This window comes from Cibotium barometz, chromosome 22 (assembly GCF_041138505.1).
Source record: "Cibotium barometz isolate CiBa-2024 chromosome 22, ASM4113850v1, whole genome shotgun sequence".
NCBI classification, from domain to species: Eukaryota; Viridiplantae; Streptophyta; class Polypodiopsida; order Cyatheales; family Cibotiaceae; genus Cibotium; species Cibotium barometz.
In genome coordinates this window covers 12,933,597-12,993,056 of record NC_141067.1, presented here as the reverse complement: position 1 = coordinate 12,993,056, position 59,460 = coordinate 12,933,597, and the positions used below count along the sequence as shown (strand labels likewise).

The following is a 59,460-nucleotide window of genomic DNA, read 5'->3' as shown; positions in this document are numbered from 1 at the left end:
ATGAGGTAGTTGGTAAAAGTGATCCACACACCGTGTGATTGACATAGTGAGAACCAAGACCCCATGGAATAATTGGCATGGTGGGTAGATGGAGGTTTGGGATGGCTTGGCATGTGACTGGGTACTATGCTTGGATCTCATACGGTGATGCCTAGAGATTGGTCTTTTGCTTGACAAATATGTTAGCCAAGGCAACATTTTGCTGGTGTTAAATGGGAGTAAAACCAGAGGATATAGGCATGGAAGCTAGCTAGAGGTACCTGCAAGTTCAAAAAATCTCAAGGCAATGGGTCATACCATAGGGGCCACACTTGTGCCACCATGGTCCCCCATTTACACATGTACCTAAATGATTGAAGTTGACGATATTAGCTATAGGTGAATGTGTTTATGTGTGCCATGAGATGCAAGAAGTCAAAAAATCATGATGCCCGTTAGTAAAATATGCAAGTGAGACGTATATGGGCAATGGGAAAAATGTTTGCCTATTACCCATATACGTCTCCATGCTAATGACTTATATGGGTAATATTGGAGAGGTGTGCCCATGGGTGCACACTCCTCCAACCAAAGACTTCTCTAACTCAACTACTTTCTTTGACTCTGTTTGCTACTTTCTTTGACATTAAGTTAATAGCCCTTTTCATGGTGGGGAGTCAAGATCATTAAAGTGTTGGAATCATGGCAATGTATTTGCACATTGTTGTGCCCACAACTGCAATGCAAGTAGGCAGCCTCTATCGCTTGATTGATTTGAGATTATCAAGCACATGAGATAGAGGTGTGAATCAGTGGGTGGGGTGGTCTCAAATGAAAAGACAGGGGTAGGAGAAAGAGCTTCGGCTCTTGCAAGCACACCTCACAACAATGGATAAGACACCCACAAAGATGGTAGGCTGAAATCTTCTTCTTATTCTTGCTCTCAAAAGAAGTTAAGCTGGTAGGCTGAAATCTTCTTCTTATTCTTGCTCTCAAAAGAAGGCTACAAAAGTTAAGCAAAAACCCAACATAGTTACTAGAGTACTATGTATAAGAGTTCTATAATATGACCATGCTAAGTAGGTGAGCTGGCAAGATAAGTATGCCATAACTCACTTGGACTAAGTAGGTAAAGTCCAACTATAGAATCACTGGTTGTGTCTGTTACCAAATGTGCCAATGGTGTAAAAATGGAATGGTCACTTAGGCAGGCCATGAGTTTCATTTCTTGTTGAGATTGATATGTGAACACTCCTCTTCAAGCTCAACTCCATCTCCAAGACTCTAAGCATTGTGCGGAATCAACAAAGCTTCTCTACTCCCAAGGCCTTGGTGAAAATGTCAGCCACCTGCTCCTCTATGATGTTGACGTGCATAAGATCAACATCTACTATCAAGGCCTTCTCTCTAATGAAGTAATAATGGATCTCTATGTGTTTGGTACACATATGAAACATTGGGTTGTTGGCCAACTATATGTTACTAAGGTTGTCACAACAATGTGTCTATCCACGTGCAGCCCCAAATCTCCAAGGAGCTTACGTAACCAAGCTACCTCACATGCTACCATCGTACCACCCCTTTACTCTTTCTCTGTAAAAGGAAACAATCATCTGCTTATTTATTCTCCATATAATAGCACCACTCCCAAAGGAGAACATAAAACCGCTAATAGATCTTATGTCCAAGATGTTACCAACCCAATCTGCATTATTGTATCCATACATGTGCAATTGTATAACAACCTTATAGAAGAGACCATAATCCATTGTGGACCTCATGTCATTTAGTGTGTGCCTCACACTATCCAAATGCAACTTCCAAGGAATCTACATAAAATGGCTCTCTAATCCAGTTGTAGTTTGTGTCTGGCTTGGTGATCATCATGTACATCAAGTTGTCCACTATCTTCATGTACATAGTGGCATTCTCCAAAATTTCACCAATGTTTCTACTCTGCTTTCCATTTTGATCCAACGGTATAGAAATGGGCTTACAATCATCCATACCAAATGGACTTGGATAACATATCCAATGCATAATAGCTCTGTGAGACATCAATATGCCCTCAGGCATCGTGATGACCTCAATGCCAAGAAAGTATCTTAGCTCATTCAAATCCTTCATGTCAAATTTCTTCTTAAGGAGACCCTTCACATTCTCAACTTCCTCTTCATTATCACCCCCAACAAACAAGTCATCAACATAGAAGGTGATGACCACACTTCCCTTATCACTCTTTTTCACATAGAGTGAATGATAAACATCTGCCATATAAAAGCCAACAGTGATAAGATACTGTACAATATTATCATGCTATGCTTTTGGTACTTGCTTCAAAGGCTTTAAGTAGCCTGCACACATAATCTTAGTTACTCAAATCCTCCCAACTAGGTGGCTATTCCAAATATACTTCTTCTCAACTGACCATGCAAGAACGTATTCTTTACATCCATATGACACAAAACCTAACCTTTTGATGCAATCACTGCAATATAACGGGTCTCCTAGTTTTCATCTTGGAAATGGGATTGTCTCCTCATAATCAATGTCATAGGTCTGAACATAACCTTTGGACCAACCTCACCTTATACCTTCTAATTCTTCCACGTGAGCTGTGCAGAGTTTCAATAGAAACAATGTCAAATTGGAGCTTTCAGAAGTGCCCAAAAACACCTTGCAATGGCCAAACGTAGGTCAAAACGTGTTCAAAATGGAAATCTAACTACAAAACATCATTAAAAATTACATTACAAAGAATTGCATACCATATAGGTACCTTTACACTTGCAAAGATAGCTCCTAAATCGGATGTATGTAGCTCCAAGAGCTACCTAGGAAGTGTCGTATATTTAAACAAGAAGGGAAAGAGATGATGATGCTCTTACGCGTGTACTCCTGCTTCCTTTGCCTTTATAGCTTCCTTTTCTTGCCGCTCATCTCCTTAGCCTGAACCAGGCTTTGATAATATGAAAATATTGGGGGAGGAGAGGATACTTGATCTCTTGCAAGCACACACACACTCTCACAACAATGGATAAGATACAAACAAAGATGGAAGGCTAAAATCTTCTTCTTCTTCTGGCTCTTAAAAGAAGGCTACAAAAGACAATATAAAACCCAATATAAGTACTGGATTACTATGTACAAGTGGTTCATAATGTGAACTCACTAAGTAGGTAAGATGGCAACAAAAGTATGCCATAACTCGGTTGGACTAGGTTGGTGTAGTCCAAATGACGAAGATCCATCATGTAAGCTACAAATACGTTAGTGGTGTAAATGTGGAACGGTCACTCAAGCATGTCATGAGAGTATCAACTCTTGATGAGATTGACATCTCAACGTCAAAGACGAGGCTACAAAAGGTTCCTATTAATTATAGGAAGGTCGAGGAGATAGGTCATACCATGGGCCATATTTATTTTTCCTACCATGGTTGCCTATCAAGAAATGTACCTAGACGTCTATCCATGATTGAGGCTCAATGCAAGCTCATTAAAGAACAGTGCGTATGTGTCTATTACATGTAGAGCCCGTGTATATTTTGCAAGTGGTGTGCATGGATATTAGGCAAAAGGTGGGCTTATGTACAAGCTTCTTATGTGAAAACTCCAACACATCGCTTTCTTTGACACTTTGTAATCTTCTTTATTAGACTATCGCATACAATTTAAGATAGGAACTTGGTGTGGTTTGTGTAAGAAGGGTGGCCAATAAGGCGGCTTGGAATGAGGTTGAGTTGTATGTGAGAATGGAAGAATTTTAGGGACCCCCCAATAGTTGGCAGGAATATTGGTAAGCTATGAACTATGGATTGTTTGCTAGGCATCATCAAATGGATCTAGGCATTTCTTGGTGACTTAGGTCTCTTATTAAATAAATAGTGACTATTTGGCTTGCTTATAGGGTTATCACATGGCATGAAGGTGAAATTTGTATTTTCAAACAATGTCAACCTTGGGCACATGAGGTTGCTTTGACCTTTTGGGCATCTCTACCTCGCTTGATTGGCATGGATGTAGGCAAGTTTGGTGCCATAGAGGGGATGTAATCTGTGGTGGATTGAATCACCTCTAAGTGTGCCATTTGGATGCATAAATCCAACCAAGCAAGTTAACTAGATTGAAGGCAAACATGCAATGTGTTGGCATGGGCCACAGATGTTGCATGTAAGAATAGGATCTGATGTGGGAGTCCCTTGATAAGGTGTGGCGGAGACCATGGATTTGATCATCGACAAAAGGAATGAGTGTATGGATGGGTGCCAAATGGACCAGAAGCTAGGAAGGACTATGTAGGTCAAAGTTTCGAAGTACCGAGATGGCAAAAGGATGTGAGTGAAGGCGGAAGAATACAACACACCCAAAACTTTCCAAGGTTTGGTTATTAAAGAAGTGATAGCATGTTTGGGTTTAGCCTTAGTAGGATTTTGTGTGAGACTTACAAAAGTGGTTTGGCAATTGGACTATCTTAGTGATGTATCTCCAAACAATCCCACCTATGCTAGTTCTACTCTACGTTGGGATTACTCTACTCAGTGATAGGGATCACAAATAAGAAATAAAAGGAGGGTGAAAAGTTTACCTAAACTTACCACGTGTCGAGAAGTGCGTGGATGATTGTTCGGTAATCAAGTGAAATGGTATATTTTGCAAGTGGTGTGCATGGATATTAGGCAAAAGGTGGGCTTATGTACAAGCTTCTTATGTGAAAACTCCAACACATCGCTTTCTTTGACACTTTGTAATCTTCTTTATTAGACTATCGCATACAATCTAAGATAGGAACTTGGTGTGGTTGGTGTAAGAAGGGTGGCCAATAAGGCGGCTTGGAATGAGGTTGAGTTGCATGTGAGAATGGAAGAATTTTAGGGACCCCCCAATAGTTGGCAGGAATATTGGTAAGCTATGAACTATGGATTGTTTAGTAGGATTTTGTGTGAGACTTACAAAAGTGGTTGGGCAATTGGACTATCTTAGTGATGTATCTCCAAACAATCCCACCTATGCTAGTTCTACTCTACGTTGGGATCACTCTACTCAGTGATAGGGATCACAAATAAGAAATAAAAGGAGGGTGAAGAGTTTACCTAAACTTACCACTTGTCGAGAAGTGCGTGGATGATTGTTTGCTAAAATGTGGCCGTGCGCAATCTTCTTCTAGATAGTGGCTTCTTGTTTTGTGGTAGTGCATAGCATTGGGTGTCTTTGTACTAGCTGGTGGCTTTTGGTTGCACCAACTTTGGGGGTTGGTGTGACAGTGTTGTGGGGCTGGCTTATAAAGGGGTTGGTGGCTTTACTGGTAGCTTGCTCCTCTAGGTCTTTGTTATGGGGGTGCCTGTGGTGTTCTAGTGTTGCGAGGTGGCTAGTGATGAAGCTGGAAAGGCCAGCCTCTCTTCTCTTGCTCTCTCAGGGTTAAGAATAAATCTGTCTTTCTCTCAAGCTCTCAAGCTCTATTACTCAAGTATCTAATCAACCACTCTCACCCTCCCTACCCCACTCTCTTCCTTTGACAAACAAATCAAGCAAGCATTTATACCATGACTTCGAATAGTCCAACAATGTGTTTCGGCCACACTTTACACCATCCTTGGTGGGAGAGAAAAATGGGGCCTATGGCACCCAACAACATGACTCAAAGCACCTCCAAGGAGGGTCCTTAGAGTTATAGCAAGTTTTTTGTTTGGTAATCAAGTGAAATGGTATGATCAAATTGCTATACAAGATCTCAAAAAAAAGCTGAAATGATATGGTCAAATTACTATCCATCCAAGATCTCAAAATAGGTGAAGAAAGCTTTATATCCCATAACGGGTTTTAGTCTAACATGTTTGTTCAGGAAGTTTCTCACCTTTGGGGGCCGGCATTGTAGTGGGAGTAGGTGGTGAAAGATAGCATAGCACAAGGAGCTTTTGTTCATTTTTTATATAGGAAAAAAAAGGCTTCACCAGATAATTCCCTAGATACAAATGAACATATCTAGGAAAAGTGCAAACTCGAGAAAATGAAACACTTTCCTAGATAGGTTAACTAGGAAATATAGTTCATAGATTTCTCTATATAGGAAAATTTTCCTACATAGAGATATTTTCCTATGTAGGAAAATTTCCCTATACAGAGAAAGGAAAATTTGCCTACATAGGGAAAAAATCCTATGTAGGAAAATCTATGCATTATGTTCCCTAGTTAGTCTATCTAGGAAAGTGTTCTATTTTCCCTAGTTTGCACTTTCCCTAGATATCCTTCTTGTTGGCTATATATAGAATGTCTCTATATATAGCCCTAGGATCGACATTCTATATATAGACAACACTTCTTTGTACCCAAGAAATTATATAGTGAATACATTGTCTCCATATGCTAAGAATAGAGTAGCATATCTCCAACTGTGTAGCTACTTGTTTGGGTATTCTCATCTATGCAAGATGGTCCAAACAAATGTGCAAACAAACTAACTGGAACAAACCAACTTAGATGCACATCTCTAGAGCCTGTGGGAGGGTTTCATGGTAGCATGAACATCAATTTTTATCTTTACCCTACATGCTTTTGACATGTCTAAGCTAGGATTATACCATTCTTGGCTAGAAAATGGTGGTAGTGGAATGTACTCCAAACTATGTCTTTCCACAACATATGTGGAATCATAAAAGTAAAAATTCTAAGATGCCAATTCGCTTGCACTCTTGTTGTCATAGATCACGGCACCTATCTTTGCATGTAACACATTTAGCTTTCTACTTAAGCACTCTACATTTTTTCCATTCATGGACTCAAAGCACAAGAACACAAAGCATGGAGATATAAACTTACTGCTGGATCTAGAATCCCATCTCTCTCATTGGTCAGGCCAATCTTTTTTTATTCACTCCTTAAGGGGCAAAATGGAGAGTCCATATTTATCCTAATGGTTTTACAATATATGCAATAGAGAAGAACAAGTGTCTTGTATGCACAATGGGGATTGGGATGGTCGTAGTGATTTCACTCAACACAAGGCATTTTGTTCCTCACTTGTAGAGGCATTAAGGATGTTTGGTTTGGAAGGAGTTCATCCTCTCTGAGAGATGTCGATGGAAAGGTTTTAAGCAAGGCTGCATAGAGCTGCATAGAATTCGAGGAATGTCAATTCCGAGATCGATCTTTCTTTTGCCATTGTTTCACTTGGTGTAGATGAGAAACACCTCGTAGCATGATCATCTTCCAGCATGTTGTCATCTAAACGTATGGCCTCTTTACAATATTGATCGAATGTTTCTGGATTGGATACAATGATCAAGTTGCGTAAGCTGTTATTCTTCAAGCCCATCATGAAACATCTCTTCAATTGAACATCGTTTAATTTTTCCCATGACTCACATCGTGAGTCCAAGAGTTTTATCCGAAGGATAAAATCTCTAATGGATTCATTTTGTTGATGCTCAATTGAATAGAGTTTTGTTCTTGCACTCCACCAATCACCTTGTCTGGAAAAGCCATGTATAAAGGCTGATTTTAAGGTTAAATTTGAAGTTGGTCTTGATCACAGCCCATCAATGTGATGAACCATCGACTAGCTTTTCCCTCTAAGCATAGGTTCAACGCATGTACCTTGGTGGGACAGTTGGGATTTCAAAAGGCTTCACATCTCTGTTCAAACATTTGAATGAATTGAATAGGGTCAATTGTTCCGTCATATATGCCCATAATTTTAGAAATTTGTACGGCCGTATTTTTATATGAGTCATTGAGATTGTATGTGAGTGCTTTTGTTGGGAAAGACTCACTCAATCCTTGGGCTACCCCCTTCCTAGACTAGCCAATATCTCCAGGGTGTGGGCATCTAGGAAAGGGTTGGTACTTACAAGAATGTTAGGTAAGGGACCAAAGCTAGGTGGGATTGAAGTGATAGGGGGTGTAAAACCCGATGACATGCTTGTTATAGGCATAGGCAATGGTATTGGGAGGTGCATTTCCAGCATAGATCTCAATGGCTCGAAGATGTCGGCCATTGGGTCCAGTCCTTGTGTGATCCCCAACAATCCCTCTATCGTAGCCATGTCTGATTGTGTAAATGCTCCTTAATGAGCACACATTTTTTTTAACTTTCTATATTCTCCCACAACCCATTACAACCTCAAGAGACTTGGCGTTCTCTTTGTTGGGTCAAATAGGTGTTCATTCCCCCTAATTAGCTTAGGAGCTATACGCACGCGAACGACCTTAGAGATATTTTTTTTGGAAAAAGTGTATGCTAGTAGCTTCCTAGATGGAAGAGGAGGTATTAAAACCTTTTTTCCACTGTCTCAAGACGAAATAAAAAATCAAGAACTTTTCTCCTATTTCGCAGCATGTTTTTGAGGGTGTTCCAACAAAAAGAGTTTTGAAAAACTCTGTACGAGGGAGTTGTAGTATTTTTGGAGTACTACAACTTTGTTTCCCTGAGCTGTCCATGATTTTATCGTTTAGACCCTCAAAACGTAGCCCGAATATGGTTCATCATTGTTTGTGCGCAGTTTTTTGTGATTTTTTGTGGTTTTTGGGCAGTTTTTTGCCTCGATTTTCGGGTTGAATTTTGAGGCTGTTGGGTGGTCAGAGGCCAAAATGATCGATTTTGACTTCAGACAGTGACTTCGGGCGGCCTAGTCAAAAATCAAAGAGCTCGATGTCAGCTTTCCGATAAGCCCTAGAGCGCCTTCATTAGATATACGATTTAGGAGATACGAGCCTCCAAACACAGGTGTTTTCCAAATGGACCCCTATTCATGCCGTGAAGCGGTCCACGGGTTTTATAAAGTTTGATTGATTTTTATTTTTTGGGTACGGTTCTTAAGAGTATGAACCCTTTGGCCCGTGAAGTTGTAGAAAATGGTTCACGTCGTCAATTGGACTTCACGAAAATATGAAATTTGTTTTCTTTTTGGTGCGGTTCCCGAGGGCGTGAACCCTTTGGCCGCTGTGAATTTGTAGAAAATGGTTCACGTCGTGGACTTGACTTCACGGAAATATTAAATTTATTTTTTTTTGGCGCGATTCCCGAAGACGTGAACCCTTTGGCTGGGAAGTTGTAAAAAATGGTTCACGTCGTGATCAAAACTTCAGGGAAGTTTTAAATTCATTTATTTATTTTTGGGTGCGGTTCTCGTGGGCGTGAACCCTTTGGCCGTAAAGTTGCAAAAAAAAGTTCACGTCATGAACCGGACTTCATAAAAGTATTAAATTATTATTTTTAGTCTAGTGAAAAATATGAATTCCCCTTTTTGGGGGGAATATTTTTTGAATTTAAAATGAAAGAAATATGGACATTTTTCCAAAAAGATAAGTGGGAATCAAAAAAGTCAACCTTTTAATGACACTCCTTACACCCTTCATAAATGACCTCCAAAATGGACAATTCGACAACTCATGAGCATCTACTCATTGAATTCTCATTAGCCTTAATGAGTTATGTAGAAAAGTGATTAAGAATTAATCTACGATTAATCTTTTCACTAATCTCTCCATCTTTTACACTAATCAAAGACTCTAATTAACCACTAATCTCTAATTAATTCACGCAATTGAGCACATCATTGGATAGAGCAAGGGAATGCTAATCTTTGTGCATCAAAAAATGTGTGAATTAATCTAAAATAGGAGATTAATTAGACTCTTAATTATGGTCTCCTCTTTTCAGGCAAAATTAAGCAAAGAGAGTCAAATTTCTCTTATTAATAAAAAAATTGATGTAATTAGGTGTCTTGATGCATCTAGATGCTCTCAAAACACTCAAAAATATTAATTTCGACTACTCATATGATCAATTTAGACTCCAATTAACATATTTTCTAATTTGTTTGCCTCTTGAACAAAATTAATCACCCTTAATGACAAAAACGAGTCCATTAAGAGAAATTAATCAAAGTCAAGGATTTTTTGATGGTGTTAAGAAATTGTTTGAAAGATTAAGCTACTTCTAATTCTTACTAACACCCTAATCCACACAATTTCAACAACAAGTACACAATTAAACTAAAATTAATGATCTTAGTTCTATGTTTAACATTAAAGAGAGCTAACATTCATTAAAAATTGCTTTCTATTGCATGGTTTAATGAAATGGATGTAAACTAAGCCTAATACAAACTATGTGCAAGCCTAATACAAACTATGTGCAAGCCCTAAGAACATGAAAAAACACAATAATAACAACAAAAACAGCAAATTAAGCTAAAAATTATGCAGAAAGCATTCTTTACAAAAAGAAAAAAGAGAGCTATTCTACACCAAATCACACACAAATTACCATCAAATCCACATCTTTTTCATGGGAAACCATTAATCAAGAAAATGGGCAATGAGTAATGCATAGATTACAGAAAAATGATAGAGAAATCCAAGGGATGGCTCCTCGGTCGGCAGCAGCAGCAGCGGGGCCAAAAATGTTAAGGCTCACCCTAACCTTCCTTGAAACACATCCAAAAAGAGATTACCAAGTGAACCACAATTGTCGAGAGGATCTTTCCAATGGCCGAGCTCGTAACCCCTTGAGGTCTCAAATCTCTACAACTCCTTGAAAAGCAATTCCACCGCGTCTCCCGTGAGAGTTGTCACACCGTCGCGTTGCACTACAGGTATTCGTCCCTCCTCACCTCACTTCACTCACTCACACTCACTAGCATACATTAAGGAGATAGATTAGCAAGAGAAAGACTCGATTGCACTGGGAGAGTATGTTGTATTATAAGAGAAATTTACTTATATACATGGCCATAAGTGTTCACACTCACTCAAACTATGGGGCTGGCCAGGCACCTTAGGCTCATAAGAGGCCTAATGCTATTACAATGACTACTCTCATAAGAGGCCTAATGCTATTACAATGACTACTCTCATAATATATCCATGAAGTACATCACTTAGGACTTCATTCTAACTTGCTACCACATGCTCTTGAAGTGGGAATCACCATAAATACTCCGTCACACTATTACGGGTGTCCTTCCAAGTTAAGGCTTTGGGCACTATTGCTTCATATCTTTAATGTATGAGCCTTTGGTGTATCTATCGTGACTCCTCGATATAAGATATTGGTGGTAGCTCTTGTTAACCATAAAATTGGGGTAACACGTGCACTTCTCTAACATATATTCCCTATCTCTTGGCTTGCACTCTCATCACGATCCTAATGGATCATTCCATGGCATATGAGAACTTTCTTACCTTCCTGGAGAGGACTGAGCGGGCTCGCTAGCAAGAGTTGTTTCACGTTTTATCTTGCACCATTGACTTCGAAGCTATTATCCTCCTTGTTGTGCTGAGCATGACTACAAGGAGACCTTGGAGTACATGGAAACCTACATAATGTCCTTTTTTATGATCATCCGACAGTAACATTCTTTGGGTGGCTTGCGAGCTTCTATGCTACATCAACAAAATTGATGCAAACTATCCTAAGAGATTATGTACATACCACCCAAGTTGTACAAGAAGAAGGGAACTTCAACGTGCTCTCCACTTAGGAGATAGTTGCCCTTAGTAAGGAAAACATCAACACCAACTTTTTGTCATGGATCTCAACATTCATTCTCATGTTGAATAAACAAGACTCCGATGATGAGGTTGATGTCGTTAATCCCATTTTTGGACTAACAAATGTGCTCCTCCATTTGAGGACATTAATAAGCGTCATGCAAAGGCACTATAAAAGTTGTACATTAGGAGATATTGGCCACCTAAGGCCTTAGTTAAGTAAGTTTTGGGTGCCCAAGTGTGAATAAGGGCCAATTGTATATAAGGCATTTCCTCATAATAATGAATGGACACAATCCCTTTTTGTGCTATGAGAGTTCTTGCTTTTGTCTTGAGAGAGAGATTGAAAGAGACTACTAGGATGAATATGCACCAATGTTCAAAAGAAATGTGGAAAGGAATGATGCAATAAGATACAGAATGCAACAAGAAAGAAATGTAGGGGAAAGAAATGTTGACCTTTGGGTTGATGGGTGCATTTATCCACCTCATCCACTAACTCAAAGACCACCACAATTTCAAGGACTTACATCATTTGTGAAGGCAATGAAGGATTGTATGGATACACATGTAGACTTGTCACACAAGGATTAGCAGGGGTTCATCAAGCCTTGAAAAATATGCAGACAAGATTACAAGGGAATATGCAGTCTTTGATGGAAAAGGCCACCACAATTTGAAGGACTTACATCATTTGTGAGGTTTGTTTGTGAAGGCAATGAAGGATTGTATGGATACACATGCAGACTTGTCACACAAGGATTAGCAGGGGTTCATCAAGCCTTGACAAATATGCAGACAAGATTACAAGGGAATAGTGCAGTCTTTGATGGAAAAGGATAGATTATTGGCTGAGAAGGATAGGGAGAACTAGAGTCTACAACAAGCAATGTCTGTCATTGAAGATGCTATGCATGCTACACAGGTGCAGAATATGGAGTTACAGTAAAAAATTATGGACTTGGAGAAGGAGAATCAAAACATAAAGAGGAAGCTCACAAAAACTTTGGATATTGGGCCCACTTTAAAAACCAAAGAAGCGGTGCATCCAATTAGTTAGACCAATTCACCAATTAACCAAAGGAAGTGGACAATATCATAGATGAATATATGCTCAATCTGCTAGAATGAGAAATATGTTTCCTCATGCAGAGAACGATACTATTGCCAAAGTCCTTAGCAAGGATATGGTCAAAAATGCATTGGAGAATCAAAAATTGACGGACATTGTAGATGGTATCGCAAGTGAACGTCTCAGAGATGTAAGTAACTTGTTTACTGCTTACAGATGCTTAGGGATTATGTGACAAGGTGGGAATGAGTTCTGAGTCATACACTATGCTCTATCAACAATTGGATACAGGTTTTAAGCAAGTCTTCAAAACTAAGAGAGTAATGCCTTTGCCAAAACCATTTCACGTGAAGAAAGCTTGAAACAACAGATTAATGAGAAAGTTTTAGAGCTGATTGATGAGCCTACACATCTGGAACACACACACATATTGAAGTATGGTTCCAAAGAAGTTGCCTTTGTATTGAATGCATCCAACAACTTCATATCGTGCTATGGTCAAGTTCTACAATATGTCTATGGAAAAATGTAGAGGCAAGCTTAAGTTTTTCCTCGAACTTGATGAGAGTGAGATTATCAAGGGGCAAAAACTTGAACGTGTGAGTATAACACTTATGAATCGAGCATTGCATACAAGATGCAACCTGTGTGAGAAGCTGATGCTACATGCAAGAAGGTAGAACAAGTCCTCTCTAAAGATGGATTGCACGAGGGCCAAGTAGAAATTAAAAAGGACGAGAAAAAAACGGGTAAGAGTGGAAATATCCCTTGTAAACAGGGATTTCATTAACGTCTTCACAATTTCGTGATCACGTTAACAAAACCCAGTGTTAACATATTAAAACTTGTGATCACAATGTATATTCACATGACCTGAGAAATGACCTGCCGGAACCCACTACTCCAGTAACACCTCCGGGCTTTCCCCTTTCCCGGCGGGCCCGCCGGGATATGTATTTTTCCCGGCGGGCCCGCCGGGAAAGGGGAAAGCCCGGCGGGCCCGCCGGGGAAAAGAACAAAACCCTGCGGGGTACTATTCTGTATATAAACACTGCCCGACACCCATCGTACAACTTTTGGGAAGATAGTCCTTGTTTTGGGGGCGTGATATCTCTCCTCAAAGTACTTGTAGAGCTCTCGAGTTGCTAGAAGTGTCCTCTTGGGAAGAACGTCCTTATTTTAGGGGCTGTCGTCTTTCCTTGTAGGCACTCCTAAGGCTATTGAGCCACTCGTCCTTAGTTCTTTGAACTGGGGGCAGGGTGTGGTTCGTAGCTAATACTTGCGGAGATTTAGGGACAAATTTGGAGTCATTCAGCTTTGCATTTGAGCCACGTACGTAATCTACCTCATTCTGCTTTATGAATGGTTTGATGGAGCCAAGAGTCCTGCTTGGGGGCTTGTATTGGTTCTTGATACTTGATATAGTTTAGAGTAGACAAGGGTCTATTGTCCTATACTAGAGTATTGGGCAAGCATAGATCTTTGATTTTTTTTTGTGAATGTTAAAGAAGGTCTATTGTCCTATACTAGAGTATTGGGCAAGTATAGATCTTTGATTGTGTAAAGTATCCTTAATTGGGTACAAAAGGCATCCTTCATTGGGAGTGCAATGTGCATGATAGTTTCGAAGTAGTTTTGTAGTAAGACCTTGCAAGATAGTTTGAAGTAGTTTTGTGTTATGTGATGATCTTTTGTATTTGTCAAGATAGTTTCGAAGTAATTTGTTTGCTAATGTATGTTTTGTTATACGTGAGTGATTTGTTGTTTTTTCATTTGTGTATTCATTGTTATACGCTTGGTTGAATAGGTTATCTGTTGAGATGGAGGACAATGTTGGATCCAGTGGTACCTCCAATAGAGTCCAAATTTCAAATAGCAGGAAAAAAAAGGCACCTGGGATAGAGTGGCAATATGCAATTAACGTTGGTGATCGATTCATAGATTGGGAGTGCAAGCTATGCCATGCAGTAAAATCAGGTGGGGCTCCTCGACTAAGAGAACACTTTTTAGGCGGACCGAAGAAAAAGTCATGTACCCACCCCTCTGCACCTATAGTGGCCAAACGCATAAGAGAAGAAATTCAAAAGAAAGATTTAAGAAAACATGACACTCCTACCGTTAATGTATCAAGGCAGCAAGAACACTGTTCTTCTAATCATCAAACTCCCGCTACATCGCCTACTTGTACCCCGAACGGCAATGTGCAACCAGAAAGTAATCTACCCAGTGCATCTTCTTGCAAGCGAAACTTTGACGTAGGAAATGTACCCATGCGTCAAACTTCATTGCAAGAAAGCCTACGTCAAGGTCGACTCGATGATGCACAACTCGTCCTCGCTGAAGCGATTTACTTTTCTGGGAGTGCTATGATGATGGTGGACAGTGACCATTGGAAGAGAGCATGGAAGAAAATTGGTGAGTTTGGACCAGGATTTTCACCGCCTACGTACCATGCTATGCGAAATGATCTATTAGAGAAATGTTATGCGTCAGTAAAAGAACGTGTACAAAGAATAATTCTTAGCAATATAGAGCTTTCTAGATGTAGTATAGTAAGTGATGGATGGTCTAATGTGCAAAGAAAACCATTAATTAATGTAATGGTTATTTCACCTAGAGGTGAGACTTTCATCCGTGCCGTGGATTCAGCTGGTTCAATCAAAACTGGGGCTTACATTGCTCAAGTCATTAGCTCTGTGATAGAGGAAGTGGGTGCCAGGAATGTAGTCCAAGTCGTCATGGACAATGCAAAAAATTGTAAAAATGCATCCAGAATCCTACAGCGACAATATCCACATATTTTTCCGGTAGGATGTAATACTCATAGTTTGAATCTTGTATTAAAAGATTGGTATAAATCTGATGATACCAAATGGTTTGCCTCGATCGTCGACACTGCTCGCCAGCTTGTGAAATTCATGCTCAAGAGACAGAGAGTTTTAGATATGTTTCGACCTCGCATGTCAGTTATGTTAAAGCTTCCAGCGGAGACTAGGTTTTGCACTCACTTTTACACTTTTGAGTCTCTTCTTAGAAATAAAGATGCAGTTTGTGAAACATTTACATGCATGGCATTTCATGACTGGGAGAACACTCAACTTGAAAAAGTGAAAGAGAAAATCAAAGTCTTGAAGGGAGCGCTTACGAGGAGAAGTTGGTGGAACAGTGTGATGGATGCATACCATGTAATGATGCCTGTTATGTATGCTGTACGAAGTCTTGATCAAAGAGCGCCTAATCTCGGAAAAGCATGGATGCAATGGTGGACTGTCCAGCGGAGTTTGGAGTGTCCTGAGAAATTAGAGCATTCAGTGGTGGAAAAGCAATGGCGTGTACCATTCTCCAGTAGACAAAGAAAAGTTCTGTTGAAGTACTTTCATGCTAGATGGATTGGAGCGCACTCGCCACTGCACAGTGCTGCTTACATGTTAGATCCTGAATATTGGAATATGGATTTGATGTCCAACGTTGAGGTGGTGCAAGATTTTTATAAAGTGGTAAACACTTTCTATAATAATGATGATGATCGTGTACAGTGCATAAAGGAGATGACCTCATTTCGGTTGAAAGAAGGTTTATTTTCTAACTCCCTTGTTCAACAAATGGCTAAAGAGCAACCTGCATGGAAGTGGTGGATGATGAATGGTGGTGAGCATTATGCTTTATTGCGCAACCTTGCGATGAAGGTTCTAAGTCAGTGCTCTTCAAACTCAGGCTCAGAAAGGAACTGGAGCATGTATAAATATATTCATAGTACTATTCGCAATCGACTTCTTGCAGATCGAGCAGATAAACTTGTTTACATGTACTGCAATGAAAAGATCTTGCGAGACATTGAAAGCGAAGAGTATGAAGAAGATATGCCCAGATGGATGTACAATTGTGATGATGTAGTAGACGAGAACTTTGATGTTGGACGTACGTTGTGCACCACCCTTGAGATAGAAGACAATTTAGACATTGACTTAGATGAGCTTAATTTAGCAGACGAGAGAGTAAACGGTGAAAGAATTTTGGAGCAAGATATTGACATAGAGGAAGAAGTCACTTCATTAATTTAATAAAAAGTACTTGTACAAATGATCATATTTGAAGAAATTATCAATACAAAAGTAGGATTTGTTTTTCTTAACTCTCATCTTGAAATAAATTACGAATTGCACTCGGAGTTGCATCTAAAGGTCCTGGTGGTTTATATTCGCTAGCCATGCCGAACACTGTATAAATACCTTGATTTATTGGGACACTGCACAATGCACATGTAGAAGTATTTTGCATTTGTCTCACTAAACATATTAAGTGGTAGTAGTGTCCACATGGTAGTATATACTGGCCGCTCCACCCATCGAATACTTTGTAACATACAGGACATTGGGGGGTGGAGGAACTTGTAGCCTCAGCAGAAACTCCCACAAGATCAGGATGTATCAAAAAATGAGAGATGTGGTTTCCTTGGCGCACAGGAGCAATACGTGAAGAGATGCTCTGTACATCTTGGCTGATCTTTGTTAGCTGCTCTTGAATCCCTCTATTGGCCGGGGGAGGAGTTGACGCTTGAGTTAATCGGTCAGCTTCTTTCTCCTTCTCTGCTAACTGGGCCCCTAAGCTTTCTTTAACCTGGTTTAACTCCAGTCCAGCGCCCTCCACCATGAGTGCAAGTTCTTCTCGTGTAAATGTCACTGTCTCTTCACGAATGTCGTGGGTGTTGACAGTGGCCTCTCTGGAGGCGAAGTCCACTGGAGTTTGTAAGATAAATTGAGCATATAACATTTTAGCAAAATACAGTGGAGCGTCGGCGTTATGGAGAGGACGTCCGTACACCTCCAAGAAAATGCGCTCGGCATTAGTTTTGATATCGTTGTGGGTGCACCGAGAAATATTCCATCTTCCCTTCTTAATTTCGCCATCTGGACATGGCCATATTTCCTTTATCATCTCTGTAGTTACGCGTTTGTTTACGTCTTTCCACTGGGCATAAGTTGGATTTGTCCATTTCGATAACCTGCATGCTGTTCGTGTCGCTTCGCGGGCTGTCAGGCCATGTGATAGGGCCTTCATTCGCTCGTAAGCCTTCTTGGCTAACTCCTGATGCTCGTTCGCTTGCGCCTGCTCCATATCTGCATGAACGTAAATGACTTAAGGATTTTAATGAATTGTAAAGATCAACGTAAGATAAATTGACCATTACTCTCAAAATCTTAAAGTCAAACACCACGAGAGGAGATATGTATTGCAAAGACTCGATGAAGTGTATCCACTTGACTCCAAAAACACTTCAAACAATGCATAAACATCGAATTTTGAAGAGGAAACATAAACTTAAACACCACAGGAGGAGAGAGATGTTGCAAAGACTCAATGAAGAGAGAAACAAAATTTTGAAACATTGGACACATCAAATTTTGAAGAGAGAAACAAAATGCCATTCCTGAAACTTAATCCCTTGGTACTGTATTATTACAAAGTTGGGGTGAATGCCACCGATAGCTCTACAAGAGGACGTTGTGCCCTCGTAGGGTCAGTATTTAGTGATCTAAAAAATTCAACTACTTGCAAAATTGATTTTCGCTCATCGCGATTAGGCAGGAACATCCAATTTTTGACTCTATGACTAATAGTATCCATGGTAACTTTGTCATGGGAACTATTATCCATCCACAACTCTTGCACTTTCTTCCAGAAGTCATATAAAGTTTGTAATAAATATCCCAAGGCAAAAACGTCAGATGCAGGAGTGTATGCATCTGCCAAAAATGGATCATAAAGCTCTGGGGCTATCCACGGCCGTTTATTTCGCTCTCTGTCTGCGTAGGAGACTGCCTGTGCCACCTTCTCCGGGTTCTTGTCTGCTTCAAAAACAAAATTGAGAGACACCCGTTTTTTGGACGCTCTCAGCAGCAACCCCCAATCGATAATACCTATGCGTGGCTTTAGCTCTTTTGTATAATCCAACACTACATTAAAAGGATGTAGGTCGGTATGTACAATACCTGCCATGGGTGGTTGCAAGATGAGGTTATCTAGTTTCATGGCGTGGGCGCCCTTGGCTTTAGCTGAAAAACAGGCATTTTTTCAAGAAGAATAGCCAATCTCTCATAGTTAGCCAAGGAGTTTCACTTCAAGGTCTTCTAATGAAACATCATATGCAAAGTTGGGCACCTAAAACTATAATCTGATCGAATATCCAATAATTGCAAATCCCCTTTTCTTTGGGAACCAAGTTTGTATACAGGCCCTGTCCTAGGTTTAGACAGGTATAGTGAATGTGAGTAAATTGCCTATAACTTTTACATTATTACTCATACGATGTTCCCACTTTGCATTTCACAAATACAAATAACATAGAGCTTAACTTGATTTATCGAGTAATTTTTGATGTGTTCTACTATTTTCTATATTATTTAAAAGATATTAGAATTGTTAAAAAACATACTATTTTATCCTCCCACCACATCTACCATTTAAAATGCTCAAATTGTATGGATCTAGTGATGATTAGATTGGGAAAGATTAGTATAATGTGGGTATAAGATAAAATTACAAATCTAACGGTTTGATTTTTGTAGATTTACTTTGGAAAATTTATTATGACTGTCAGAGGCCCATTAAATCAATAGTAATTTAATTCTAGAAAATTAAATATTGAATCTTTCAATCTAAAAACTCATGGGATCAATACTCTTGTTGCCATGAATTTATCAAAAAAAATTTGGCTTGATTTGAGTATGGGAAGGTCCATTTTCAATCCTCCCAAGTGAAAATTCCCATATTGTGTCCACTCTCCCCTTTTCAAGTCTAAAACCAATCCTAGTTAGGTTTGGAAATCTAGGCTTGGTAAACTTCACAGCTTAGGTTTCATTCCATGTGTGAGGCTTGGGTAGGCCCAAACCTTATACATGCATGCCACTTTATGTCCACGTGAGCATCGAGAGGATCCACATAAGCAGCTTGCCACCTCAGCTTGCCACCTCCACCTTCCATGTCAACATGGTCAACCTAGTTGACTCCCCACCTCATCATCCTAGTCATCATTAATGCCACATCATCTTGCCACCTTTGCATGCCACCTCGCACATGGTGACATGGCATGCCACATCATGGAATTGCCACATCAACCATAATAGTGCCACATGTCAAGAGAATGCCACGTGTCATGCACGCTTGTGACACGTGGCATCTCCTTCCCACCTCCCCTCTTTTTTCAAAAACATATTTTTGGAAAAGTTAATTTAGTAATTTAGAGAAATAGAATATAGAAATTTAAATAATAAAATATATGTAACTTATTAAATAAAAGAATTTAAAATCACTAATTTAAAAGGATTATATTTTGGGATTAGATCAATAAAAATATTATTAAAGATCATATTATTAATTTTAAAAAAATAAATTTTTTATTTTTATATTTCTTGAAATTTTTTTATGTAGAATAAACCTTTGAATAAAATATGAAAAAAATACTTTATTTAAAAAAAGCAGTTATATAATTATAAAATAAAAGATTTCTTTAAAGATATATTTATATATATTTATATATCTGGTAATGATAAATATTTAGACTTGTTAATAAATATTATAAATAATATTAATTTTTAAGTGGATAATAGTTTATCTTTAAATATCTTTATGTTTATCTTAGTTATCCAATCAATCTTAGATAGGAAATCCAGTGAGATTTGAAGTGGATAACCTATTTTTCCTATATAATCACACATCTCTAGTACTATCCCACACTTATCTGTAGTACTATCCCATCATTGAGTCCTTATAATATTTTCTCTCTTAGCTTCCTTGAGAATGGGTTCTCAAAGCCGTAGGAGTCGGAAACGTGATAGGACTAGACTCCCCCCCATCCACCAAGTTCAAGAGGAGGAGAGGAGAAGGGTAGCTCGTGAGAGAAAGAGAGAGTGGAGAGCACGTCAACGAGCAACACCTTCCGTTGGCGATGATCCAAGCCTTGCTCCTCCTCTTCCACTTCCTCTCCCTTCGCCCTCTTCCCCCCCACTACCCCTTAGTTTAGATAATCCACATGAACCCGCCCTTCTTGAGTCCTCTCTTCTACAAGAACCCACCCCCCCTCCTTTGGGCGCCCTTCGTGTGGATAGGAAAGAACTATCAAAGTCAGGGGCACATCGTCGTGCCCATGCAATCTTCCAATCCTATTTCAAAGACCTCACATCTTCATCACAGGCATGTGTGCTTGATGCTTTGATTGATCTGCCCAACATGGCCAACTGCAGGGCGCTTTCCGACATTGGAGGTCGAAGAGAGAGGAGAGCTGGCATGGCGGTGCTACAAAGTGTTCGTCATTCCTATATAGTTAACAAGAAGAGGAACTCTGCGGACGCTTTGGCTGCTCGACGGGCTATTGTGGCAGCCATAAGTAGCTCCCAAATGAAGGGTAAGGTTAGTGCCACATCTCGCATCCTTTCCATAGCACCACACGCACTTAGAGTTGGGTCTATTAGGCGACAAAGTTTAGATGCCAATGAGGTTGGTGCTATGTGGGCGAGTAGTGGTCGTGTAGCTAGGCATGATCGCCTACTAGATGAAACCACTAGAACCTTGATAGAAAGTTTTTGGGAGGAGAATTGTCGTGCATCGCCAGTTTTCAAGAAAGCTTTGCGTAAGAGAGTGACAAGAGGAGTGTTCATTGAGCACGGTGCTTGCTTTCTTGAAATGTCCCAAACTGAGTTGTATTCTCAGTTTGTAGCTTCGTATCCAGAGCTTAAAATTGGGCAAAGGTCATTTGAGGGGTGTAAGCCTTGGTTTGTGAGGTACTCACGTCAGCGTGACACATGTTGTTGTCGCTACCATGTTGAGTTCAATCTTTTTTATGATGTGTTCCGTTCTCTTAGTGGGCATAGAGAGTTGCCTCGTAGTCCACGTGATTTCATCCACTCTCTTTTGTGTGCACGCACGGAGGATGCCCAGTTCCATAGGATGCCTTGTGTGGAGAGCAATTGCACATCATGTGGTTCACTTGCACATCTACAGATGGTAGATCTTGATGCAAGTGACCAAGAGATAGTGGCATGGCAACGTTATGAGTATGTGACACACCAGCTCCAGAGTGGTGGACAGTCCAGGAAGTTGCAGCTCGTGGACAAACATACACCACGTTGTCACTTCACAGCCACATTTAGGGAGCAGATCTACCCCTACATACGGCACAGTCATTGTGCCAAGTGGCAGGATCGTCAGTTCCGAGCATGCCTAGCAGAGTTTCCTATTGGTGTGGTCGTCTCTGTGATTGATTTTGCAGAGAACTACACTTTCACACCTTTTCAGGAGATACAATCTGAGTATTACTTCTCAGAGCAGGTAATGGTTATATTTTGTACTATTTGTTTTATGTTTGAGCTTCATTACTTAATTGATTTTTTGTGTCCTAAACGTATGTATTGCTTCCCTCACCAGGTTGCTATTTTGGTCCACATTAGCTATCGACATGCAGAGGCTCATGTAGATGGGATAGCGAGTACCCCCGAGACCCGTGTCATTATTCGAGAGTATCATTTCTATATCAGTGATGATCGTTCACATGATGCACATTTTGTGCAACACTGCTTTCGTCTCCATGACGATTTTTTAGGAGATTGTGGGATCAGACATGTCCAGCGATGGGTTTGGTCGGATGGTTGTGGCGCACAGTTCAAGTCATCACGTCAATTCTATTGGCTCTACAGGTTGTACTTATGGCTTTCTTACATTTTCAATTAAACTAAATTCACTAGAACATCTTAAAGAAAACAATAACTAAGACTATCTTTTATGGATTTATAGGTGGCATGTGCAGTCTAGTATCCCAGTGATTTGGTCATTCTTTGAGACTGGTCACGGGAAGGGTGAGCATGATGGTGCAGGCGCGTGTGTGAAACGTGCCTTGAGGCGTCATCAGCTGCGACAGGATGCTCAGCGGTTCAGAGATGCGGGCCACGTAGTCGAGTGGTGCTCCCAACATTTGTGTGGGAGTGCAGCATCATCGTACCCCAGACGTGATGCTCGGATTGTCAGGAGATTTTTTTGGCATGTGGATGGTGGCACGATTGACCGCAGAGCCTCCCATGATTGTGACACAGTACCTGGCACCTTGGGCTTACATTCCATCAGGAGCACGTGCATGGCGGCCCCCACGATTTACACACGACGGTTTGCATGCTTCTGTGGAGCATGTATGGATGGCGATTGGTCACATTGTGCCTCGAGAGGATGGGCAGATGCATGGATACAGACATTCCTCTCCCCCGAGCATCCTTCACATCCAGTGGTGTCTGTTGAGCACACAGGTCCTGCGTTCATGGTCAGTTATGATGACCTGACAGATTTGCTACAGGAGGGTGATGTATTTGCTGTTATTGCCAGTGAGGGAAACAGCGAGGGAGTAGACTACTATCTGATGAGTTGCACTAGGCCAAAGTGCATGCTTGACCAGGATACAGTGGATGATCATGGGTTTTCTTATGACGCCCATAGCATGATTGTGGCAGGCCGGTTCTACCAGCAGATTCGACTTCATCGGGGGAGTCTTGAGTTCCAGCAGTGGAAGTGGGAGTTAGAGGCATTTCAGTTCTCTCATCTAGTGGTTGCTACCAGGCTCACTCTTGTTCGAGTACAGAGCCGAAAACACAGTTCTCACCCTCGTTTTCGGCTTCGAGTGGATGACCATGAGAGCATTCTAGAGCAGTTGAGAGCTAGAGAGGGTGCTGCTAACTAGATCTCTATCTTGATAGTGACTAAACTCAGACTAGCTGGGTTAGCTCACTTACATTGTACTTAGATTTTTGGGCAGTGACTAACCTCAGACTAGCTGGGGTAGCTCATTTTCATTCTGATGTACTTATTTGATGTTTATATCATTATGAGTTTTCTCATTATTGAGTATCATTACATTTTAGTTGATGTTCTTGATTTTATTATATTTTTTAACACTTTGGCTATCATATTGTTTGTTGAAAATCTCCATGCCATCGTACCCAAACATGCTCCGATGGGGACCAAACTTTGCAAGCGTGTGGGGGTGGGCCCCCCCCACACGCTTGCAAAGTTTGGTCCCCATCGGAGCATGTTTGGGTTGGCAATGGGCGCCCAGTGCGGTTTTTTCAAGTCTCTTGGTACTTAAGAGGCCATGGAAAATCCGGGCCTTCCCCATACCATCGTACCCAAACATGCTCCGATGGGGACCAAACTTTGCAAGCGTGTGGGGGTGGGCCCCCCCCACATGCTTGCAAAGTTTGGTCCCCATCGGAGCATGTTTGGGTTGGCAATGGACGCCCAGTGCGGTTTTTTCAAGTCTCTTGGTGCTTAAGAGGCCATGGAAAATCCGGGCCTTCCCCATACCATCGTACCCAAACATGCTCCGATGGGGACCAAACTTTGCAAGCGTGTGGGGGTGGGCCCCCCCCACATGCTTGCAAAGTTTGGTCCCCATCGGAGCATGTTTGGGTTGGCAATGGGCGCCCAGTGCGGTTTTTTCAAGTCTCTTGGTGCTTAAGAGGCCATGGAAAATCCGGGCCTTCCCCATACCATCGTACCCAAACATGCTCCGATGGGGACCAAACTTTGCAAGCGTGTGGGGGGGGCCCACCCCACATGCTTGCAAAGTTTGGTCCCCATCGGAGCATGTTTGGATTGGCAATCGGCGCCCAGTGCGGGTTTTTCAAGTCTCTTGGTGCTTAAGAGGCCATGGAAAATCCGGGCCTTCCCCATACCATCGTACCCAAACATGCTCCGATGGGGACCAAACTTTGCAAGCGTGTGGGGGTGGGCCCCCCCCACATGCTTGCAAAGTTTGGTCCCCATCGGAGCATGTTTGGGTTGGCAATGGGCGCCCAGTGCGGTTTTTTCAAGTCTCTTGGTGCTTAAGAGGCCATGGAAAATCCGGGCCTTCCCCATACCATCGTACCCAAACATGCTCCGATGGGGACCAAACTTTGCAAGCGTGTGGGGGTGGGCCCCCCCCACATGCTTGCAAAGTTTGGTCCCCATCGGAGCATGTTTGGGTTGGCAATGGGCGCCCAGTGCGGGTTTTTCAAGTCTCTTGGTGCTTAAGAGGCCATGGAAAATCCGGGCCTTCCCCATACCATCGTACCCAAACATGCTCCGATGGGGACCAAACTTTGCAAGCATGTGGGGGTGGGCCCCCCCCACATGCTTGCAAAGTTTGGTCCCCATCGGAGCATGTTTGGGTTGGCAATGGGCGCCCAGTGCGGGTTTTTCAAGTCTCTTGGTGCTTAAGAGGCCATGGAAAATCCGGGCCTTCCCCATACCATCGTACCCAAACATGCTCCGATGGGGACCAAACTTTGCAAGCGTGTGGGGGTGGGCCCCCCCCACATGCTTGCAAAGTTTGGTCCCCATCGGAGCATGTTTGGGTTGGCAATGGGCACCCAGTGCGGGTTTTTCAAGTCTCTTGGTGCTTAAGAGGCCATGGAAAATCCGGGCCTTCCCCATACCATCGTACCCAAACATGCTCCGATGGGGACCAAACTTTGCAAGCGTGTGGGGGTGGGCCCCCCCCACATGCTTGCAAAGTTTGGTCCCCATCGGAGCATGTTTGGGTACGATGGTATGGGGAAGGCCCGGATTTTCCATGGCCTCTTAAGCACCAAGAGACTTGAAAAACCCGCACTGGGCGCCGATTGCCAATCCAAACATGCTCCGATGGGGACCAAACTTTGCAAGCGTGTGGGGGTGGGCCCCCCCCACACGCTTGCAAAGTTTGGTCCCCATCGGAGCATGTTTGGGTACGATGGTATGGGGAAGGCCCGGATTTTCCATGGCCTCTTAAGCACCAAGAGACTTGAAAAAACCGCACTGGGCGCCCATTGCCAACCCAAACATGCTCCGATGGGGACCAAACTTTGCAAGCATGTGGGGGGGGCCCACCCCCACACGCTTGCAAAGTTTGGTCCCCATCGGAGCATGTTTGGGTACGATGGTATGGGGAAGGCCCGGATTTTCCATGGCCTCTTAAGCACCAAGAGACTTGAAAAAACCGCACTGGGCGCCCATTGCCAACCCAAACATGCTCCGATGGGGACCAAACTTTGCAAGCATGTGGGGGGGGCCCACCCCCACATGCTTGCAAAGTTTGGTCCCCATCGGAGCATGTTTGGGTACGATGGTATGGGGAAGGCCCGGATTTTCCATGGCCTCTTAAGCACCAAGAGACTTGAAAAAACCGCACTGGGCGCCCATTGCCAACCCAAACATGCTCCGATGGGGACCAAACTTTGCAAGCATGTGGGGGGGGCCCACCCCCACACGCTTGCAAAGTTTGGTCCCCATCGGAGCATGTTTGGGTACGATGGTATGGGGAAGGCCCGGATTTTCCATGGCCTCTTAAGCACCAAGAGACTTGAGAAAACCGCACTGGGCGCCCATTGCCAACCCAAACATGCTCCGATGGGGACCAAACTTTGCAAGCATGTGGGGGGGGCCCACCCCCACACGCTTGCAAAGTTTGGTCCCCATCGGAGCATGTTTGGGTACGATGGTATGGGGAAGGCCCGGATTTTCCATGGCCTCTTAAGCACCAAGAGACTTGAAAAACCCGCACTGGGCGCCGATTGCCAATCCAAACATGCTCCGATGGGGACCAAACTTTGCAAGCATGTGGGGGTGGGCCCCCCCCACACGCTTGCAAAGTTTGGTCCCCATCGGAGCATGTTTGGGTACGATGGTATGGGGAAGGCCCGGATTTTCCATGGCCTCTTAAGCACCAAGAGACTTGAAAAAACCGCACTGGGCGCCCATTGCCAATCCAAACATGCTCCGATGGGGACCAAACTTTGCAAGCATGTGGGGGGGGCCCACCCCCACATGCTTGCAAAGTTTGGTCCCCATCGGAGCATGTTTGGGTACGATGGTATGGGGAAGGCCCGGATTTTCCATGGCCTCTTAAGCACCAAGAGACTTGAAAAACCCGCACTGGGCGCCCATTGCCAATCCAAACATGCTCCGATGGGGACCAAACTTTGCAAGCATGTGGGGGGGGCCCACCCCCACATGCTTGCAAAGTTTGGTCCCCATCGGAGCATGTTTGGGTACGATGGTATGGGGAAGGCCCGGATTTTCCATGGCCTCTTAAGCACCAAGAGACTTGAAAAACCCGCACTGGGCGCCGATTGCCAACCCAAACATGCTTTGATTGTGACCAAACTTTGCAAGCATGTGGGGGGGGCCCACCCCCACACGCTTGCAAAGTTTGGTCCCCATCGGAGCATGTTTGGGTACGATGGTATGGGGAAGGCCCGGATTTTCCATGGCCTCTTAAGCACCAAGAGACTTGAAAAAACCACACTGGGCGCCCATTGCCAACCCAAACATGCTCCGATGGGGACCAAACTTTGCAAGCATGTGGGGGGGGCCCACCCCCACATGCTTGCAAAGTTTGGTCCCCATCGGAGCATGTTTGGGTACGATGGCATGGAGATTTTCAACAAACAATATGATAGCAAAAGTGTTAAGAAATATAATAAAATCAAGAACATCAACTAAAATGTAATGATACTCAATAATGAGAAAACTCATAATGATATAAACATCAAATAAGTACATCAGAATGAAAATGAGCTACCCCAGCTAGCCTGAGGTTAGTCACTGCCCAAAAATCTAAGTACAATGTAAGTGAGCTAACCCAGCTAGTCTGAGTTTAGTCACTATCAACAGCAACCCAATCAAAATCGTCATCTCTAACTGCCGGTCGACGTGCGCGTCGAGGCTGCTGTGCACGTCGAGGCGGCTGTGCCGGCTGCGGGGGTCGTCGAATGTCTGCGGGGAGGTCTGCCTCAAAGGAAGGATCGTGAGCTGGTGCCGGTATACTCGGGAGCTCACGAGTCCCAAAAGCTGCTATGGCCCTCTCTCTCTCTCTGCGTCGTGCTAATGCAAGACGCCTCTGTCTGTACACCCAAAATCTATAATCTGCAATGGTGCGTGTCTGCCACTCTGCTCGTGTAAGCTCCTCTGCTGTAAGGACACGCTGCTCATGAGAAGCAGCACTGCTGCTAGCACCATCACCCGCTGTGCCACTAGGGCCAGCACCACCCACGCGCTCAAATGCTGTCACCTGGCTCTCATGTAGCACTCTCTGGTAAGCGTCGAACTCATGTGAGCTCCACTCTATCTCAGGAGGCACCTCAGGCTCCTGGGCTCTATCGTCGAAGGCGTCGAGTCCCAAGTCCATAGCTGATGTAAAGTCGACAGGCCTCCCAGTCCTGGCATCTACTCGTACAAGGCCTGGGTGAAGATCATCGATGCCCAATACCCTGTACGTCGCTAAGTCGACGCGTGCACGGCAGGATGGGCATGCTGAGAACCGGACGAGCTCCTGGGTGATGCAAGACAAGTGGAAAATATGTCCACATCCTAGGGCATATCCTCCTGTACTGTCAATGTCCTCGATACATAAACAGCAGCACGCATCCCGTAGGAAGGGAGGTGCATCCTGAGGGAGAGGTCGTCGAAAAACCTCTGTGATAGGCCGTGGATATAACGGTAGGTAAGGCACTGTCACATCGGATGATCTACGATACTCTCGAACATGCAGCATCAGCTGCTCTGCCCTGTGCTGGGCAATCTGCTCCATGATCTGATGATGCTGTGCCTCAGCTCTGGAGCTCTCTACCTCGGTCCGAGCCTACGCAAAAAAGTAAAGCATTAAAATATTTGGTTAGTCTCTCATTAGGTATTACTTAAAGAAATTTGTAACTTAAACGTGCAAGAGAAACCTACCTGCTGGATGTCGGACTCTCTCAGATGCTGTGCCTCTGCAGTAGCTGCCTCTGCCATCTGTAATGCAGCTCGGAGGCGGTCTATCTCCGCTCTCGCCTCTACCAACTCCTGAGTGAGCCTCTGAGTGGCAGGTGTGGGAACCTGCGTGACACAATCAACCATGCTGCTCATGTAAAAATATAGAAAAGTACATATAAACATGAAGATAAATGACCAAAAAAACTTAAGACGTAATATATATGTAAATACCTCCACATCTGTCGTCGGTATAGCTCGTGAGAATAGGCGCACCACGTGCTGGATGCTCTCCGTGGTACTCCGTACGTCAATGCCGACCTGCGTGCCAAGAGCCTCTACTGTCGACAATGGCACAAAGGAAGGATCTGTGGCGGCAGGTGCTACACGAAGTGCTGGTGGAGGCCGCCTACCCTGGTCCTGGAGACGGCCTCGGCCAGCACCACCACCCGGACGATGGCTGGTGTAATCGACCTCCTCCCCTAAGACAAACTCCGCATATAACTGCTTTGCGAAGTATATGGGGATCTGGCGGTTGTTCGGCATCCTCCCATATGCGGCAACATATCGACTATAGATATGTGCCGCCATACGAGGATGCGAACACCGCGAAATAGTGAGGGGCTTCCCCGCCCCGGGCCTCATCCCACGACTATCGAGGAAAAGATCTAGGAAAGCCCCATCCCTAATAGGAGCAAGATCACAGACCTGACGATATGTCAGGCCATGTGACACCGGAGCAGCGCGATGGTGGGCTATCCACTCATCTACATAAACAATATCGTGAAGGCTACGAAGGGACGCAAGCATCGCCTCCAAGTCTGCCACGATATGTAATGTAGACGGAGTGTCTCTAGCACTCCTACGGATAGCCGCTAGCTCACGGTCTATCTCCGCGATGAGGTCCGCAATAGATGAGCGGCCCTCCTCGTGGCCCTCCTCGTGGCCCTCCATGCTAAAACCTAAGCCCAATGTGAAGGGTCCAATGTGAAGGGTCTAATGTGAAAGGTCTAATGCTTAGTGCTAAGTAGCACTAATGAAGCTAAAAACAAAGCTAATGGGCTCACTAACACTAATCCAAATCAAGAGAGAGCAAGGGAGTGAAAACGACTTGTGAAAATGAGCCAAAAAAAAAAGTTTTCCGGTTTTATAACCTCGATCGAGGTTCGGTAACATCATGCAATTTAGGGTTTGCAAGATTAACGCTCTGGATATTAGGGTTAGTGCAACATACGGCCAAGATACACACCTAATTCTAGGGTTGGGGAAGGATCGACGGCTGAGATTTGATATTAATATCTCGATCGAGGTAATTGGACGGCCACGATTTAGAGGCATTACCACGAAAAGGTATCTCGACGGTCAAGATTCATTATATACCTCGATCGAGATATTTAAACGACCGAGATCGCATCTTCCAGCGTACGTGAATGGACGGTATAGATTGCGTTTCCTTATCTCGATCGAGATAATTGGACGGTGGATATTGCATCTACGTATCTCGATCGAGATATTCGGACGGTGCAGATTGAATCTCTATATCACGATCGAGATATTTGGACGGCTGAGATTTGAACTCAGTATCTCGATCGAGATATGGGGACGGTGGAGATTGTATCCGATTACCTCGAACAATGAATGGTCGCGATTGGATGTATATTTCTCGTTCGAGATACGTGGACGATGGAGATGTGCTAGTCAAATATGCCTACGGGGATACAGCGTGGCCCTGACGTGGATCCGAGTGGCATAGATATCTCGATCGAGATATTGTGGTGGCGGTGACATGTATTGGTGACATGGATGACGCCTGGAAAGCCGGACCTGCTAGCGTGGCATTAGTTGGCATCTCGATCGAGATATGTCGATTTAGGCTCGGGAGCCACGTGTCGTCTTTTGATTGGCGGCACTATCACGATCGAGGTACTCCGCCCGAGATGGATGGATGTCCCAATTTTGGAGAGAGTGAACGAAAGTGAGTACCCTCATCTTGCAACCACCCCCATATGTGCTGCCGCTACACCTTCCACCAGGGCATGCATAATATGTGGCATATTTATTACTACCTCTTTTATTTTTGAAAGTTCTAGATGACCTAAAGGGATATTATCAGGCGGGGGTTGTCTCCATCCTCGATCCAAACGAAAAATGGCTCTGGTGAACTCACTGAATCTGAAGGGAACCTTCAGAAGAGTATCACCAAGAGCGCCGCCATTATAGTACGGGAAAATTGTGATCCAAGGAGCCTCTTTTGTAAAGGCAATGCATCGGACAATCGATGGATGTAGCACTTGCATACCCTGCTCTACTTGGAAGCTCTCGAACTTCGCGCTGCCTTCTCCTTTGTAGTACTTTCCGCAAAAAGTGATGTGCTCCGGTAAAAATGATATACCTTTAATTGCATACTCTTTTACTGTTCCAAACACACCGGAGCCAATTGTTCGTCCTTCGTGAAGAGCTTCGTGCGGGATGCCAATAAGATGTGTGCACATAGAATTGTAGATGGTACGATTAATGACACCTGTACCACTTGCATCTGCCTGACTGGACGTTGCAGCAACGTCCTGGGCAATTCGCACTCTTTTGGGGAGGGACTCTGCATCCAACGCCTTCATGCGCTTGCTCTTGGCCCTTTGCTCGCTCCATACAACGTCCCATAACTGTAGACGTTGCATGTTGGCTTCAGGCGGGGCAGCATCTCTAAGATCACTGCACGCTACTCGCATGCTCCCCAAAATGGTTCGTGTTATGTGCTGATGGTTGAAATCTGCTATCTTCTGTCTATCTAGCAGCTCAGCGTTGCCTCCGCTTCGAAGCCGACGCTGTGCATTTTCCCATATTTGGTCTATGAGATCTCGCATGAGTATCTCAGACTCGTTGATCTTTTTGACGACATCATCAGTACATTGTGATACCGTGATGACCGCTTCAACGCGAATTGCTCGCAGAACAATTTTGCGCTCTTCGGGAGAAAGCATGTTGATCGTCTTCGTAAATCTAGCAAATGTCACTAAACACAAAAAAACAGAATATCAAACATTACTGAAATAAACATCAAGCAAACGTGAGAGAACAGCAACAAGTATATCAATATCGTCAATGTTCATACAAAAACGGAATATCAAATAATTTTAATGAACTCAACATCATCCAATACATCATCAAACGTGAGAAAACAGCAATAAGTGTATCATTACTTATCAATGATCAATCAAAAACAAAATATATCAAACAATATTACTGAACTCAACATCATGCAATACATTATCGAACGTGAGACAACCGCAACAAGCGCATTATTACTTACGAAGTGTATACATTATCGAATGAGAGAGAGAGAGAGAGGGGAAGGAAGAGAGAGGTGTGACAGATAGAGAGAGGAAAAATTAAATGACATTTTTTATAGTTTTGTGAGTTCCTAAAGAGAGAAAAATAATGTTTTGTAATCCTAAAGCACTCCTCATCTACATACCTATCGTGATAGAGAGAGATGTGAAGTGTATCATGAGAGAGAGAGAGAGAAAGAGTTGTGAAGTGTATCATTGCGAGAGAGAGAGAGAGAGAGAATTGTGAAGTAAATAGAGGGAGAAAAAAGAAATTATTAAAAATTATGTGTATTTTAAGAAAAATAAAAAAAAATCATTATCTACACATCTATCGTGTTGTGAAGTGAATCATGAGAGAGATAGAGAAAGAGTTGTGAAGTGTATCATGAGAGAGAGAGGGGGGTAAGAAGAGAGAGATTCATATTTTTCGAGTTACGAATCACGATATTATAAAATAAAACGTTTAGACAATATGATTAAACTTTGATCCTTCAAATACTAATGCCGCGTTAGCAACCAAGTATCGCATGGATCAAACACAATAAAAACAATACAAGTCAAATCAAACAAATTTACGACATTTATTCGACCGCGTTAACGATCATATGCCGAAATACGCAAGCAAATTTACGACACTTTTTCGACCGCGTTAACGATCAAATGCCGCAATATGCAAAAAACATTTTATGCACTAGCGGACGACACCAACTTGCCGTGTTAACGACAAAATGCCGCCCGATTCTATGGGAATTTCAATAAGATACGAACATACACTGGCCGCGTTACCGACCATATGTCCGCATTTGACAAAGGGAAAGGAAGGGAAGGTGACATCGCCATAACGATACTATGCTTGCCGCGTTACCGACTAGTACCGCTACGGCGTGCCATACTTACCATAGGACACAGACTAGCCGCGTTACCGACTAAGTGCCCCAGGGTAAGCACCATTCCGAAGAATGGCCTTACACACACACACCAGTCGTGTGGCGGGCCACCCAAATCCTGCCGCGCATTGCGACAATGGGCGGCTGCCCGCACGAACTCACTCACACACACATCCCTCGTGTGGCGGACCATCCACATCCTGCCGCGCATTGCGACAGTGGGCGGCTGCCCGCACGAACACACCCACATACACACACACACACACACACAAGTTTTTATTACCTGTGTATGCTGTCAGCAATGAAATCCCAAAGGGCCCCCCGGGCCCATATATATAGAAAAATGTACCCCGCCGGGATATGTGACGACCCCTCCGGGCCCCGCCGGGGTAAGCAAAAGCCCGGCGGGCCCGCCGGGGAAGATAAAAGCCCGGCGGGATTTTTCCCGGTTACCAGGTCGCTTGCCACCGGCTTTTTTGTGAACATGTTAACATGTGAACATGTTAATAACATGTTCACACATGTTATTAACAAAGAAAAATTTGTGATCACGTGAATATAAAATCCCTGCTTGTAAACCATGCTTTGGCCGATCTAAGGCTAGGAAGTTTATATCTCCACCTCGAGATGAAAAAGGCAATATACTTGTGAAACAACCAGAGAAGTATGAAGCATGGAAAAAGTTGCACCTCACTGTTCCATATTGGAGCAACAGGGGGATGAATGAGGATTGCAAAGGCAAAAGTGTGGATACACCTAGATAGATTAGCAGCTCTCTTACAAAAGATTAGGTTTAGGGATGGTGATGCCAATACATTTAAAGAGATGGTTGCTAAATTTCATAACTACATGGTGGAGGCATGGACTACAAACAGCATAACACACTACATGGTCAGTATTGTCATCATTACAAAAAAATTTCATCATCGCGAATTAGTTTGTGTTTCTAATCTCTCTTCTTATGCAGCATATACTTGTTGAGGCACATGGTCCATACTTTGCAAATCAAGAAAGTTTAGCAGTATGGTCAACTCAAGGCATGGAACGATCTCACTCGCAAGCTCGCTTTGCTTTTCAAAAGGCAACTGATCATGGAGGTGGCATCAATGATTCCACTTCTATGAGGCAATTATTCTAATGGTGCTATAGGAGATTAGATATACGATACGAGGAAAAAAAAAACAAAGGACCAAAAACCTCTCAAGCAGAATTTATAAGTAGGGCACTATATGAAGTGAGAAAAGAAAGATATGAAAATAGTGCAGCTAGACAATGCCACGCAAAATGGTTAGCAACCCAAGAAAGAGATGGCAAGAAATGGAGACCCAGATAATGAGTATAATTTTGATGCATTTGGAGTCCAAGAGAGAGCATAGGTACTAAGGATATGACTCATCAATATTCCTATCTTAAACATGAGATGTCTTATAAATTTTGTTTAAAATTTCAAAGGGTTTAGGGTTTATGTTTTTTAAATTCGATTTCGAACTATGTTTTTAAATTATGAAAAGTTGATTTCGTAATCCTAAGACAAATATATGAAAATTCTAAAGAGAGAGGGGCCCGAGGGGGGTGGCAAGAGATAGAGGGAGAGATTGGGTGGAGAAATGAAATGATATTTTTGAAGTTTATTTACACTATAGTAAGTTTTAAAAGTTTCGTATTTAAGTCAAGTCTCTCCTTTCATTTTTTCCCATTGCTCTTCACTCTACCCCCCACCTTTCTATCCTACATGATCACAACCATGGCACGCTCCAAGCTTCCTATCAAGAAGGTGCATGAATATGCACCAATGTTCAAAAGAACTGTGGAAAGGGATGATGCAATAAGATACAGAATGCAACAAGAAAGAAATGCAGGGGACAAAAAGGTTGACCTTTGGGTTGATGGGTGCATTTATCCACCTCATCCACTAACTCAAAGACCACCACAATTTCAAGGACTTACATCATTTGTGAAGGCAATGAAGGATTGTATGGATACACATGTAGACTTGTCACACAAGGATTAACAGGGGTTCATCAAGCCTTGAAAAATATGCAGACAAGATTACAAGGGAATATGCAGTCTTTGATGGAAAAGGCCACCACAATTTGAAGGACTTACATCATTTGTGAAGTTTGTTTGTGAAGGCAATGAAGGATTGTATGGATACACATGCAGACTTGTCACACAAGGATTAGCAGGGGTTCATCAAGCCTTGACAAATATGCAGACAAGATTACAAGGGAATAGTCCAGTCTTTGATGGAAAAGGATAGATTATTGGCTGAGAAGGATAGGGAGAACTAGAGCCTACAACAAGCAATGTCTGTCATTGAAGATGCTATGCATGCTACACAGGTGCAAAATATGGAGTTACAGTAAAAAATTATGGACTTGGAGAAGGAGAATCAAAACATAAAGAGGAAGCTCACAAGAACTTTGGATATTGGGCCCACTTTAAAAACCAAAGAAGCGGTGCATCCAATTAGTTAGACCAATTCACCAATTGACCAAAGGAAGTGGACAGTATCATAGATGAATATATGCTCAATCTGCTAGAATGAGAAATATGTTTCCTCATGCAGAGAATGATACTATTGCCAAAGTCCTTAGCAAGGATATGGTCAAAAATGCATTGGAGAATCAAAAATTGACGGACATTGTAGACGGTATCGCAAGTGAACGTCTTAGGGATGTAAGTAACTTGTTTACTGCTTACAGATGCTTAGGGATTATGTGACAAGGTGGGAATGAGTTCTGAGTCATACAGTATGCTCTATCAACAATTGGATACAGGTTTTAAGCAAGTCTTCAAAACTAAGAGAGTAATGCCTTTGCCAAAACCATTTCACGTGAAGAAAGCTTGAAACAACAAATTAATGAGAAAGTTTTAGAACTGATTGATGAGCCTACACATCTGGAACACACACACATATTGAAGTATGGTTCCAAAGAAGTTGCCTTTGTATTGAATGCATCCAACAACTTCATATTGTGCTATGGTCAAGTTCTACAATATGTCTATGGAAAAATGTAGAGGCAAGCTTAAGTTTTTCCTTGAACTTGATGAGAGTGAGATTATCAAGGGGCAAAAACTTGAACGTGTGAGTATAACACTTATGAATCGAGCATTGCATACAAGATGCAACCTGTGTGAGAAGCTGATGCTACATGCAAGAAGGTAGAACAAGTCCTCTCTAAAGTTGGATTGCACGAAAGTAGAAATTAAAAAGGACGAGAAAAAAACGGGTAAGAGTGGAAATATCCCTTGTAAACCATGCTTTGGCCGATCTAAGGCTAGGAAGTTTATATCTCCACCTCGAGATGATATACTTGTGAAACAACCAGAGAAGTATGAAGCATGGAAAAAGTTGCACCTCACTGTTCCATATTGGAGCAACGGGGGATGAATGAGGATTGCAAAGGCAAAAGTGTGGATACACCTAGATAGATTAGCAGCTCTCTTACAAAAGATTAGGTTTAGGGATGGTGATGCCAATACATTTAAAGAGATGGTTGCTAAATTTCATAACTACATGGTGGAGGCATGGACTACAAACAGCATAACACACTACATGGTCAGTATTGTCATCATTACAAAAAATTTTCATCATCGCGAATTAGTTTGTGTTTCTAATCTCTCTTCTTATATGCAGCATATACTTGAGGCACATGGTCCATACTTTCCAAATCAAGGAAGTTTAGCAGTATGGTCAACTCAAGGCATGGAACGATCTCACTCGCAAGCTCGCTCTGCTTTTCAAAAGGCAACTGATCATGGAGGTGGCATCAATGATTCCACTTCTATGAGGCAATTATTCTAATGGTGCTATAGGAGATTAGATATACGATACGAGGAAAAAAAAACAAAGGACCAAAACCTCTCAAGCAGAATTCATAAGTAGGGCACTATATGAAGTGAGAAAAGAAAGATATGAAAATAGTACAGCTAGACAATGCCTATTCTACATCACACAAGTTCAGTATTAGACTCACTATGCATGGAGTGTGCATGGAGTGTGCTAAAGATATATACATCAGTTTTCGATGCAACTTGACCAGCAGGGCCTCTAGGGCATCGGGACCCCCCATCAAATTTTGCTGGCATTCGGCCCTCAGAGCATTCCTGGCTGGAGGCTCGCGTCGTCTGGGGGCCTGAATCTGCAGATTCAAGCCCCCAGATGTGAGCCTCCGACCAGGGCTACTCTGGGGGCCCGATGCTGGCAAAATTTGATGGGGGGGTCCCGATGCCCTAGAGGCTCTGCTGGTCAAGTTGCATTGAAAACCGAAAACATTACCTTCTCTGCATCATCTATCTGCCGCTTTAATGGAGCATGCAGGTCTGCTCCTGCAATCAAGCCGCCCTCGTCTCTCTCCTGGGGGAAGGTACTGTGTATTCGGGTCAAGGACAAAAAAGGATTTCTTGCAAGCACTCAAACTCCTCATCTCAGTGATGTCATACTTTGGCAAATGCAAGAATTCCACTATCTCAAGGATTCCACTATCTCAAGGATATGTGGAGAAGCACATTGCTTACATGTCACGGATTACTCACTCTATGAGTCCTGACTTATCTATTATCTAACTTGAAATAGAAGTTACACAGGGGCTCATTGGACATTAATTGGATTTCTTATCTCAGAAAAAAAATGGGGCAATGACTCTCTGCGAGCACTGACTACAAAAGGATTATGACCATTCCACAAGATAACCACATCTATGAGAGTTATATGTGTCTCATCTCGGGTATCTTGATCCAAGCTGATCCACTCCCCTTGCAAAATTCGCCATCTTCTATATCGAAAGCGAACCCACAGAGTTTGTCTAGCAATGAAATACCTATAATCAACACAAAAATAATGGTAAGTAAATGTGACTAACACAATAGTTTATCTAAGCAATACCTATGTCAATTAAATCAAGGCATAAAAAATAGTAAAAAAGATTTACTAAGATCAGATTGGTTGATTCTGCACTCAATCATCTCATTAAAATGTGTTCTTTTGACTCGCCAAGACTCAACCAATGGCTCACTCATCCATTCCTCGGATGGACGCTTGCATTGATAAGTAATCTTTGTTTTCTTCAGAACATCACATGAACCAAACAAATGTGCGAACAATGAGAATGGAATAAACCAACTAAGATGCACATGTTTGGAGCCTGTGGTGGTGGGTTTCATAGCACTATTGATGTTAGATCTTATCTTAGACTTACATGCTCCTAACAACTCCAAGCTACCAATCAACCATTCACCACTAGACAGTGGTTGGCGGCAATGGGATATGCTGCAATCTCTGGCTTTCTACTACATACAATGAATTATAAAAAAAGATATTTTGAGTTGCAAGTTGACTTGCAGAGTTATTATCATAGATCAAAGAACCTATATCTTCATGCGAAACATGTATCTTGCTGCTCAAACATTCCACATTCTGCCATTCATGCAAAGTTGATGGATATAGAGCTGTCTCAGTAAAACAATATTGAATTAGAACAATGCAAAGATTTTTTAAAGACAACTTTGATGCAAAAGAACAAACAATGATAAAATTTAAAAACTTACTGTTTTGTTTAAACTTTTCAATGTAGTTCTCATCGTGTACAGATATTTGTTTGTGTGTATAAACATGTTGGATCAACACTTCTGTTACTGTACTTGTTCCATTAAACACTTTTTTGAACTCTAAAATTCTAGCTTTCTAATGTTTGCTGGGGTCTGCAACATCCTTACACGCTTGACCTTAAAACTCCCTCGAGTACTTGGGCGCATCAAAATCCAATCCAACTTATAGTACTTATCACAAATCCAATTACCGCCACTATCTTTCCTGTTGTGAAGACCTCCACTACAAGTATGTTACTGATGTTTTTCCTCCGTGAAGACATCTATAATAACCAAATACAAAAGTTACCTATCAGCATGTTTTTATGTGATTTTATTATTACATGTAAGTAAATTTATCCATATATAAAATTATTACTATAAACATATTATGTAATATAGCTCTGATACTATCTCATGCTATTTTATGGTTCTAGAATGTAAAAAAAATTATCCTAACGAGATCATAAACTAACAAAATATTTTCTTGTTCATAGCATTATAATTTTGGATTATAAATATAAGAATGTATTAACATTACAAACTTAATGTTCAAATCTACACTAGATATTTCTTTCCATCGATCCTACCTAGATGTCAACAATAATAATTCATTAAATGTGAAATTTTGTTTCAGTAAGTTTTTTTAATGAACTACAACAACAATAATTCATTAAAAAAACTTACAAGTGAAACAAAATTTCACATGAAATCCCTATAGAGAGCAACGTACCTAAGAATATTTGTAGCCCTCAATCATAAGGCTGTAAGAAAAGTAACTGATTTCTGGATAATAGGTGTATCTAAAGAGCTATAAAGTGCTCATTTTGGATTAGTGGTGTTCAAGTTATGGTTAATCCAAACTTTTGACCACGTGTCCCAAACTTATGGGAAATTCCCATATTCCCCAATATGGTATTTCCCCTAAAGCTCCCTTATTTATAAGGTTGCACCCATCATTCAATACCGCGTGGAGTCAAAATGATGCTCATCTTTGACTGCACCAACGAAAGCAAAGACCACCCTAGTACGAGACAAGAAACTTCTAACCTCCAGACAGGAGAACCTAAACCTCAATGCATGGACAGACCACCTGTCCAGGAGCAAGCTCCTACCTCTCCCACACACTCACAAAGAAGACTTGCTTCGAGGCTTCGCAATTTTATGCTGGGAAATACACACTCAAAGGTCGAATCTCTCGATGAGATGCAAGTACTACCTTAAATCAGCTCATTGGAAGAAGACGATGAAGAAAACATTTGGAGAGGGCCGATCAAGAGCATGAGGAACATCAATCTGAAGAAAATGATGAGTCACCTATCAATCATGACAATGGTCCATTAGATCATGATAGTGATATTGACATTGATACAGAATCCCATCTTTCCATTGAGCTTCCATTAGATATAGACATTGATGAGTAACATATATAGATTTATTACAAGATGGGATAGATTCATGATCTTAACATTGTTTCGCTTCTCAAAAGTTTTTAGCTATTTTTTTTTTCTCAAAAAGTAGCTCCAAGGGTTCTAATGGATGTTTTTTTAAAACTATAAATCATTTTATGTGGGTATATGACATATATGTTCTGCTATTTTCACTGCACAACAATGAAATCATAGTATAGTAGTGAAATTTTACCGCTATAGGCATTGCTCAGCAGAGCGAAGAAGCACTACTATGAGCGTTGTTGAACAACGTAAATTCATTGCGATAGGCGCTCCTTAGCAGTGAGATTTTGATGTTGGGCAGTGCTATTCGCCCACGGGGTAGCGAGCGGAATCCCTGACATCCCAACAAAATAAACACTACTAGAAAACATTGCTATGCTCCCAAGGTGTTGTAGTGAGTATGCAAGTCATGTTTTCAGACCTTGACTTGAGGCAGCAAAGAGTTAACTCTTACAATAAAGGTAGACCTTGGCACAAGGTATTCAACAAGGTATAACAGACAAGTTTCAATGAACAAGTATGTTGTGCCTATCTTGTATGTGGACCTCGACTTGTGGTTTGGATAAACAGATAGGATCAACTTGCACCTTCACTGGAGGTATTCAATGATTTGGATTTAATATATGATGTACAAGTGCATATTATTTTGTACCTTGACTCGAGGTATATCTGTTGGCGCCACGTAAGATAGTTAGCAATGGGGGGATCCTAACAAGGTCAGACTCAATGGAATAAAACGTAACACCACACAGGAACGAAGGCAAGATCTTACCTTGCCATGGTGGAATCGTATGACCTCGAGTTGAGGTTAAGTGTTCTAGATTCGTATCAACACATGTGTGTATCTCATTATTACTCTCTTATCTCCACTCAAGTTATATCAACGGTGTCCCATTTGCACGACATGATCCCAAGTAAGGACCCTTGTTGTACGTCCCAACTCGGGCCCTATTACCCTAATGTCACCCCTACCTCATGTAAACAATGGGCATCCAAAACTTTCCATATTGTGTCCTACCATGGAAAGTACCCTGTAAAACGCATTGATCTTTAATATAAGTCATTGTGGGAAGGAGGAAAGTCTTTGAATGTCTATGAGTGATGAGGCCTCCATACCTAAAGTCCAAGGTAGATTTGTGAATTTCAACCATACTGAGCACCATTTTCAAAGTGGAAGGAGTCCAATAAGAGGCATGGCAATCTCTACATGTAGGAAAGGATGGGCATTTGAGAATACGTTGAATGTCATGTCCTCTTTTTGACATCTTTCTAACCTACTCTCACTATCCTTGATATAATGTGCTTTGAGGTCAATGAGTGATAGGGGCCTATAATTTGGAAGTCCTTAGCAGGTTGCAAATTTCAACCTTGTGGGTATTCTTTTCAAAGTGGGACTATCCATAGGTTGCAAATTTCAACCTTGTGGGCGTTCTTTTCAAAGTGGGACTATCCATTAGTCCCTGGGTGAGTGATAGTGGCCTATAATTTTGAAGTCCAAGGCAAGGATGCAAATTTCAACCCTTCAGAGTTGGGCGCTTATCTAAAAGTCCGTGTTGCACATGTAAAACATTACCCTTTGCAAAATGCTCAATTTACTCGCTGATCTTTGATATAAGGCGGTAGAGAGGTGTTTGTATGTGTGTGAGTGATTCTAGGCAAGAAATGGAGCTGCTTCTGCAACCCGGTGGGGGGGGGGGGGTGATTGTGGTAGCGTTGGTAGGGTTGTGGTTAGCTTACCTCTGTGCGAGAAGCTGGAGGCTACCGCCAGGGCCCTTGGCTTTGCCGGTGGTGGGGAATCTGCTGCATTTGTTTGGGCACCTCCCACACAGAACTCTTGCAAAGCTAAGCGAGAGGTATGGCCCCATCTTCTACCTTCGCCTGGGATCCATGCATGCCGTGGTAGTTTCAAATGCGTCTCTGGCCAAAGAGTTTCTAGGCGCCAATGACAAGATCTTCGCAAGCCGCCCACCTTCTGAAGCCAGCTGCCGCCTGGAGTTTGGTCGGAATGGGAGGATTGGCATGGCCCCATATGGCCCCCAGTGGAGACACGTCAGAAAGCTCTGCAGTCTCCAGCTCTTCACCAACAGAAGGGTCAAGGAATTTCAGCCCCTCCAGCAGCAAGAGATCAGTCTGCTAATCCAAAAGCTTAAACACAATCAAGCAAGAAACCCCGGTGCCGCCATTGACTTCACCCATACCATAGCCACGCTCACAGAGACTGTCGCGTCCCGCATGCTGCTAGGAAAAACGCTCTCCGAAGTCAGAGACATAGCCCTGGGCGTCAACATGAAAGAGACGGTGCACAAAGCGACGCAGCTTTTCCAAGTCCCCATGATAGGTGACTTCATACCTTACCTGGGTTTCCTAGATCGCCGGCTCAAACGATCATTGGATGCGGTGCATAAGGACCTGGACGTCCTCCTCGAGGGCCTGCTTCGTGACTGCGAGGATAGGCCTGGGATATCCCAGGAGGGCGCACGGACAGTCATGCTAGATATGGTTCTCAATAACCTCGACAAGGCAGACGCCAAAACTGTCATTACGGTAAAAGGGATCAAATTATTGCATTTCATTACATTTTATTGCTTTTGTTGTATTGAAATATTTGTTTGAACTTATATTGCATTCATTACATTTTATTGTTTTGTTGTGTTGTCATTGTGAAATATTTGTTTTAACAACTAACAAAATAGTTGTCCTATATCAAAACAAACTATTGGCATACTCTGTATCTGCAATGGTAGCCTTTTGTCATTTATTCCTTACGTTGAAATTGATCTCTGTGATGCATATTGGACATTCTTTTTGGTCTATATTGGACATTCTTTTTGGTCTATATCTAGTAAGCATAACAATAAGTAAGACACAATACAAATATTGTATTTTAAACATGTCTTCCATTGATATAATTTCTACCATTTTAATGTAATGATTGTGTTAAAGCACAGATAATGGAAGATGGCTTTACCACGATAGTACGATATACTAGATATGTTAATCCAACTGAGGTTTACAAAAATATTAATATAGGACAACATTAGCACTCATTAAAAAAGAAAAATTATAATTTTTATTATCTTAAATTGGTTTTGGTTAGACATTATATAACATGTTTTAAAAAAATAGTAATGAAATCATAAATATGGATGCATGAGTGTGGTTTTTTTTTTGAGAGAGAGAGGATGATGAGATTGACTGCCTAGAGAGAGAGCCTTCCTTGACTTGGTTTTTTCAATGAAATCATAAATATGCATAATATTTATGTGCTTTTTTGGAGAGAGAGAGAGAGAGAGAGAGAGAGAGAGCATATTACCATGGTAAAAATATAGATGGGTTAGTGAATATAGTTTCCTAGGTATATAAAACTAAAGAAACTCAGGGCAAATCTTTTAGAGTTTATATGTTATGTGCTGGCATGGAAATTTTATCTTTATAACCCACTCAAAACTATAGAATAACACGCTCTTTCTAATAATGCCTTTAAATCCATGAAATATTAAAGTTTTCCCTAGCTCCAAACTTTTAATGACACTTTGTTATTTAAATTTGTGTCATGTAGGAGATGCTTGTGGGTGCAATTGACACATCTTCCACCGTACTAGATTGGGCGATGGCAGAGTTGTTGGAATGCCCCCATGCCATGCGTAGGTTTAAAGAAGAACTAGATGAGGTGGTACAACACGAGAGGATGGTAGAAGAAACCGATTTGCCAAACTTGGTGTACATGAAAGCAGTGGTGAAAGAGACGCTACGCTTGCACTCACCTTTGCCACTTCTCTTGCCACACATGTCAATGGAGGCGTGCAAAGTGGGCAAGTACACCTTACCAAAAGGTACCATGCTTTTTATAAATGTCTGGGCAATTGGACGTGATTCCAAAATGTGGGAAGATCCAGAGAGGTTCATGCCGGAGAGATTCTTAACAGATAAAGGCATCCATACGGATTTTCGTGGCCAAGACTTTGAGTTGTTACCCTTTGGCTCTGGTAGGCGAAGCTGCCCTGGTCTTCCTCTTGCTATCCCCCTTGTTGAGTCCACACTTTCGAATCTTGTTCACACCTTTGACTGGAAACGTCCTATTGGCCACAAGGTGGACTTGTCTGAGAAATTTGGGACAGTCGTAAGTCGTTCTAAGCCTTTGCTTGCCATTCCCTACTTACAATAAAGTTCTTCCAAGGCTCTTTTTTGCATAAATAAGTGTAAATTATTTGCTATAAAGTAAAGGCATGCAATCTTCATAGCATTTCTTCTATATGAATGCATCTAGATGAACTCGATACGATGGTTGGTCTACTCAAGTTGTAGTATTCTAGACTTATTGTCATCATGTAAGGACATCCAAACTTGATGTAACCATGGTTCTAATCCATTATATATATTTTGGTATCGAAACAATTCATGTGCTCTCTCAAGATGTTTAAACACAAAAGCAAGTTTACTTAATATTCTTGAAGTCAATAAAATGTTTTGATTATTTTCTTTAAATAAATTTATATTTATATTAAAAAGGGTATTGTAATACCCCTACCCTAAAATTTAACTAAAATGAGAGAAAAGGATCCTACATCGATACATTCCCAACATTGCCTTAGATGCTTGGCCTAAACAATAGCTCCCTAAGGCTCAATTAGCTAACTCTGCACCCCTAAGTAATGCAAGGATTCTATCTTGAATTCCTAACTTTAAATCTAGCTCTTTAAAACCCCTTAAATATATTATAATATGAAATTTCATTTCTAATTCGTACAAAAAAATTTGTTAACTTAGTGTTCTTGTTCCCAACAAATCTCGGGATTATAGAACTTAGCCTTGAGAGAATCGCCCACAATTGATTTTCAAACTAGGGTGAGTGTCTTTATCATGTCCATTATTATCTTCGTCATGTGCCTAAGTGTTGCGAGAAATAAAAGAGAAAGTGGGAGGTCTTAACTTTGCTTTATAGCCATAAGAAAAGTCAATGTCTTATCTGTTACAAACGATGCATATATTTACATTTTTGTTTATTTTGGTATGGACTTCAAGCCCCCACTCTAGACTCCCCTGAATCTTGAATGTGCGAGGCACCAGACTGTTGTGTTGGTCCTCACATGACTCTTGTCTGAGGCAGATGTATGTAGATTCCTTCAACACAATGCAACACTTGCCTATTGGCTCCTGAGTCAAGTATGTTCTGGCCTTCTTAAGTGTCGCATTCCCAAGAGTTCATAGTGATATTTGAATAGTCAAAGGAGGTCGATTTCATTGATTGTCATGAATTTGAGAATACGTTGAATGTCATGTCCTCTTTTTGATATCTTTCTAACCTACTCTCACTATCCTTGATATAATGTGCTTTGAGGTCAATGAGTGATAGGGGCCTATAATTTGGAAGTCCTTGGCAGGTTGCAAATTTCAACCTTGTGGGTATTCTTTTCAAAGTGGGACTATCCATAGGTTGCAAATTTCAACCTTGTGGGCGTTCTTTTCAAAGTGGGACTATCCATTAGTCCCTGGGTGAGTGATAGTGGCCTATAATTTTGAAGTCCAAGGCAAGGATGCAAATTTCAACCCTTCAGAGTTGGGCGCTTATCTAAAAGTCCGTGTTGCACATGTAAAACATTACCCTTTGCAAAATGCTCAATTTACTCGCTGATCTTTGATATAAGGCGGTAGAGAGGTGTTTGTATGTGTGTGAGTGATTCTAGGCAAGAAATGGAGCTGCTTCTGCAACCCGGTGGGGGGGGGGTGATTGTGGTAGCGTTGGTAGGGTTGTGGTTAGCTTACCTCTGTGCGAGAAGCTGGAGGCTACCGCCAGGGCCCTTGGCTTTGCCGGTGGTGGGGAATCTGCTGCATTTGTTTGGGCACCTCCCACACAGAACTCTTGCAAAGCTAAGCGAGAGGTATGGCCCCATCTTCTACCTTCGCCTGGGATCCATGCATGCCGTGGTAGTTTCAAATGCGTCTCTGGCCAAAGAGTTTCTAGGCGCCAATGACAAGATCTTCGCAAGCCGCCCACCTTCTGAAGCCAGCTGCCGCCTGGAGTTTGGTCGGAATGGGAGGATTGGCATGGCCCCATATGGCCCCCAGTGGAGACACGTCAGAAAGCTCTGCAGTCTCCAGCTCTTCACCAACAGAAGGGTCAAGGAATTTCAGCCCCTCCAGCAGCAAGAGATCAATCTGCTAATCCAAAAGCTTAAACACAATCAAGCAAGAAACCCCGGTGCCGCCATTGACTTCACCCGTACCATAGCCACGCTCACAGAGACTGTCGCGTCCCGCATGCTGCTGGGAAAAACGCTCTCCGAAGTCAGAGACATAGCCCTGGGCGTCAACATGAAAGAGACGGTGCACAAAGCGACGCAGCTCTTCCAAGTCCCCATGATAGGTGACTTCATACCTTACCTGGGTTTCCTAGATCGCCGGCTCAAACGATCATTGGACGCGGTGCATAAGGACCTGGACGTCCTCCTCGAGGGCCTGCTTCGTGACTGCGAGGATAGGCCTGGGATATCCCAGGAGGGCGCACGGACAGTCATGCTAGATATGGTTCTCAATAACCTCGACAAGGCAGACGCCAAAACTGTCATTACGGTAAAAGGGATCAAATTATTGCATTTCATTACATTTTATTGCTTTTGTTGTATTGAAATATTTGTTTGAAAAAATATTGCATTCATTACATTTTATTGCTTTTGTTGTATTGAAATATTTGTTTGAAAAAATATTGCATTCATTACATTTTATTGTTTTGTTGTGTTGTCATTGTGAAATATTTGTTTTAACAACTAACAAAATAGTTCTCCCATATCAAAACAAACTATTGGCATGCAATGGTAGCCTATTGTCATTTATTCTTTACGTTGAAATTGATCCCTGTGATGCATATTGGACATTCTTTTTGGTCTATATCTAGTAAGCATAACAATAAGTTAGACACAATACAAATATTGTTTTTTAAACATGTCTTCCATTAATATAATTTATCCCATGTTAATGTAATGATTGTGTTAAAGCACGGAGAATGGAAGATGGCTTTACTACGATAGTACGATATACTAGATATGTTAATCCAACTGAGGTTTACAATGGCCTTCTTGAGTGTCACATTCCCAAGAGTTCATAGTGATATTTCAATCGTCAAGGAGGTCAATTTCATTGATTGTCATGAATTTGTTTCATCTTGGCCTCTCATCGTACTAGTCTAATGATATGTCATTCCAATCATTGTTGTCGACGTTGTTTAGAACAAGGTTTTCTTGGCCTAGCTATTTTGACACCAAGATAAGTGAGCATGTTAGTTTTGCATTGATTCCTTGAATACTTGGATTCCTTTGAGCCTAGTGCTCTATTTTTACCGGATTGCCTTGTTGGTGCAAAATTCTTAGGGGGGGACATGAGTTGCTTAACCTTACTGACACCAGTTCAACCTGCAATGGTTCTTGTCCTAGCTTCTGCAACCTTATTCAGGTTTCTTTGACCTTTGTGTTATGATGGAAATCCAAAATCTTCTATCAGATTATTGTGTAGAGGATTCGTTAATGGCTTCTGGAGCTTGGCTCTATAGAGGGGTGGGCACTCGGACTGCTTATTGTGGCCTTTCTTGCAAATGGGCATCCAACCTTGTGATATAATGTGAATAGGATTGGTTTGCATCATTGACCTACTCATCCGTTTGGTCGGGATAAGCTACCTCTTCAGTGATGAAAAACATCGATCCAAGCTACCTCTTCAGTGCCTTTATCCGGAGATGCAGGAGAACAATGCCTTGTGGACGGTAGGTAGGGTCAAGATCATATTCTATGATGCATGTGTAAGTATCGACCACCAAGCCCAGAGTTTGGATTAAACCTAAATCTTCTTTGGCCTTCTGGAGCTTTGGAAGGATTGACACATGGCTTGGAAGGCTGATGTAGACTTGAGAACTCTAGATAAAAATGAACTATGTCAAAAATCAGGGTTTTATGTCTCTGTAGTAGGCGTGTCAGTCGGATTCCTCTTCCATCACCTTGGCCTTCATTTTCTACTAATGTGGTTGGTCTCCAGACTTGTTTGGTTGCAGCTTTGGTCGGGTCTATGCTGTTAGCCTTGGGCTTTGTGGGCAGCTGTTTGTGAAGGGAGGGCAGCTTTGGGTTTGGTACCAGACTTGTATAGCTCCTTTGAAGAATCCCTGCGCTTGAAGATTGGATGAAGAGGTCATATGCCGGTGTAATGGGTTCTTTTTGCCAGTCCTGTTGTTAAGTGGTCAACCTTGAATCTCAGCCTAACAATCATTCAAAGTGAGCCACAAGAATGCTTAGCAGGATTGTGGGACCCATTATGAGAGTTACTGTCATTTTCGCTGAGCCTTTGAAAATCTCCGTCTCTAACAAAATGGCTGGGGACAGTGAGTGTCATTTCTTCCTCTACGTTTCTCAACGTACATTCCTTCTATTGCAAATTTTCCCTCATGGTTTGCATTAACGCATACCACCGGGGGGGGGGGGCTCCCTTTTTTTCCTCATAAGGGCAATGATGCAGTGTGCATGGAGTTGTATACATTGCTAAAACTCACATACCCTGGCTAAGCACTGTTGTACCGGTTGTACTAGAAGTGAGAGCTCTCCTATGGCTAAATAGATCTGTGTGGGGCTACTTCTCTATTATTCGAAGAGGTTGTAATTGGCCTCATGAGGAAACAAAAGGGGGGTTCCCTGGCCCCCTGTTGTCTTCCTTAACGCAAACCAAAGGGGGGGTGGAGAGCCCCTCCTTTTTGTTTTCCTGATGTCAAAGGTGTATACCTACCATATGCGCTTGGAAGCTTCAGTATTCCATGTTTGACTTTTTTTTTAAAATGGAGAGTCAGCTCAAACTTAGGTGATGAATATAGTGGAAAACGTTTGCACTATTTAGTTTCAGAGTTGTCCATGAATTACTTGCCTTCGCTTCTGGTTTAGTTAGCTAGGCATGTTTTCTCTAGTAGATGTCCTACGTGAAGGTTGGATTATTTTATGGGACATTCAAGCAAATTCTTGACATTGCATGCAAGGACTAGACAAGGAGACTAGTCCTCATTGGAGGGAGTTGGATGGTGGGCCAGGGTGTTCCATCATCCTTGCAAGGTGACCTTATTGCACTTCTTGAGTCAATTCACCAAATTGGGAAGTTCTATATGCATGAAGATCAAATATGTCACCTTGTTGGAACAATGCTACTTGCACTCCTTTGATTGGCAGGCATGGGCTGTGTCATGATGCCTGAATGATATATGGTATTTGGTAGGGGTAGCTTAAGATTAGATAGCCTCTTTAAAGTTGTCAAATCTTTGGATATTTACATGCCAGCGAAATTTTCATGTTCTTTGGGGTAAAGTCAAACATGGGGCCACAAGTCATAGAGCTAGAGTTGCAATAGTAGTGAAAACATTATTTTTAGTTTAGGAATATGTATATAGGAAGGTTAAGCCAAGTACTTTAAAGCTTTTCCAGTAAATTTCTTGATAGATCAAGACATTACAAGCTGCTTTGTTTTGATGGGGGAAGTACAATGTCCCGAACGATACAGAGGAAGGAAAAACAATATACCCTATACTCTTTAACGTAAAAAGAAATTTGATAAGTGAATCCGATCATTGATACCCTTTTGAGAGAACAAAGGTGGGCGGTGTCTACATTCATGGAAGTTCAGATCGGTCACTCCATTTGTATAAGTAAGTTACTAGTATCCCATAAGATCCTCTATGTGGCTACTCCTTGTTCTGTAAGGAATTATACAAGTTATAATGTCCTTCTAGGTGGTTACTTAGTACTTTCACTGATAAGAGTGTTTTATTTGGATGAGGGAAGCTCGAGAATCAAAGAAATGAGATTATTTAACACTATATAGCATTGAGAGTGACACTCTCGTATTGACGCAATCCTCTCAGACATTCGACATATTGATATTCCTTCTTAGTGTCATGTAATCCTTGTATTTTGACATGAACTTTAGCTTTTGGAAAAACTCTTTTTGACATAACCTTTGCCATATTTATGCCTTTAGAGGTTATGATTTAACTTTAGCTTTACCCTCTTATTGTTTTTTTATCTACATGATAGGCATAACATGTTTAATGCATTATATAACATCTTTCATGGATTCACATGTATAATTTTTATATAGGAAAGCATGAAATGGATTTCAACTTTTTTATCTGGCATATGAAAGTTTGATATGGATATATAGGATACTAATTAGTTGGCCTAGGAAATACAATTTGTGCAAGTATTCAATCTATTTCATTGAGAAATTGGTTTTACACTTTAATGATATGTCGTGATCCAGAAAACGGGTAGTGTTGGAGGTGTTCTCTTTCATCCCTTCCTATACCAAGTTGGGAAACATGAAGAGGATGAAGAGAATAGGCCACTCAAAGATTTGGTTTAAGCTAATGATGTGATTAAGCTAATGAAGTGGATATTGGTGCAATGGAGAAGCTCATGAGGAGAGGTAAGGCTCTCATACCAAGCTGGGAAACATGGATACTATGTGCATGTGTATGGCTATGGTGTGATTAGTGCTAGTATTACATTAATCTAGTGATTAAACTTATCTCAGGTGGGTGACACCTAGACATAATTGTGATGATTAAATGCTAAACTAATTACGTAAAAGAATCAATTATAATTAGGTTAGTAGATTGAGAATTGTACTCATAGAGAGGCTTGGATCTTGCTTTACTTCATTGCTTTGAGCTTATGGGATTTCTTTGGCTAGATGACTTGGCACTCTAGCATCACTTATTTCAACAAGGGCCACTTTGCCTAGTAGGCCAATACTAGCCAAGCATAACACACTCATGTGACTTTTCCTAGTCTCCTGTAAGCATACCCAAGATCACGCTCGCCTGCAGCCCATAGCCAAGGTGGTCCAAAGACCCTCAGCCACCATCCCTATCTAATGGGCAGGGTCACTAAGGACTACCCCCACTAGAAAAAGTGTGACAAGTATATAATTGTATGCAATGCCGTCACACTATAACCATACATTACAAGAAAACTACACAAGTTCATGTTTTAAATATTATTTAAAAATAAAAACTTAATTATGCTTGCACACTTACATACATTCAACAATGCACAAATATTCCTTTAAAACCATAAAATGTCACATTTTCGTAATTATCAATCTCAAAAACATATATTAAAACAATGATTTTGATCTCATTGCAAATCATGCTTAGGTCCTATAGCCCATTGTGAGGGTCATCATTCTCAATCCGATGGCCCTTACCTACTTTCATATGTTTCACTTTTAATAAGACCAAGGTCAAAACCTTAGCTTATTATGTCAAAATCATTTTTTTTGTAACAAATCATTATTCTACCAACTTCTTAGCACTCTGGGATATAAGATAATTTAATCACTCAACATTCTAACCCCTTAGACTCAAAACAGTACCAATCTAACTCAAAAGATCTTAATTTTTATTATTTTTCACTAATTTAGATCATTAAAATCTTTTTTTTAGGGATCTTTTGTGCTCATATGCGTGTGTTCTTTCATGCCGTCATCAACAACCAGTAGGTTTTGAACCCAACACCTCATGCATGGAACTTCAACACCTTACCACACTAGGCTATGTATCCATTCACTAGATCATTAAAATCTTAATCATAATTTATTAAAATAAAGCATCCTTTTGGACTCTTTCATACATGTGGGTGATCCAAACATGGTTATCCAACCCCTAAGGTCTCATCCCAATAGTTGGGCTTTCACTAGGTTCAATTATATCTTTTCAAGAACTTGGAATTATTCTTAGGTTTGCAGACATGGTTGGCATTTCTATTTTAGAAACTAATTTTGGACAAAACTTGATTTCAATCAGAAAAAAGTTTCCACTAGTTTAGATCATTAATAACTAATCAAAATTTATTGAAATAAGCCATGATTAAGGACTCTTTTATATATGTGGCCATCCAAACATGTTCTCATCCGACCCCTATGGTCTCATCCCATAAGTTGAACCTTCACTAGGTTCAACTAAATCTTTTCAAGAACTTACAATTATTCTCAGGTTTGTAGACATGGTTGGTAGTCCTATTTAAGAAACTAATATCTCAAATTTTGGAGAGAACTTGATTTTGGTCAAAAATATTTTCCACTATTTTAGGTAATTAATAACTTAATCATAATTTATCAAAATAAACCATGCATAAGAACACTCATATATGTGGGCCATCCAAACATGTTCATTCAACCCCTATGGTCTCATCCCATAAGTTGGGCCAGGACATAGGTTAAGAGAAAGTGGTTGTTTGTGATCCGTATAACTATGTAAAGCCACAACAAATAGATGAAAGGAAAACATTTACATAAGGGAAACCCCTACCTTGGTGTGTTACAAACTATTTTTTACACTAGGTCAACGACACTTAAAAATGGTTGGACCTTTATTTAAACTAGTCTTGCAATTATGTATACTAAGTCCGTACTTTCCCTATTTCACATTAAGGCTGCTTTATATGTTCCAGCACCATCTTACAAAAGTTAAGTGTCTGTTTTAACAGGTAAGATGGTAAAGTGACTTACGGTAAATGGGATGGTGAAACCATGTTAACCAATAGAGTGGTTAACGTAGCCCCCTTCCTAATGGTACCACATCCTCGCATCACCCAAGTTAATGGTGGTGAAGCTACTAGAAAGTGAATGGTCCAGGATACGCTAGGGAGTTAGTGAGGACCGAGGTTAAGTGGTATAGTTTGCAACTAATTGACAACCAAATATAGGGCAAGGTGATGGGAAGCTTTGAATAACAATGTTAGACATCTTATTTAGGTAGCTTGGAAAGTGTTATGCGATGTAGAAGTGATTCATGCTAGGCCTCCATTGATTGTGGGAGTGTTGTGGATCCTTTAACATGAGGTAGTTGGTAAAAGTGATCCACACACCGTGTGATTGACATAGTGAGAACCAAGACCCCATGGAATAATTGGCATGGTGGGTAGATGGAGGTTTGGGATGGCTTGGCATGTGACTGGGTACTATGCTTGGATCTCATATGGTGATGCCTAGAGATTGGTCTTTTGCTTGACAAATATGTTAGCCAAGGCAACATTTTGCTGGTGTTAAATGGGAGTAAAACCAAAGGATATAGGCATGGAAGCTAGCTAGAGGTACCTGCAAGTTCAAAAAATCTCAAGGCAATGGGTCATACCATAGGGGCCACTCTTGTGCCACCATGGTCCCCCATTTACACATGTACCTAAATGATTGGAGTTGACGATATTAGCTATAGGTGAATGTGTTTATGTGTGCCATGAGATGCAAGAAGTCAAAAAATTATGATGCCCGTTAGTAAAATATGCAAGTGAGACGTATATGGGAAATGGGAAAAATGTTTGCCTATTACCCATATACGTCTCCATGCTAATGACTTATATGGGTAATATTGGAGAGGTGTGCCCATGGGTGCACACTCCTCCAACCAAAGACTTCTCTAACTCAACTACTTTCTTTGACTCTATTTGCAACTTTCTTTGACATTAAGTTTATAGCCCTTTTCATGGTGGGGAGTCAAGATCATTAAAGTGTTGGAATCATGGCAATGTATTTGCACATTGTTGTGCCCACAACTGCAATGCAAGTAGGCAGCCTCTATCGCTTGATTGATTTGAGATTATCAAGCACATGAGATAGAGGTGTGAATTAGTGGGTGGGGTGGTCTCAAATGAAAAGACAGGGGTAGGAGAAAGAGCTTCCGCTCTTGCAAGCACACCTCACAACAATGGATAAGACACCCACAAAGATGGTAGGCTGAAATCTTCTTCTTATTCTTGCTCTCAAAAGAAGTTAAGCTGGTAGGCTGAAATCTTCTTCTTATTCTTGCTCTCAAAAGAAGGCTACAAAAGTTAAGCAAAAACCCAACATAGTTACTAGAGTACTACGTATAAGAGTTCTATAATGTAAGGCCCCCCGCGACCTGTAGGGCGGGGGAATCCTTTTGATAGACGGTCAAGTCTCATGTTATTTTCCGATTGACGACACCTCGATCTCGTAGAAATACGAGGCTACGAGCAAACGGACGGACCTAACTCTATCTCGCAAGGGAAGCGTAGTCATCCTAAAGGAAATTCTAATCCCCAGCATGAAATGTGCGTGGAGATGGAACAAGACCCACACTTGGTTCAAGGAAGCCAACGCCTTTTTCCCTCGTATTTCAAGAGGCACGGCCGCTGGCTCGGTCCCCTAAAACAAGTCTTGTTCGTGACTCTACTATTCCCTAAGTATCGTAAGTTACGACTAGTAGAAAGCTACCCGACTGATCGGGTCCACCCATCCTTAGAATGGTACCGTCAGGGCATCCATTCTCCCACTTTCCACGCACTCACCCGTTCAATTATTTTCTAATTACGTCCTACCACACTGTGAAACACTTAAAAACAAATTCCTTTGTTAATTAATTACACCTGATTCCTTAAAGAAAATCTTCCTTAGCACAACATTGAAATCAACGAACATACTTACAGTGAAAAATATTTACAAAGACCCTGAAACCGGGCCGATATTCCAATCCAACTTCATGTCCAAACCATAACCATAACCACAACCACAACCACAACCACATCGATGATCTCCCCTCGTCGTCAGCCAGCCGATGAGGGCCAAGCCGTCCTGTCACCCCCTCAGGTACTGACGCTTGTACCAAACCCTCTCGCTCTTCGGAGGGGACGTCTCCTCATGAGGTGGGGGTTAAGTCACCGCACTAGCCTGGACCCACAGAACTAGGCAGCATATATACATCACCCTGGTGGTGAAAACCAATTCCCAGTGGCATAGGAGGGGATTGCCCTGGGCCGACTCTCGGCCTCGCTATATCCTCCGCCCGGCTACACAGGCAAGCACGGAGTTAGCTAAGGGGGGGAGAAGCTGTACCTGCATGTTAGCAATAAACCAGCAGTATATCCAATAAAAAGAGACATAGCCTTTATTCAATGAATTCACACGAAAACCATCGTTTCGGAAAGACAATGATTCAAAAGCAAGATTATTTTCCTATAACTTTACTTAAGAGTAACCATAAGGTACTTTAGGCCATCTATACTAGGGGTTTAACCTTGGTTCCTTTCCTATTATTTCGAATCTTTGCATTAAGCTTCATAAGAGAGAATTTTACTTAAACTTGTTAAATGACCAACCTGGTTATCGTTTTCATGCCTATTCACTTCAAGAGGGGCGAAGTCGATTTGCAGGGACGCGATTCGCCTCATTCCCTCCTTGGGCAGCGCGTGGTTCTTCAATTCGGCGGCGTTTCGGCGCCATAGGAGCACTAGAGTTTTAAGAGGATAGAGAGAAAATGAGGTGAATATAAGAGGTTGGGAGCGTGGAGAGAAAAGAGAGAATTCTAATGGTTCAAACGGATTCGAAAACGGAGTCCGTTTGGGGTAGGAAAAGCTTGTTGGGCTTATGGGCAGGAACGACCTCTTAGCCTAATAGAAGTTTTTTGATCGTAAAAATTGACAAACTAAGTTATATTTTTCAACTCTGAAGCAAGTACATTGTTATTTACAATGGGTATGTTACATATAATATGACCATGCTAAGTAGGTGAGCTGGCAAGATAAGTATGTCATAACTCACTTGGTAAGTAGGTAAAGTCCAACTATAGAATCACTGGTTGTATCTGTTACCAAATGTGCCAATGGTGTAAAAATGGAATGGTCACTTAGGCATGCCATGAGTTTCATTTCTTGTTGAGATTGACATGTGAACACTCCTCTTCAAGCTCAACTCCATCTCCAAGACTCTAAGCATTGTGCGGAATCAACAAAGCTTCTCTACTCCCAAGGCCTTGGTGAAAATGTCAGCCACCTGCTCCTCTATGATGTTGACGTACATAAGATCAACATCTACTATCAAGGCCTTCTCTCTAATGAAGTAATAATGGATCTCTATGTGTTTGGTACACATATGAAACATTGGGTTGTTGGCCAACTATATGTTACTAAGGTTGTCACAACAATGAAGTAATAATGGATCTCTATGTGTTTGGTACACATATGAAACATTGGGTTGTTGGCCAACTATATGTTACTAAGGTTGTCACAACAATGTGTCTATCCACATGCAGCCCCAAATCTCCAAGGAGCTTACGTAACCAAGCTACCTCACATGCTACCATCGTACCACCCCTTTACTCTTTCTCTGTAAAAGGAAACAATCATCTGCTTATTTATTCTCCATATAATAGCACCACTCCCAAAGGAGAACATAAAACCGCTAATAGATCTTATGTCCAAGATGTTACCAACCCAATCTGCATTATTGTATCCATACATGTGCAATTGTATAACAACCTTATAGAAGAGACCATAATCCATTGTGGACCTCATGTCATTTAGTGTGTGCCTCACACTATCCAAATGCAACTTCCAAGGAATCTACATAAAATGGCTCTCCAATCCAGTTGTAGTTTGTGTGTGGCTTGGTGATCATCATGTACATCAAGTTGTCCACTATCTTCATGTACATAGTGGCATTCTCCAAAATTTCACTAGTGTTTCTACTCTGCTTTCCATTTTGATCCAACGGTATAGAAATGGGCTTACAGTCATCCATACCAAATGGACTTGGATAACATATCCAATGCATAATAGCTCTGTGAGACATCAATATGCCCTCAGGCATCGTGATGACCTCAATGCCAAGAAAGTATCTTAGCTCATTCAAATCCTTCATGTCAAATTTCTTCTTAAGGAGACCCTTCACATTCTCAACTTCCTCTTCATTATCACCCCCAACAAACAAGTCATCCACATAGATGGTGATGACCACACTCCCCTTATCACTCTTTTTCACATAGAGTGAATGATAAACATCTGCCATATAAAAGCCAACAGTGATAAGATACTGTACAATATTATCATGCTATGCTTTTGGTACTTGCTTCAAAGGCTTTACGTAGCCTGCACACATAATCTTGGTTACTCAAATCCTCCCAACTAGGTGGCTATTCCAAATATACTTCTTCTCAACTGACCATGCAAGAACGTATTCTTTACATCCATATGACACAAAACCTAAACTTTTGATGCAATCACTGCAATAACGGGTCTCCTAGTTTTCATCTTGGAAATGGGATTGTCTCCTCATAATCAATGTCATAGGTCTGAACATAACCTTTGGACCAATCTCGCCTTATACCTTCTAATTCTTCCACGTGAGCTGTGCAGAGTTTCAATAGAAACAATGTCAAATTGGAGCTTTCAGAAGTGCCCAAAAACACCTTGCAAACGTAGGTCAAAACGTGTTCAAAATGAAAATCTAACTACAAAACATCATAAAAAATTACATTACAAAGAATTGCATACCATATAGGTACCTTTACACTTGCAAAGATAGCTCCTAAATCGGATGTATGTAGCTCCAAGAGCTACCTAGGGAGTGTCGTATATTTAAACAAGAAGGGAAAGAGATGATGATGCTCTTACGCGTGTACTCCTGCTTCCTTTGCCTTTATAGCTTCCTTTTCTTGCCGCTCATCTCCTTAGCCTGAACCAGGCTTTGATAATATGAAAATATTGGGGGAGGAGAGGATACTTGATCTCTTGCAAGCACACACACACTCTCACAACAATGGATAAGATACAAACAAAGATGGAAGGCTAAAATCTTCTTCTTCTTCTGGCTCTTAAAAGAAGGCTACAAAAGACAATATAAAACCCAATATAAGTACTGGATTACTATGTACAAGTGGTTCATAATGTGAACTCACTAAGTAGGTAAGATGGCAAGAAAAGTATGCCATAACTTGGTTGGACTAGGTTGGTGTAGTCCAAATGACGAAGATCCATCATGTAAGCTACAAATACGTTAGTGGTGTAAATGTGGAACGGTCACTCAAGCATGTCATGAGTATCAACTCTTGTTGAGATTGACATCTCAACGTCAAAGACGAGGCTACAAAAGGTTCCTATTAATTATAGGAAGGTCGAGGAGATAGGTCATACCATGGGCCATATTTATTTTTCCTACCATGGTTGCGCCTATCAAGAAATGTACCTAGACGTCTATCCATGATTGAGGCTCAATGAAGCTCATTAAAGAACAGTGCACATGTGTCTATTACAGGTAGAGCCCGTGTATATTTTGCAAGTGGTGTGCATGGATATTAGGCAAAAGGTGGGCTTATGTACAAGCTTCTTATGTGAAAACTCCAACACATCGCTTTCTTTGACACTTTGTAATCTTCTTTATTAGACTATCGCATACAATTTAAGATAGGAACTTGGTGTGGTTGGTGTTAGAAGGGTGGCCAATAAGGCGGCTTGGAATGAGGTTGAGTTGTATGTGAGAATGGAAGAATTTTAGGGACCCCCCAATAGTTGGCAGGAATATTGGTAAGCTATGAACTATGGATTGTTTGCTAGGCATCATCAAATGGATCTAGGCATTTCTTGGTGACTTAGGTCTCTTATTAAATAAATAGTGACTATTTGGCTTGCTTATAGGGTTATCACATGGCATGAAGGTGAAATTTGTATTTTCAAACAATGTCAACCTTGGGCACATGAGGTTGCTTTGAACTTTTGGGCACATGAGGTTGCTTTGAACTTTTGGGCATCTCTACCTCGCTTGATTGGCATAGATGTAGGCAAGTTTGGTGCCATAGAGGGGATGTAATCTGTGGTGGATTGAATCACCTCTAAGTGTGCCATTTGGATGCATAAATCCAACCAAGCAAGTTAACTAGATTGAAGGCAAACATGCAATGTGTTGGCATGGGCCACAGATGTTGCATGTAAGAATAGGATCTGATGTGGGAGTCCCTTGATAAGGTGTGGCGGAGACCATGGATTTGATCATTGACAAAAGGAATGAGTGTATGGATGGGTGCCAAATGGACCAGAAGCTAGGAAGGACTATGTAGGTCAAAGTTTCGAAGTACCGAGATGGCAAAAGGATGTGAGTGAAGGCGGAAGAATACAACACACCCAAAACTTTCCAAGGTTTGGTTATTAAAGAAGTGACAGCATGTTTGGGTTTAGCCTTAGTAGGATTTTGTGTGAGACTTACAAAAGTGGTTTGGCAATTGGACTATCTTAGTGATGTATCTCCAAACAATCCCACCTATGCTAGTTCTACTCTACGTTGGGATCGATAAATGCTTGCTTGATTTGTTTGTCAAAGGAAGAGAGTGGGGTAGGGAGGGTGAGAGTGGTTGATTAGATACTTGAGTAATAGAGCTTGAGAGCTTGAGAGAAAGACAGATTTATTCTTAACCCTGAGAGAGCAAGAGAAGAGAGGCTGGCCTTTCCAGCTTCATCACTAGCCACCTCGCAACACTAGAACACCACAGGCACCCCCATAACAAAGACCTAGAGGAGCAAGCTACCAGTAAAGCCACCAACCCCTTTATAAGCCAGCCCCACAACACTGTCACACCAACCCCCAAAGTTGGTGCAACCAAAAGCAACCAGCTAGTACAAAAACACCCAATGCTATGCACTACCACAAAACAAGAAGCCACTATCTAGAAGAAGATTGCGCACGGCCACATTTTAGCAAACAATCATCCACGCACTTCTCGACAAGTGGTAAGTTTAGGTAAACTCTTCACCCTCCTTTTATTTCTTATTTGTGATCCCTATCACTGAGTAGAGTGTGTTTCGGCCACACTTTACACCATCCTTGGTGGGAGAGAGAAATGGGGCCTATGGCACCCAACAACATGACTTAAACCACCTCCAAGGAGGGTCCTTAGAGTTATAGCAAGTTTTTTGTTTGGTAATCAAGTGAAATGGTATGATCAAATTGCTATACAAGATCTCAAAAAAAAGCTGAAATGATATGGTCAAATTACTATCCATCCAAGATCTCAAAATAGGTGAAGAAAGCTTTATATCCCATAACGGGTTTTAGTCTAACATGTTTGTTCAGGAAGTTTCTCACCTTTGGGGGCCGGCATTGTAGTGG

At 41.7% G+C, this 59,460-nt stretch overlaps 2 protein-coding genes across 2 annotated transcripts; one reads left to right on the top strand and one right to left on the bottom strand.

The window, feature by feature from the left end:
* Nucleotides 1-1,782: 1,782 nt before the first annotated feature.
* LOC147626301 (uncharacterized) lies at nt 1,783-29,593 on the bottom strand. Its single transcript, XM_086816780.1, has 5 exons — nt 28,528-29,593; nt 28,279-28,419; nt 27,934-28,183; nt 2,137-2,246; nt 1,783-1,935 (listed from the first exon to the last, which is right to left on the bottom strand). Exons 1-5 carry the CDS (start codon nt 29,245-29,247, stop codon nt 1,783-1,785), a joined length of 1,374 nt encoding a protein of 457 aa, XP_086672906.1. The 5' UTR covers nt 29,248-29,593.
* An 11,597-nt stretch (nt 29,594-41,190) lies between these two features.
* Nucleotides 41,191-43,888, top strand: LOC147626300 (cytochrome P450 71AU50-like). The gene is made up of 2 exons (XM_086816910.1): nt 41,191-42,093; nt 43,109-43,888. Exons 1-2 carry the CDS (start codon nt 41,212-41,214, stop codon nt 43,712-43,714), a joined length of 1,488 nt encoding a protein of 495 aa, XP_086673036.1. The 5' UTR covers nt 41,191-41,211; the 3' UTR covers nt 43,715-43,888.
* Nucleotides 43,889-59,460: the final 15,572 nt, after the last annotated feature.

Excerpts from the sequence above, each read along its gene's own strand:
- LOC147626301 (XM_086816780.1), bottom strand. The coding sequence starts at position 29,247 with ATGGAGGGCCACGAGGAGGGCCACGAGGAGGGCCGCTCATCTATTGCG. Across the intron at positions 28,184-28,278 it reads GAGAGTCCGACATCCAGCAG|GCTCGGACCGAGGTAGAGAG; the intron begins GTAGGTTTCTCT and ends TTTTTTGCGTAG. Across the intron at positions 2,247-27,933 it reads ATGTATCGAGGACATTGACA|ATGTTTATCATTCACTCTAT; the intron begins GTACAGGAGGAT and ends TTTATATGGCAG.
- LOC147626300 (XM_086816910.1), top strand. The coding sequence starts at position 41,212 with ATGGAGCTGCTTCTGCAACCCGGTGGGGGGGGGGGGGTGATTGTGGTA. Across the intron at positions 42,094-43,108 it reads ACGCCAAAACTGTCATTACG|GAGATGCTTGTGGGTGCAAT; the intron begins GTAAAAGGGATC and ends TGTGTCATGTAG.